Below are 72,089 nucleotides of genomic sequence, written 5' to 3'. Positions count from 1 at the left end.
AGCTAAGCCTATGCTAAATCTTCTTGAAAAGTCAATATATTGGGCTCATTGCTCATCATGATATCTTTGGCTTGAATCGTTTTTTGTGTACTCCTACTATGAGAAGGAATGCTCGTTGTCTGTGTTCCTTTATTATGGGGGGCCCAAGCCTCCATCTGGATAGCCATGTTGTAGGAGGGTACCACCTTCGTCTGAATAGCTAAGTCATAAGAGGGTATAGCCTCTGTTTGGGTAGCTGCTTCTACAAGAGTTGAGTGAGTGTGGGATCAGTTTGAGTCTCTATAGCTTTTGTTTCATATCATTCAGTTTGAACTGCCACATTTATTGTTTCCAAGGTTTTGTCTGGAACCTTCCCCGCTGATAATTTTCTTATCTTTCGTCTAAGCCTTTTTACTGTTTTCCACAGCCTTTGTTATTCCTTCCTAAGCTTTTTAATTTTGTCTCTATGCTTTTTAGGAGGAGAAATTGTTCTCTTAATCGTCTTTGCTCATAACAAGCCCAATTGCTCCTATTGGCTTTTTTCTAAAAGAACCGTGTCCCCAGATTGGTAGTCACCTTCCTGGTTTATTTCTATTCCTTCTGTTTGGCCTATATTCTTCATATTTAGGTATGTCTGGATGGATTCTCCTGGAGGCATATCACCAGATTGGTTCACCTCTTCTTGAGTGGCCTCTGCCCTTATTTCTGATTCACAGCTTACATTTTCTGATATAATTCTATCGTGGCCAGAGTTTTCTATAGATTGCGTTGCTCCAATGTTAAACTTGAGTGGGCTTTTGGGCTATATGAAATCATCCATATTGGCCAGGATTTGGGCCAATTCGATATCATGCAATAAATCTCCTAGGGGAATTGTATTCTATGTTGAGGAGAGTTCTGCTTCATTTCTCTCCTCACCTCGAGAATTTCCTGATTCTTCCTCATGGTCCGACTCAAGGTTATCCTGGCCTTATATCTGCAAGTGTTATTCATTTCCTGGGCTAGACAATTCTATGGGCTAGCTGATACTGCCCTGGGAGTTTTCGGCGCTCCTAAGTTTGTCCTCAGCCTAGAGGAATGTTTGCACTTTTGGGGAATGTTTTTTGTAATGGTAGTCCTCTTCCTTTTTGGAACAGGGTTAGGCATAGGTAGAGCTAAGCCCCCTTCAATGGAAAATATTAATTCCTCCCAACTTGATTGCTTCTCGGCGAGGTTGTAACTCACTATCAGCCTAGTTAAATAGTGGTGGCTCACGATGGTTTCTATGTGTTGGGACTTTTTTATCCTTTGAGTGGTGTCATGCAATAGGAAATTCAAATATGCAATCAAATTCACAGAACACTTTTATTTCATGACTACTAAGAGTTTAAGTTGATGCGGCCTTACCATTTCTTTTCGCCTATCACATGTGATGTAATTCTTGATGACTCTGGCTAGTTCTCCCCATGGTTATCCAAGGGATGATAGTCGAACTCCTTTACATTTGATGATTAGCTCTTGTCCTTCGTCCTTGAAGACTGCAATAGCATCCTACAACTTCAATCTTTTATTAGCTCGTACAGGTCCTTCTACTAGAAATCTAGACACTTCATCTATCACCGCATCTGACAATGTTTTTTTCCTGCCTCTTATCGTGGATTGTCCGTTTTGTAAATTTTGTAGGAATTCAATGGAAATTGCTTCATTGGGTTTCTTAAATTGTGTGAAGTGTGTTATCCATCGAGCTCAGGCTAGAATTTCTCTTGCTGCATCAGAAATGGCCAGTATTAGTAGCTCCCTACGCATTTTTCTTCCTCCCATACTGCCTAGATTCTACAGACAATTAGTGTAACAGAGATATCACAGCAATAAATAGAGCCAAGTGATGGAACAACAAGTTGTTATAATGGTTATTTTGGATGATAATTTACAGGCATAAATATTGTTATTTAGGACTTGTTATTATACCACATACTCCATAATCATGGAATGTCGTCTTTCCCTGCACAATCGAATAATGGAATAACATGCATACATAAGTACACTAGAGGTTGCTCCTCGCCCCCCTTTGAAATGATAGGTCACCTTCGACCGAATGAGTGAAGGAAAAATGTGCTGGCGTCGAAGTACAGGGTGATAAAAGTGGCAAGGTATGCATATTAATGAAAGGATCCCAAAAGATATCAGAGTGCTGAAATCAATGCATATAATGAGAATTATCAATAAGTGAGGAGATGTCGTGAGGTGATTCAGAAAGGAAAAAGGAAAAATGATGCAAGAAAGATACTTTGTCGTCATCATTCCACTTAAAGCTACTATGATTGATTTTTAAAAGATATCACATGCATAAAGGTTCAAAAATAGACTAGGAACATAATCTCTCTATGGCAAAGGTAAAAAATAAGAAAATGGAATTATAATAACTATTGATGTTGAAAATACAACTTCAATACCGTCAACGGAGCTTCTATTTCCCGTAGGCATTTATACCCTTGAAAGAGTTGCTTTTTCACCCTTTGGAACCATGATCCTCTATGTATAATTGGGGAAGTGCATTATGATGTCAGAGTAGAGACAAATGTGTTGGCTTGGTAACCAAATGAACACATTGCCATTTGCTGGGAAGCAGAAAAAGGTGGGCAGGCCAGCTCGTAATGAGACCTCATGTTCCAAGGACTTTTTCTTGATGCATCCATTGGATCATATCTTTGGTGTGGTGGCCATAGTGGGAATGCCACTTCATTGCTTCCTTATGATCATGGTAGGTTGGCTTGTGATGAGACTCCCCTATCCTCCATCTAAAAAATCATAGAATTGTTAGTAATGATATGTATGTATATATATATATATATATATATATATATATATATATATATATATATATATATATATATATATATATATATATATATATATATATATTGAACAAAATTTCCTATTTATATATAGAGGGTGGCTCAACACTCCTTAGGAGTAGGGATGGTGGAAGAAGTCTAAACATATCAATAGAAAAAAGTATGCCCTTAACCTTATTGATGATAATGAACAGAGAGAATTATAGGGGTTAGGGGAGAACCAACATGGTACAAATAATCAATCAATCTGATTTATAGTGAAAATAAGAACAGTGAAGTGATATAGATGGTTGTGTCCTTTCTTTTTCGATCAATACAAAGCAATCTTATTAAATATGATAATATTCAATTTGCTTGTTCCAGTAAACTTCGGATTTGTATCCTTACATATATATTTGTATACTTTCCCTATAGATGATCATAAAGAGTGAGAAAAGGAAAGAAATGATATTCACAAAGTGAAATTTCCTAAGGAAATAGCAAAAGAAAACATCACACAAAAAGTGTTGTTCCTTATAGGGAACAGCAAGGAAAAACACACAAAAAGGGTGATGTTCCTTGGAGGTAACAATAGCTATTCCCTATAGGGAACAACAGAGAAAATACATACAAAAAGTGTTGTTCCTTAGAGGGAACAACAGTTGTTCCCTATAGGGAATAGTAAGGGAAATACATGCCAAAAGTTTGTTGTTCCTTGTGAGGAACAACGAAGAAAATACACATAAAATTTTTTGTTCCTTATGGGGAACAACGACTGTTCCTTAGAGGGAATAGTAGATATTCCTTAAAGGGAACAAAAACTATTCCTTGTAAGGAACAGCAAGAAAAAGAAAAAAAAATTGGAAGTGAAATTGTTGTTCCTTAGAGGGAACAACAGTTGTTCCTTAGATGGACCAACGAGAAAACAAATATACATGAAAATTTTGTTCCTTAGAGGGAATAACAGTGATCCCTTAGATGGAACAGCAGGAAAACAAATACGCATGAAATCTTTTTTCCTTAGGGGGAATAGCAGATGCTCCCTAGAGGGAATAGTAGTTGTTCCTTAAAGGGAACATCAAGAAGAAAAAATAATTAATTGCATGTGAAATTGTTGTTCCTTAGAGGGAACAGTGGCTGTTCCTTAGAGGGAATGATAGTTGTTCCTTAGATGGAACAATAGTTGCTCGTTAGGGGGAAAAACAAAAAGAAAAAATTGCACATGAAATTGTTGTTCCTTTAGAGGGAATAACATCTATTCCTTGGAGGGAACAATAGTTGTTCCCTAAAGGGAACAACAAGAAAATCTGCACACAAAATTGTTGTTCCTTAGAGGGAAAAGCAAGAAAATTTACACTCAAAATTGTTGTTCCTTAGAGGGAACAATAGCTATTCCTTAGAGGGAACAACAACTATTCCTTAGAGGGCACAATAGTTGTTCCTTAGAGGGAATAGCAGTTGTTCCTGTTAGCACCTAAATCTGCCTTAGGCTGAAGGAAGGCAAACATTAGGGTAACCAAAAACCACGCTCAATCTAGTAGCTAGCCCTACCATAACAGGAGAGGGCTCTCTCTAAGTCACACTCAGTGAATAAATGATCGAAAATGGTCTGAGATGACTTACAATACAATGTTTACCTTAGGCTAGTAAGTGAAAAATGATTTTGGAAAAGATTTTTGAAGTGACCGAGCTTCTGGGATGTATATGGGACTAACGCTCAGCAAAGAACTGAGAATTGAGAATGAAGGCACAGATTATTCTGTGAGGCAAGGTAGGCGGGAAGCGCAGCAATTTCGACTTAAGCTGACGCAGAATGAAAAGATTGCTGAAGATAGTGAAAAGGGCATGGTCGCATGAATCATTTTCAACGGAAGAATAACATTGCACATGAAATTTTCCCACAGGCAGAGCAATATAAACTGAATTCTACCTAATCTCACTTAGAAAATTTCACTAAAATGAAACATGAAATGAATTGTGAAACATAACAAGATACATATGGAACATAAGAACACATTTTCTACACTCACAACCACAAGAATCTCATAAAATAGAGCCGCTGCCTTTCATTGACTCTCTGTTAAAAATACACACTGCAGAAACAAAGTTTCTTTCCCATAGTCTCCCAGAAGTTACAAGCCAGCCAACCCTTTGCAAATAACTTGCATACAATATATAGAAAGTGTAGCGAAGAGATGGAATTCCCAGGGGTTGGGAAGTTACTCAAATCATTTTGAAAAGGATATGGAGAGCCAACCATCAGCTAGAGGTGCAGCGCTCTCAAGCATGACATTTGGCTGGGGTGACCCTTTGCATTCTTTTGCCACTTGGATAGTTGCCCACTTGGAGAGAAAACTCTTTAAAAGCTGCCTTTGGTGCCAAAAAACCAAGAGTAAATGACTAGGCCCACTTGGAGAAGTAGCGACCCGAAATTTCGCGAAACAGGAGCAATTTCGAAGTTTTTTCCTCTGTGCATCGTGCCAAATTCCCTGTGCATCACGCCACTTTGGAGGCTGTTTTGAGGCACGTGAAGGTGTTCAAAATGTTTGCAAGTGGGCTTGTTAGAAAGCCTGTCCTATCTACTTTCCAACCCAACTAGAATTTCTGAATTTGAATCTCATTTTCCCCTCCAAAACTTAATTCTCCCAAGGCTACTTTCTGTGTGTCCAAAAAGTGGCAGAGATGTTATTTTTGGGTGTTTTTTGACCTTTAGGACACCCAAAACTTGTCAAAATTTCTTGTCTGGACACCATTAGATGTATTTTTCGATCCTGAATTCAAATATGTAATCCATTCCTCGAATAGAGTGCTAGAATTTTAAAAAATCGCGCTAGTGGCGCGACGCACAAGGAGGAATTTCCTGTTTTGTGCCCAAAAAATTTGCCTGTGACCAAAATTTGCCCAAATTTTTTGAAATTTGGGCTGGAGGTTCCCTATGAAGTGATTTTCCGTGCCAAGGAATCCTTAGCCAAGATTCAAAGCCTATCTTTCTCCTTTACCTCCTTTGCCTCTTTTCTCGCTTTGCTCAATTTTGCCTTTAGGCTCCTGATTCTTGCTTTGGAACTCATGTTTCGAGCCTGGTAGTGATGAGTCATGCACCTCAACATGTCTTTCTCCCTATTTTCTTTGTCCAACAACCTCTCCAAATGCATCTTGACGCTCTCAAGGTTGGACTCCCGGTCTTCATTGATTTCTTGCTCCAAAGATGTGAGCGGAATCCTTCTTCTTTGAGCAGGAGTAGCTTGGCGCTGCTCACAGATGTTTTGCAGCTCCATGATCATCTATTGGTCCTCAAGCTGTTTGTTTCTCCACTCCAGGTAGTTTATTTTCCACTTGGCCCTTCTAAATCAATGGTCAAGTCTTCAATCTCTGATTGCTGCTCCCTGATGATCTCCATAAGCTCCTCATTGGTTGGTTCTGCATCTGTCTCATCATCCTAGAGGAGAACAAACTCAGTCTCTTGCTCACCTGATGGCCCTTCCTACTGCACTGGCTCCTTTCCCTTACACTTCTCCTGGGGTGCTGATGTCGGAAGTGAGGCCCCTTCCACCCCGGGTGGAGATAACACTCGCTTTGCTGCTGCGAACAATGGTCTACTGCCCTTCTGGTATGTGATGTATACTGGAAAACTGAAGTGCTCCAAGAGAATAAGATCAATTTTATAGTCCAAATATTATTATTAGATAATAATATTTGACTTTTCTATTTTTGACAGCTAGTCTAAAAATAGACTTTGATCACTCACACTGTGATCACTCACACTTTCATCAAAAATAGAAGTCCATCTATTTTTCCCAACTTGACCAATCATCCATAAACATCAACTTGCAATCCATAGACATGATCCATATGTCTAAAAATAGACATAGTCTAAAAATAGACTTGCGCCAAAAATAGCCTACGAGCCCACTTAGTGAAGGCGACTCTTTTCACTAAGCTCCATCATCTTGTTGCAATCTCAACAAGCATTTCTTGTTGCACACTTTTCAACACTCCCTCTCAACAAGAAAGGCTTCCTCTCAAACCCGATCCTGTAACTCTGGAATGTTCTCCATGTAACACATCTGGCCAGTCCACTTGCTCTGTCATCAAAGTCTCTGACTGCTATTGCCTCTGTCGACTGAAACTCTGCATCTCTGTGCTCTTCAGTATCTGACTGCTCTAGCCTCTGTCACTTTGATCTCTGACAGCATCCGTGCTGCTGCTTGTTCTATCTCCCAGCGTTGCATCTGCACTGCACCTCCCAACTGACCTCCCTGTTGGGATAGAAACATCCTCTGATGCTGAAGCTCTACCTACTGCTGACAAGTGCTCCCTCTTTGACATCTGCGCTACTGCAACATCTCCATGCATCTCGCACCATTGCACACCTCTCTGTGCCACCTAGCACTGTGCAAAACACTTGTGCCTCTCGCATTGCTACAGCCTGCTAGCTATGCGCTGTCCTGGGATTCCCTGCATTGTCGCTCTCTCTGCCGCTCCATCCGCATCTGTCTCTACCCAATTAGTCAGTTCCTGCTACTACACATCTGGGGATCCTGTAGCAAGGTCTCATCCAAGAGGTTGGTTACCTCAAGGATCCCGCCCCTCCTCCTTGGGACAATCAATCCACATCACCCAACCTCCTACCTAGAGGTATGGCTGCATGTGATCCCTCAGCCCACCTCGCTCGAAGTTTCCTGCTACTGGAGGTCTCTAGATGAGTAGATGTCTCTACTCGATCTCTTCTCAGCTTCCCTTGTTGTGGCTGCTCAACAACCTCCTAAAGCTGCTGCACCAATCGTGGCTCCTCCACAATCGTCTGAGACGTCTTCTGGCTCTGCATGTTGAGAGGTAATATACGCTCCCTCTCAACCACCAAGTCTCCATCAGTTGCCTCGCTGCTCAAGGCTTTTCATGCATCTTGAACCTTAAGAGCATACAGGTTCTTGACCTGTGAACCAATCTGCTTCACCTGTCTAGTGATGATGTGTCTAAGGAAAACCTTTCCCTTACTAAAGATCACATCATAGCCTCTATCTTCCAACATCGTGATCGACACCAAGTTTCTCTTCAGTCCTGGGACATACTTGACATCGGTCAAGGTAAGGCGAGCTACATGCTCCCTCTGAAAAATAACCGTGCCTACACCTGAGACACTATACTTCTCATCATTACCCATCCCTATGAGTATCTGGAGATCTTTCTCCTCCAAAGTACTGAACAAACTTTTGTCACGGGTCATGTGGAAAGAAGCTCCACTGTCAAGAAACCAACCACTTCCCACCATGGATGAAACCATGCATGCGAAGAGTGTGAAGTCCAACTCAAACTGTGAAGCAAGTGAGGCTACCTCACCTTCAGATCCTTACCCGGATCCCTTCTTGGACTTCTTCTTTGGGCAATTAGTAGCATAATGACCCAACTCATGACAACGAAAGCATCTCACCTTCACCTTGTCAACCTTCTTCCCACCACTGGAAGAATTGGATTCGAAAGAGAAACCTTCCCCTTCCCCTTCTTCGCCTTACTCGCTAAGGCACAGTTCTCCTCATCATGCATAGATGAAGAACCGTCTCTGGTGCTCCGTCTAATCTCCTCCTGCACAAGATCCGACCAAAGTCTCTCCCATCTTGGCAGTTTCTCCCTTCCATTCACCGAGTCCTGGTATCTATGCCAACTATTAGGAAGGTCAAGGAGTGCTAGACTCACCATCCTCATCCAACAGTCACCCCCACGCTTCCCAGCTCATCCCGGCATTGGGTGAACTTTGTGAGATGTTGGGGCATACTATCTCCATTCTCACACTGAATGTTTTTGAGTATTATCTCTTGCTTTGGAATTAAATTCGAATTCCACCAGCTCAAAACTCAACCGCTTCGGATCTAAGATTCGTGAGAACACAATATTTCTCGTACAGAGATTAACTGTATGGGCATTCACTGGATATCTCACCTTCCAAAGGAAGGATGAATCCAGAGGCTACCTGGCCTGATTATAGACTCTGCTTGAAGAAATAAATTGTAAACACTTTCTGAATAGTAGATCTGATGATCAATCCTCGCTTGATATCCTGTAAAAATCTCTTCTACAAATCAAGCAGCTCTGATACCATGTAGAAACTTTTTCTACAAATCATCTAGCTCTGATACCATGTAGAAATTTTGAATAATTTAACACATATTCATAGAGATTATCCTGATCATAAAATTATAAGTGGAACATGTATAATACATAATCTCCTCTACGTTGATCATCAATTTACAGAAGTAGAAACATTCACAAGCACACATAGAAGCATCAACCAAACTCATAAACACAGTATGTATCCCGGGGAAAGCATCTCGCTAAAAACCCCAACTATCTGTATATTATATTGATTGAATCATGTAACAATACACAGCATAATACTTCTCACAAGTATCTCCACCTATTACACACAATACAGCTCAGATCTGATCTCCAAATCTATTCCACTGCTTGCCTGCCTCCACTGCTCAATACCTGCTCAAGAACTAATGAGAATGGCTTCCCAAACTCGTATTTCACCTCAAAATAATCACTCATACTTTTTTGGACGTGAGAAAAGGCTACAATACTGGGAAAATACATGAGAAAACTCATTGGCATACTCAATCCCTTGATTGTGAAAGATCTAGTGCACAACTATAGTCACAACTGATAGCAATCTGATTCTCTACCACCTGTCCCTATTGAACTGAACATGCACTGACATGCAACTGAGTTAACTGATGTATTCTATAATTGCATTATGAGTTAATAACTTGTGAATTAACTAATAACTAATTCACCCAACTCATCTCTAGTCTATTGATCAGTTAGACAAAATACAACTAGTTTAACAAAGCTAAACTGAACACAACTCCATCAACTGCACCTCCAGTCCACTAAACTCAACTCACTTGAGTTCTAACTGAAGTCATGCATGCAAAACCTCAACTGACTCATAAGAAAAGCGTATTTCCTTCTGACAGCTGCATGTGCCACCTCTGTAGCTCAAACTGAAGTGCTCCAAGAGAATAAGATCAAGTTTATAGTCCAAATATTATTATGAGATAATAATATTTGACTTTTCTATTTTTTACAGCTAGTCTAAAAATAGACTTTGATCACTCACACTTTCATCAAAAATAGAAGTCCATCTATTTTTCCCAACTTGACCAATCATCCATAAACAGCAACTTGCAATCCATAGACATGATCCATATGTCTAAAAATATACATAGTCTAAAAATAGACTTGCGCCAAAAATAGCCTACGGGCCCACTTAGTGAAGGCGACTCTTTTCACTAAGCTCCATCATCTTGTTGCAATCTCAACAAGCATTTCTTGTTGCACACTTTTCAACACTCCCTCTCAACAAGAAAGGCTTCCTCTCAAACCCGATCCTGTAACTCTGGAATGTTCTCCATGCAACACATCTGGCCGGTCCACTTTCTCTGTCATCAAAGTCTCTGACTGCTATTGCCTCTGTCGACTGAAACTCTGCATCTCTGTGCTCTTTAGTATCTGACTGCTCTAGCCTTTGTCACTTTGATCTCTGACTGCATCTGTGTTGCTGCTGGTTCTATCTCCCAGCATTGCATCCGCACTGCACCTCCCAACTGACCTCCCTGTTGGCATAGAAACATCCTCTGATGCTGAAGCTCTACCTGCTGCTGACAAGTGTTCCCTCTCTAACATTTGCGCTACTGCAACATCTCCATGCATCTCGCACCATTGCACACCTCTCTGTGCCACCTAGCACTGTGCAAAACACTTGTTCCTCTCACATTGCTACAGCTTGCTAGCTATGCGCTGTCCAAGGATTCCCTGCACTGTCGCTCTCTCTGCCGCTCCATCCGCATATGTCTCTACCCAATCAGTCAGTTCCTGCTACTACACATCGGGGCTCTCGTAGCAAGGTCTCATCCAAGAGGTTGGGTACCTCAAGGATCTTGCCCCTCCTCCTTGGGACAATCAATCCACATCACCCCACCTCCTACCTGGAGGTATGCCTGCATGCGATCCTTCAGCCCATCTGGCTCGAATTTTCCCCCTACTGGAGGTCTCTGGATGAGTAGATGTCTCGACTCTATCTCCTCCCAGCTTCCCCTATTGTGGCTCCTCCACAACCTCCTGAAGTTGTTGCACCAATCGTGGCTCCTCCACAATCATCTGAGACTTCTTCTGGCTCTGCATGTTGAGAGGTAATATATGCTCCCTCTCAACCACCAATTCTCCATGAGTTTCCTCACTGCTCAAGGCTTTGCATGCATCTTGAACCTCAAGAGCATACAGGTTCTTGACCCGTGAACCAATCTGCTTCACCTGTCTAGTGATGATGTGTCTAAGGAAAACCTTTCCCTTACTAAAGATTACATCATAGCCTCTGTCTTCGAACATCGTGATCGACACCAAGTTTCTCTTCAGTCCTGGTACATACTTGACATCGGTCAAGGTAAGGCGAGCTCCATGCTCCCTCTGAAAAATAACCGTCCCTACACCTGAGACACTATACTTCTCATCATTACCCATCCCTATGAGTATCTGGAGATCTTTCTCCTCCAAAGTGCTGAACAAACATTTGTCACCGGTCATGTGGAAAGAAGCTCCACTGTCAAGAAACCAACCACTTCCCACCATAGATGAAACCATGCATGCGAAGAGTGTGAAGTCCAACTCAAACTGTGAAGCAAGTGAGGCTGCCTCACCTTCAGATCCTTCCCCGGATCCCTTCTTGGACTTCTTCTTTGGGCAATTAGTAGCATAATGACCCAACTCATGACAATGAAAGCATCTCACCTTCGCCTTGTCAACCTTCTTCCCATCATTGGAAGAACTAGATTCGGAAAGAGAAACCTTCCCCTTCCCCTTCTTTGCCTTACTCGCTAAGGCACAATTCTCCTCATCCTGCATGGATGAAGAACCATCTCTGGTGCTCCGTCTAATCTCCTCCTGCACAAGATCTGACCAAAGTCTCTCCCATCCTGGCAGTTTCTCCCTTCCATTCACCGAGTCCTGGTAGCTATGCCAACTCTTAGGAAGTTCAAGGAGTCCTAGACTCACCATCCTCATCCGACAGTCACCCCCACACTTCCCAGCTCATCCCGGCAATGGGTGGACTTCTTGAGATACTGGGGCATACTGTTTCCATTCTCACACTGAATGTTTCTGAGTTTTATCTCTTGCTTTGGAATTAAATTCGAATTCCACTAGCTCAAAAACTCAACCGCTTCCAATCTAGAATTCATGAGAACAAAGTATTTCTTGTACAGAGATCGACCATATGGGCATTCACCAGATATCTCACCTTATAAAAGAAGGATGACTCAAGAGGCTACCTGGCTTGATTACAGACTCTACCTAAAGAAATAGAATGTAAACACTTCCCGAATAGTAGATCTGATGATCAATCCTCGCTTGATATCCTGTAAAAATCTCTTCTACAAATCAAGCAGCTCCGATACCATGTAGAAATTTTCCTGCAAATTCTCTACAAATCTAGCTCTGATACCATGTAGAAATTTTGAATAATTTAACACATATTCACAGAGATTATCCTGATCATACAATTATAAGCGGAACATGTATAATGCATAATCTCCTCTACGTTGATCAACAATTTACAGAAGCAAAAACATTCACAAGCGCACATAGAAGCATCAATCAAACTCATTAACACAGTATGTATCCCAGGGAAAGAATCTCGCTAAAAACCCCACACTATCTGTATATTATATTGATTGAATCATGTAACATTACACAACATAATACTTCTCACAAGTATCTCCACCTGTTACACACAATACAGCTCAGATCTGATCTCCAAATCTATTCCACTGCTTGCCTACCTCCACAGCTCAATACCTGCTCAAGAACTGATGAGAATGGCTTCCCAAACTCGTATTTCACCTCAAAATAATCACTCACACTTTGTTGGACGTGAGCAAAGGCTAAAATACTAGGCAAATACGTGAGAAAACTCATTGGCATACTCAATCCCTTGATTTTGCAAGATCTGGTGCACAACTATAGTCACAACTAATAGCAATCTGATTCTCTACCACCTGCCCCTGTTGAACTGAACATGCACTGACATGCAACTGAGTTAACTGATGTATTCTATAGTTGCATTATGAGTTAATAACTTGTGAATTAATTAATAACTAATTCACCCAACTCATATCTAGTCTATTGATCAGTTAGACTAAATACAACTAGTTTAACAAAGCTAAACTGAACACAACTCCATCAACTGCACCTCCAGTCCACTAAACTCAACTCACTTGAGTTCTAACTGAAGTCATGCATGCAAAAACTCAACTGACTCATAAGAAAAGCGTATTTCCTTCTAACAGCTGCATGTGCCACCTCTGTAGCTCAAACTGAAGTGCTCCAAGAGAATAAGATCAAGTTTATAGTCCAAATATTATTATGAGATAATAATATTTGACTTTTCTATTTTTGACAGCTAGTCTAAAAATAGACTTTGATCACTCACACTTTCATCAAAAATAGAAGTCCATCTATTTTTCCCAACTTTACCAATCATCCATAAACAGCAACCTGCAATCCATATACATGATCCATATGTCTAAAAATAGACTTGCGCCAAAAATAGCCTACGGGCCCACTTAGTGAAGGCGACTCTTTTCACTAAGCTCCATCATCTTGTTGCAATCTCAACAAGCATTTCTTGTTGAACACTTTTCAACACTTGGAGGGAACAATATTTTTTTCCCTAAAGGGAACAACAAGAAAATCTGCACACAAAATTGTTGTTCCTTAGAGGGAAAAGCAAGAACATTTACACTCAAAATTGTTGTTCATTAGAGGGAACAATAGCTATTCCTTAGAGGGAACAACAACTATTCCTTAGAGGGCACAATAGTTGTTCCTTAGAGGGAATAGCAGTTGTTCCTGTTAGCACCTAAATCTGCCTTAGGTTGAAGGATGGAAAAAATTAGGGTAACCAAAAACCACGCTTAATCTAGTAGCTAGCCCTACCATAGCAGGAGAGGGCTCTCTCTGAGTCACGCTCAGTGAATAAATGATCGAAAATGGTCTGAGATGACTTACAATACAATATTTACCTTAGGCTAGTAAGTGAAAAAGGATTTTGGAAAAGATTTTTGAAGTGATCGAGCTTCTGGGATGTATATGGGACTAGCGCTCAACAAAGAACTGAGAATTGAGAATGAAGGCACAGATTATTCTGTGAGGCAAGGTAGGTGAGAAGCGCAGGAATTTCGACTTAAGGTGATGTGGAATGAAAATATTGCTGAAGATAGTGAAAAGGGCATGGTCGCATGAATCGTTTTCAACGGAAGAATAACACTTCACATGACATTTTCCCACAGGCAGAGCAATATAACTTGAATTCTACCTAATCTCAATTAGAAAATTTCACTGAAATGAAACATGAAATGAATTATGAAACATAACAAGATACATATGGAACAAAATAACACATTTTCTACTCTCACAACCACAAGAATCTCATGAAACAGAGCCGCTGCCTTTCATTGACTCTCTGTTAAAAATACACAATGCAGAAACATAGTTTCTTTCCCATAGTCTCCCATAAGTTACACGCCAGCCAACCCTTTGCAAATAACTTGCATACAATATATAGAAAGTGTAGAGAAGAGATGGAATGCCCAGGGGTTGGGAAGTTACTCAAATCATTTCGAAAAAGGATATGGAGAGCCAACCATCAACTAGAGGTGCAACACTCTCAAGCATGACATTTGGCTGGGGTGACCCTTTGCATTATTTTGCCACTTGGATAGGTGCCCACCTGGAGAGAAAACTATTTAAAAGCTTCCTTTGGTGCCAAAAAACCGAAGAGTAAATGACTGGGCCCACTTGGAGAAGTCGCGACCCGAAATTTCGTGAAAGAGGAGCAATTTGGGAGTTTTTTTTCCCCTGTGCACCGCGCCAAATTCCCTGTGTATCATGCCACTTTGGAGCCTATTTTGGGGCACGTGCAGATGTTTGAAATGTGTGCAAGTGGGCTTGTTGGAAAGCCTGTCCTATCTACTTTCCAACCCAACTAGAATTTCTGAATTTGAAGCTCATTTTCCCCTCCAAAACTTCATTCTCCCAAGGCGGCTTTCTGTGTGTCCAAAAAGTGGCAGAGATGTTATTTTTGGGTGTTTTTTGGCCTTTAGGAGACCCAAAAATTGTCAAAATTTCTTGTCTGGACACCAGTAGACGTATTTTGCGATGTTGAATTCAAATATGTAATCCATTCCTCGATTAGAGTGCTAGAATTTTAGCATCGCGCCAGTGGCGCGACACACAGGGAGGAATTTCCTGTTTTGTGCCCAAAAAAATTGCCTGTGACCAAAATTTGCCCTAATTTTTTGAAATTTGGGTTGGAGGTTCCCTATGAAGTGCTTTGTTGTGCCAAGGAATCCTTAGCCAAGATTCGAAGCCTATCTTGCTCCTTTACCTCCTTTGCCTCTTTTCTCGCTTTGCTCAATTTTGCCTTTAGGCTCCTGATTCTTGCTTTGGAACTCATGTTTCGAGCCTGGTAGTGATGAGTCATGCGCCTCAACATGTATTTCTCCCTGTTTTCTTTGTCCAACAGCCTCTCCAAATGCATCTTGACCCTCTCAAGGTTGGACTCCCGGTCTTCCTTGATTTCTTGCTCCAAAGATGTGAGCGGAATCCTTCTTCTTTGAGAAGGAGCAGCTTGGCGCTGCTCACAGATGTTCTGCAGCTCCATGATCATCTGTTGGTCTTCAAGCTATTTGTTTCTCCACTCCAGGTAGTTTATTTTCCACTTGGCCCTTTCTAAATCAATGGTCAAGTCTTCAATCTCTGATTGCTGCTCCCTGATGATCTCCATAAGCTCCTCATTGGTTGGTTCTGCATCTGTCTCATCATCCTAGAGGAGGAAAAACTTAGTCTCTTGCTCACCTGATGGCCCTTCCTCCTGCACTGGCTCGTTGCCCTTACACTACTCCTAGGGTGCTGATGTCGGAAGCGACGCCCCTTCCACCCCAGGTGGAGATAACACTCGCTTTACTGCTGCGAACAATGGTCTACTTCCCTTCTGGTATGTGATGTATACTGGCATGGTGGCAATCTCATGACTCTCAGACTGACATGAAGGACTCTCCACCTCAAGCTCAAACTGATGTAAAGGACCTCTTATATCATGCTCAAACTGATGTGAAGGACCTCCCATCTCATGTTCTGCCTCTGATATCACTAGTGGAGCACTGAAGAAATCATGGGAGATGAAGTCCTCCCAAGTAATACCCTGCAATCCTAACTGATGGTCCACCAAGATCCAGATGAGAGCAAAATTATAGACACTGTTTAGCTCTCGTTGTGGGGTCTTGCCTTGCATGAAGTTTTTCATCTTCTCAATCTTGTTGTAGATGAAGAATGGGAGGCTCATCATCCACGCCCTGGTGAAGTGCATGAGCAGGCGGATGTAATAGGCATAAAGGCGAGAAAACCTCCCCTTGCAGCTGAAATATTTCATGATCAACCTCATGAGTGTGCAATACTCATCCCTCAAAAACCTGAATGGAAAAACTCTGGTGAGCTGGCTCAAGCAGCTGTTCTTGATGTAAGGCTCATAGTGATGTCTCTTTACCTTCTTCTTCTTATGCCACTGCTCCCCAATGTTTGGTATCCCTGTTGCCACTGATATAGCCTCCGGTGTCAAGGTGAAAGTGAACCTAGCCAGGACAGATTGGCCTCCCTGTAGATGAAGTGCAAAAAGGCGGGCCGACTCATGATGTACTCTGACATTTGCCACACTTTGGCAAAATTTATAACATGCCAAGTGCTGGAAACAAGACATGGCAAGTGGGCATGCTTGTAGCTCTGTGAGGGTGTTTGGCTCATCTCTAAGATGTCTGCCACTCCAGTGATGTCTCCTATGGGCCCTCTCTCCTAAAGATGTGTCACTTTGTGTATCCCCCTCATAATCTGATGAATTTTCTGATGCCATTACTGCTGCTTGTACCTTGAGTTTTATGCTGCCCTTTGAATCCAATGAAACGGATGAAAGCTCTGAAAATCTGTCACTAAGGGGACAATAAAATAGGGGAGTGTTAGGAGGGGAATGAGGAAAAGGGGAATAGGGGTTTAAAAGAGAAATTTATCAGGGATTTGGGAGTGTTTGGGGTATGGTTTTGATGGGGTAGGGTTTGGGATATTTTGATCCATAGAAATAAAGGGAACAAATGGATATGATTACAGTGATGCTAGGGTGATGGTAAGGGGAAAATGCTACAGGGAAATTAGTTGATAGGGGTAGGGTAAAAGAATACTTCAGCAACAATGTCACTGTAGCAAAACCCTAGTTTTTTTATTTTCTTTATGTATTCCTTTGTTCATAAAAAAAATTTGGCATTGGATTTATACTCATCAAAATCATGATATTCTTATCAATTTTAATGCCAAGAGACAAGGTATTTGCCCCACCTTTCAAGTTTGATAGGAATTCAAAAAAAATTTGGGCGATGTAGTGGTTTTTTGAGCTTATAGGTCTGTGGGCCGCACGCTCTGCCCAGTGCGCTGTGCGCTCTGATTGCATCACGCCAGTGGCAATTTTGCACTGAGGTCGGGTTCCCAGTGTGCCGTGCAGCTTGAGTGTGCCGCACATCTTCATGTGTGTGCCGCGCGCCACAAAAATCACCCAGTTTTGCTTGGAAGGATAGGGGGAGGGTTTTAGTGGTGGATTTATGGGGTTTCCTTAGGAGACAAGGTGGAATGGAGGTAACAAATGACGAGGAGTGAGGGGACAATGGGGATGGGACCAACCTTGGTGGCGTCTTCACAAATTTGCAAACCCAGTGTACCATTTTTGCTTTGAGGATGATTTACATGGATGCCAATGTGCTTTGGATCTCATTCAACATCTTAGAAACACCGCTATTGACCAAATTGACAGAGAAGAGGTTTCATTCGAGCCTACCTCTTGTTTTCTAGCCTTCAACCGGGATATAAAATGAATTTTAACTGTTTTGAGCTCCCTCACTGTGTGCGTCGCGCGCCAAGCCCAGTGTGTCGTGCTCTGAGTGCATCGCGCCCTTGTTGATTTTTCACTATGGGCTCGTTACCGATGCGTCGCGCCCTCTGTGTGCACCACGTGCCCTGGTGTATGCGCCACACCACCTAGAAATATGCCCTCACTTACTCGAATTCCTCCTACTTAGCTCTCTTTTCTTCAACAATGCCTCTCTCAAGCTTTTCCATATCACAATGACTTAGTTTTTGGTCAAAACAAATATATAGGCTTTGAGAGAGTTGGGTTCAATTTTTTCTTCTTTGAAAACCCACTTTATAATGTTTATGTTTTGCACTTTTTTATTGACTTTAAAACACCCTGCTTTTCCTTTTTTCTTTGAAATTTTAGCTCTCATGATAAAATTTTCGGCAATTCTTTCCGAGGACTGTGTGACTGGGCCTCTAGCTTTGAAATCCATGACTGCATCTAAAAATGTCAATTGGCGGCTTTTTGGAAAATTTTGTCATAGTTGACCTTGTTTGACTTTTCTTCAAAACAGAGTTTTGAAGAAGAGTCGATGTCTCTTCAGGTGATGATGAAGCTTTCTAAACTGTAGCTGTATAAGGTCTCCCTCTAGCCTGCATGGCTTGTTCTGGACATGTTTTTCAAAGACCACATTGATGATTCCTAGACCCAACAATAAAAATGACTTTGTCCTGTAATATGACCAGACCTTGACTATCACGAACTTCAGTGATTATGGCCCAAGACCTGAACCAGTAGGGGCCAGGGATGCAGGAAAATGACCAGCGTAACTATCTCCATTAGATCATGGCATGTCCCTAGCGAAATGCAGCTGAGTGGATGGAGTGCGACACATAAAATTGAAATGCACAAAGAGCTTTGATCTCTGATGGAGGGCTGACCAGACCGACTCTAACATTGGCTCCAATGGGGGATGGTAGCTCCTTGGAGGTGACAAGAATAGCAGATCTCTGGAGGAGCTAGACAGTGCCTTTTTTTCCATTGGGCTATGGAGTCATCATTTTGATAAACAACACAGACTCTAACTTATTTATAAAACTGGAATAACCAAGAAATTAACTCAAACTAGACAATTGGAATAACTCAAAAACTGACTTTACATACTGAAACAAAACTGAAATAAAAATGGTATTTACAATGACAGTGGAAGCAACTTTAATAGATCAACAATGATACCTCTTGAGCAGCCTACCATTGATCGGCCCTCCAGGACAGTGTTCCCCGTTCATCTCCTTCAGAAGAAAGGCATTCTACCCCCTATATGCTGCAATCTTGAAAGGACCTTTCCATGGATTTTCGAACTTTCTGTGCCGGCCTTTCTCTTCATTCCTTGCATCCCACTTCAGCACCACATCATCCAACTGAAATTTGTCCGCTTTAGCTTTTATGTCATAGATTTTCTTTATCTTCTCCTGCAACTTGGATGTGGTTTTGAAAACTTCTTCTCTTGTTTGCTGCAAGTGGATCATTTGATTTAGCCTTCTCTACATGGTATCTTCCTCAGTGCCGGCCTCCTGAAGAAGTTTGACCAGTGGGGTAGCAAGGGAAGCAGGAAATACTGTGTCCACTCCCTAAACCAACTCAAATGGTGACATACCAATAGACTTTTTCTGACTAATTCAATCTTCCCAAAGTGCATGGACCAGCCTCTTGTTCTAGCTCTTCTTATTTATTTCCAGCAGCTTCTTCATGATGTTGACCAAAGATTTATTCGAAGATTCTACCAATCCATTGCCTTACGGATGATAGGCAGTTGAATGACCCAAAATTATATGATATTTATGACAAAATTCTACCATCATTTTCGATTAGAAAGCTGTTGCATTGTCAATGATTAATTTGTTCGAACAACCAAAGTGAGACAAGATGTTATTTTCGAGGAATGAAATAATTACCGTGTCCGTCACTTGTCTGGTAGGGGCTGCCTCAATCCTTTTTGTGAAATAGTCCATCGCTATAAGGATCCACCTATGCTGTCCGAAAGAGGAGGGATGAATTTCCCCAATGAAATCCAACTCCCACTGCTGGAATGGAGTGCTCACTTCGATAGTCTTAAGTGGAAAACGTTGTAATTTCTGTTTTCCTTTGAAAATTTGGCACTTATGACAACACTTTACCATCTTATGCACATTAGCAAACAAAGTAGGTCAGTAGTACCCCGCTCTCAAGATTTTGTTCGTTGTCGATTTCCAAAAAAGATGTCCACCACACTCTCCTCCATGGAAGTCCTCCATGACTTTCTTTGCCTCCTCTTCCACCAGACAATTTAACAAAATGCCACCGGGATCTTTCCAATACAGTGAAGAATTCAAGATACAAAACTTGGCAGCTTTCAATTTGAGTGTTCTCGCTTTGTTTCTAGCCATTCCGGGCAGTGGTGATAGATTTTTCAACACATATATTATATCAGAATACCATGGGGACAAAGCAAACATTTCAGATACCTGAATTGACGTTCCTTCCTCATTCTCATCGGACATGGCAGCGATCAGATTCATGTCCAATGCATGCAAATTTGATTCAGCCATTAGCTTCGCCAACCCCTGTTCTTTGACCAGCTTTGTAGGCTTTATCTCCACATCGTATTCTAGCAAGGCTATGATCCATTTTCCTCTTCTCCCTTCCAAATCAGTCTGCACTAAAACATCTTTCGCAGCAGTATTAGGAACATAGGCCAGAATGTGAGAACATAAGATATACACCCGGAAATCCTTCAATGCCTTCACCAATGCCAGGGCTTGCTTCTTAATGATGTTGTACTTCAAATTTGCATCCCTGATAGCCCTACTGAAGAATGAAATGGGTCTTCCATGATCATCCCTCTTCTACAATAGTACCGCTGCCATAATGTTCTCAGAAGCAAATGAAAACAATATGAAATCTTGAGTGTAATCCGGGCTGACTAGAACTGGAGCTAACGAAAGGGCCAATTTGACCATGTTGAAATATTTTACAGCCTCATCTATCCATTTCACCTGGATGTCCTTCTTAAGCATGTTGGTCATTTCTTTTAAGTGTTCTGCAAGATTAGGCACAAAGCGACGCAGAAAATTCATCTTACCATTGAATGACTGTATCTCCTTTTTGTTCCTAGGTAGATCGATTTGTTGGATTGCTTGCACACATGCTGGGTCTATGTGTATTCCATCTTTTGAAATGATATGCCCAAGTAATTTTCCTTCCTCCATGGTTAACAAGCTCTTCTTAGGATTCAGCGATAAACCATATTTTCTGCATTTTTGAAATACAATTTTTAGGTGATGCATGTGCTCTTCATCAGATTTTGAAAACACTGTCAAGTCATCCAAGTACACCACTAAAAACACATCCTTCTCATTTGCAAACGCGAAGTCCATTGCATGCTAAAATGTGGCACCTGCATTATTTAAACCGAATGGCATTTTGGCATAGTGAAATGCTCCCCATGGAGTTGTGAATGATGTCTTATCCCTATCATCTTCATGGACTGAAATTTGGTTATATCCAGAATAACCACCAAGCAGTGACATACGAGCTGCCCCCACTACTCACTAAAGTGTATGGTCCATTTTGGGAAACGGATAGTTGTCCTTCAATGAGACCTTGTATAGATTTCTGAAATATATGCATAGGCGGATCTCACCTGTCTTCTTTCGTACAAGCACTAAGTTAGATATCCAATCGAAAAATCTGATAGGCACAATGATACCTGACTTGTACAACCTGTTTACCTCATTTTCGATTGATGGCAGCAACTTTGGATTGATTCTTCTCAGCTTTTGTCTAAATGGTTTCTGATTGGGCTTGATAGGTATGGTGTGCTGAATGATATTCGTATCATAGGTCTTTAAATCAGAATAATCCCAAGCAAATACATTTGCAAATGAAGCCATCAAACTGATATATTTGTCCTTGATCTTTGGCGGTAATATCTTGGACAATTTTACCAATTTTGGATTTGTTGTTGTACCAATGTTGACTTCTTCCACACCTTTCTTTGTCGGATGCAATGTTGGCTTGCGGGCTACATCATCCTGAGCGAAAAGTTCCTATAGGGGTATCAAGCCTTTAGGGATGATGTTATTCTTTAGCTGTAATACATCCATTTGATTGATCTGCACTTCTTCTGTACCATTCCCTTTGTTCTCATAGTTTTCCACATCAATTAAGGTTTCTTTGAACTTGCCTTTGTTGAGTTGAAAATCCTTAATCTCCTCATCATCTTGGAACACTTGCCAATGTCGCTGATTGTCTGGAATGGTTGGACGGTGCTTGACATGGATTTCAAATTTATTGCTGGTGTTCATGGGGATCTTCAAGCTGCTTGCTGCCTTGATAAGAGCATCAGCAATACTATTTTTTATTCGTGGCACACATGTCAAGGTGTATTCGGAAAGTAGCTTCAAGATGTTCAAAACTGCATTATGATAGGCCCGCATCCTAGGATGTTTTGCTTGATACTCACCTCTGACCTGTTTTATCACCAACTCGGAGTCACCATATACTGAAATCCTCTTTGCATTCAGCTTTCTAAGAATCTTAAGGCCATTAATTAGAGCTTCATATTCAGCTTCATTATTGGAACATTCAAAGGCCAGCTTGTAGGAGCAAACTCTCACGCTGCTAGGCACTTTGTTTTGGGTGGAGAATGGACTGCGTACCCAAATACGAATACCGGCTCCATCATTCCCTACTGCTACATCAAAATCCATGGTCCATAAGCCTTCTTCTTCTTCTTGCAAGTGTTGAAAATCTTTTTGTTGTCCATTGTTTCCTTGCTGTCCATCGTTTTCAGTTGATTGCCCAATCTTTTGCTGCTTTTCTTGTCTTTCTTTCTTCAAAATCTCTCTAAAATTTTATGTTATCTCTGGGATGTCGTATGCCTCTACTATCTGACTATCTATTTAATTTAAACTATCTGAAAACAAAACAAAAGACTCTAAATCTGTATGTACATAGTTTATAGGATGATTTATCGGTTTCTCCTTGCTTGTGATCATATACTTCATCTTTTGTTCTCGGTATAATTTCCTCATTTGTCCAAACACCAAGATGTTGCATAGGAGAAATCCAATTGTAGTGTCCCCTTCAATTTCGCTACCCAAGACCTGGAAAGAAGCATGTAAAACCTTCAAGGAATGTCTGCTACCACTACATCCATCAGAACATTTTTCATAGGAAGCTGATCCAAACTCACAACTAAGTCTTTGATGAGCCCTATGCACCTTACTCTGCTGGAGTTGAATGAATAGAGGTCATGGTATTGGCGGGTGATGTCTAGACCAATCTTATCCATGATAGCCTTGGGCATGAGATTGTGAGAGGCTCCGGAATCGAACATGGCATTGTGTAGCACAAAGTCATGCAATCGTAAACTGATATAGAAGGGTTGCACCTCGCTCTCAGGAGACTCACCATTCGTCACTGGCCCAAAAATCATTTCAGGCTGATCATCTTCCACGTTTACCATGTCGGACATTGGGTCCAAATTCAACATTTTAGAAATTTGTCCTCTATAATTGTTGTTCTTCATGATTTCAGTCAAAGGGATGGATACCTTTAGCTTAGAAATATCATTCTCTAGGCTGAAGGTGGGATTTCTTTCTACCTCTTTGACTGGGATCTCTTTCCTTTCCTTCTCTTTTGAGGTGGCTAGTTGCTGTGATTGTTCTACTAACTTTGATTTGCTGCTCTCGGGAACAACCGCCTCCTTTCCCTTTCTTTGTGTAGCTGATGTATCATTCTTTGTTGTTTCATCCCCCTTCTTTTTCTAATTTGGTTTGACTGGTACATCTCTGTTTCTAAGGGAATATCACTGCTGCTGTGTGGACAAAGCATTCATATACCCCCTTTGATATTCTTCTGACTCTTCCTCCAACACGGTTTCATTAGCTAGAATAAAATCAGTGTCTTGGTGAGTAGCTAAATTTACTCCACATTCTTCTTCTTCGGTGATGTAAGTAGGCAGCTCATCTGGAGTAAAGAGATGGTTTTCCTCACCTATTACATTCCCGTCCTCATCTGACTCCGGTCCGTGCACAAAATTCTGTTGCGAAGGTGTTTGTACCGGCTGTTGTGCTGTCTACTCTTGAGTCCGCTGATCTCTTTGTCTAATTCTATATTCTGGCTGTTGTTGGCCACGAAAGTTAGGATTCCTAACTTGTGGCTCTGGCTTGTCAAGTTTTACCCTTTCAAGCATCTGTTCTACCTTCTTGAGCAGCTGATCCATTGAAGAAGATTCTTCTTTCACCGTGGTTCTCTTCTCTTCTTTCACAGTGGTTCTCTTCTCTTCTTTCACTCTTTCTCTTTTGGACAACAGGTTAGCCTCAACACTGACTGCAATTTTCTACATATCTTCCATTTTAGCCGGTTCTCTCTCTCTTAATTGGTATGCCATGTCAGCATCAAAACCATCTGGAAACTTCATCATTGCTAGTCCCACAGGTGGCTTTAGATGGTTTGGGATTTCGTTGTATACTTCATTAAATCTAACATAATAATCTTGGACCGACTCACCGACATTCCGTTTGATTTGCTCGTATTCGGCCAGAATTTGAAGGGGATTCTTTTTTACTTCCCACCTGTTCAAATATTGTCTTTGTAGCTCAGCTAAGGTGGTGATGCTTGCAGCCGTCAAACCTCTGAACCATTTCCTCACATCACCTGCAAATGTTTGTACAAAGAGCCTCATTGCCATGTTCTCCGCATCGATCTCATGAAGTTCATAGAAATCAACCATTTTATCCACATGCTTTTGAGTTGTAATGCTGTTAGGATTGCCATCAAAAAATGGGATTTTACTTTGATAGTCATTTGGCATGTCATCTAGGACTTGGGGCAGAACAAGGGGTGCGAAACGGGCAGCCATCATTCTTGGTGGATTTGGCCTTGGAGGCATTGGAGGAGTGTGCACAGTTTGCAAGGAGCTTGCACTTGGAGTTTGGGGCTGTGTGGCAATGTAGTTATCGATTAATCTATTAGCTCTTTTTGTATCAAGGTCTACAAGAAATTTGCGGATTGGGGATGGTGTAATCAACAACCCTTTCAGATTTGGACTCAAACAACGATATCTCAAATCGTTCGTCAAACTCAGGCTCCTCAAGATACTCAAAAATGTCAGGACATGAATGGGATTTGAACACGGGGGCTATGGTGCTTTCTTGATGGAGGAGTCTTGGGATCGAATTGGGATTTTCATAAATTTGAGGAGGGTCTGGGTCCGGATTTTCTCTGGTATATCGTCTTGAAGCCAACATGCTATTGAGAGGAATTAAGGGACACAACCAACTTACTCATCCTTTCCAATCCTAAGCTCATCATCCGGAAGCCTAGAATTCTTATGAAACAAGGGGATTTGATTTTCAACTTGTTCCCCAGTGGATTCGCCACTATGTTAGCACATAAATCTACCTTAGGCTGAAGGAAGGCAAAAATTAGGGTAACCAAAAACCACGCTCAGTCTGGTAGCTAGCCCTACCAGAGCAGGAAAGGGCTCTATCCAAGTCACGCTCAATGAATAAATGATCGAAAACGGTCTGAGATGACTTACAATACAATGTTTACCTTAGGCTAGTAAGTGAAAAAGGATTTTGGAAAATATTTTTGAAGTGACCGAGCTTCTGGGATGTATATGGGACTGGCGCTCAGCAAAGAACAGAGAATTGAGAATGAAGGAACAGATTATTCCGTGAGGCAAGGTAGGTGGGAAGCGCAGAAATTTCGACTTAAGGTGACATGGAATGAAAGGGTTGTTGAAGATAATGAAAAGGGCATGGTCACATGAATCCTTTTCAACGGAAGAATAACATTGAACATGAAATTTTCCCACAGGCAGAGCAATATAAATTGAATTCTACCTAATCTCACTTAGAAAATTTCACTGAAATGAAACATGAAATGAATTATGAAACATAAAAAGATACATATGGAACATAAGAACATAGTTTCTACACTCACAACCGCAAAAATCTCATGAAACAGAGCCACTACCTTTCATTGACTCTTTGTCAAAAATACACAGTGCAGAAACAAAGTTTCTTTCCCACAGTCTCCCAGAAGTTACAAGCCAGCCAACCCTTTGAAAATAACTTGCACAAAATATATAGAAAGTGTAGAGAAGAGATGGAAAGCCTAGGGGTTGGGAAGTTACTCAAATCATTTCGAAAAGGAGATGGAGATCCAACCATCAGCTATAGGTGCAACACTCTCAAACATGACATTTGGCTGGGGTGACCCTTTGCATTCTTTTGCCACTTGGATATGTGCCCACCTGGAAAGAAAACTCTTTAAAAGCCACCTTTGGTGCCAAAAAACTGAAGAGTAAATGACTGGGCCAACTTGGAGAAGTCGCGGCCCGAAATTTCGCGAAACGGGAGCAATTTGGCAGCTTTTTCCGCTGTGCACCGCGCCAAATTCCCTGTGCGTCGTGCCACATTGGAGCCTGTTTTGTGGCACTTGCAGGTGTCCAAAATGTGCCCAAGTGGGCTTGTTGGAAATCTTGTCCTGTATAATTTCCAACCCAACTATAATTTCTAAATTTGAAGCTCATTTTCCCCTCCAAAAATTCATTCTCCCAAGGCTGCTTTCTGTGTGTCCAAAAAGTGGCAGAGAGGCCATTTTTGGGTGTTTTTTGACCTTTAGGAGACCCAAAACTTGTCAAACTTTCTTGTACGGACACTAGTAGATGTATTTTTCGATTCTGGATCCAAATATGCAAGTCATTCCTCGATTAGAGTGCTAGAATTTTAGCGCTGCGCCAGTGGCACGGCGCACATGAAGGAATTTCCTGTTTTGTGCCCAAAAAATTTGCCTGTGACCAAAATTTGCCCAAATTTTTTGAAATTTGGGCTGGAGGTTCCCTATGAAGTGTTTTTCTATGCCAAGGAAGCCTCAGCCAAGATTCAAAGCCGATCTTGCTCCTTTACCTCCTTTTCCTTTTTTCTCGCTTTGCTTAATTTTGCCTTTAGGCTCCTGATTCTTTCTTTGGAACTCATGTTTCGATCCTGGTAGTGATGAGTCATGTGCCTCAGCATGCATTTCTCCTTGTTTTATTTGTCCAATAGCCTCTCCAAATGCATGTTGACCCTCTCAAGGTTGGACTCCTGGTCTTCATTGATTTCTTGCTCCAAAGATGTGAGCGGAATCCTTCTTCTTTGAGCAGCTTGGCGCTGCTCACAGATGTTCTGCAGCTCCATGATCTTTTTTTGGTCCTGAAGCTATTTTTTTCTCCGCTCCAGGTAGTTTATTCTCCACTTGGCCCTTTCTAAATCAATGGTCAAGTCTTCAATCTTTAATTGCTGCTCCCTGATGATCTCCATAAGCTCCTTATTGGTTGGTTCTGCATCTGTCTCATCATCCTGGAGGAGAACAAACTCAGTCTCTTGCTTACCTGATGGCCCTTCCTCCTACAGTGGCTCCTTGCCCTTACCCTACTCCTGGGTGCTGATGTCAGAAGCGAGGCCCCTTCCACCCCGGGTGGAGATAACACTCGCTTTGCTGCTGAAAACAATGGTCTACTGCCCTTCTGGTATGTGATGTATACTAGCATGGTGGCAGTCTCATGACTCTCAAACTGACGTGAAGGACTCTCCACCTCATTCTCAAACTGATGTGAAGGACCTCCCATCTCATGTTCTGCCATTGATATCACTAGTGGAGCACTGAAGAAATCACGGGAGATGAAGGCCTCCCAAGCAATACCCTGCAATCCTAACTGATGGTCCACCAAGATCCGGAAGAGAGCAAAATGATAGACACTATTTAGCTGCTGTTGTGGGGTCTTGCACTGCATGAAGTTTTTCATCTTCTCAATGTTGTTGCAGATGAAGAATGGGAGGCTCATCATCCACACCCTGGTGAAGTGCATGAGCAGGCAAATGTGATAGGCATCAAGGCGAAAAAACCTCCCCTCGCAACTGAAATATTTCATGATCAACCTCATGAATTGGGCATACTCATCCCTCAAAAACTTGAATGGAAAAACCTTGGTGAGTTGGCTCAAGCAGTTGTTATTGATGTAAGGGTCATAGTGATGCCTCTCTACCTTCTTCCTCTTATGCCATTGCTCCCCAATGTTTGGTATCCATGTTTCCACTAATATAACCTCCGGTGTCAAGGTGAAAGTGACCCCAGCCAGGACAGATTGGGCTCCCTATAGATGAAGTGCAAAAAGGCGGGCCAACTCATGATGTACTCTGACATTTGCCACCATTTGGAAAAGTTCATAACATGCCAAGTGATGGAAACAAGACATGGCAAGTGGGCATGCTTGTAGCTCTATCAGGGTGTTTGGCTCGTCTCTGAGATGTCTGCCACTTCGGTGATGTCTCCTATGGGCCCTCTCTCCTAAAGATGTGTCACTGTGTGTATCCCCCTCATAATCTGATGAATTTTCTAATGCCATTACTGTTGCTTGTACTGTGTGTTTTATGCTGCCCTCTGAATCCAATGAAACTGATGAAAGCTCTGAAAATCTGTCACCAAGGGGACAATAAAACAGGGGAGTGTTAGGATGGGAATGAGGAAAAGGGGAATAGGGATTTAAAGGAGAAATTTATCAGGGATTTGGGAGTGTTTGGGGTATGGTTTTGATGGGGTAGGGTTTGGGATATTTTGATCCATAGAAATAAATGGAACAAATGGATATGATTACAGTGGTGCTAGGGTGATGGTAAGGGGAAAATGCTACAGGGAAATTAGTTGATATGGGTGGGGTAAAAGAATACTTCAGCAACAATGTCATTGTAGCAAAACCCTAGTTTTTTTATTTTCTTTGTCTATTCCTTTGTTCATAAAAAAAAAATTGGCATTTGATTTATACTCATCAAAATCATGATATTCTTATCAATTTTAATGCCAAGAGTGAAGGTATTTGCCCCACCTTTCAAGTTTGATAGGCATTCACAAAAATTTTGGGCGATTTAGTGGTTTTTTGAGCTTATAGGTCTGTGCACCGCCCGCTCTACCCAGTGCGCCGTGCACTCTGCTCAGTGCGTCGCGCGCTCTTAGTGCATCGTGCAAGTGGCAATTTTGCACTGAGGTCAGGCTCTCAGTGCGTTGCACGCCCTGAGTACACTGCGCCTCTTCATGTGTGCACCGCGCGCTATTGGAAGGATAGGGGAGGGTTTTAGTGGTGGATTTAGGGGGTTTCCTTAGGAGACAAGGTGGAATGGAGGTGACAAATGATGAGTGGGGGGACAATGGGGATGGGAGCAACCTTGGTGGAATCTTCACAAATTTGCAAACTTCGTTTATCATTTTTGCTTTAAGGATGATTTATGTGGATGGCCAATGTGCTTTGGATCTCATTCAACATCTCAAAAACATCACTATTGACCAAATTGACGGAGAAGAGGTTTCATTCGAGCCTACCTCTTGTTTGCTAGCCTTCAACCGGGATATAGAACGAATTTGCAAGTGTTTTGAGCTCCCTGGTTCTGTGCGTCGCGTGCCAAGCCCAGTGCACCATGCGCCTTGAGTGCATCGGGCCCTTGTTTATTTTTCACTATGGGCTGGCTGCCGGTGCGTCATCCCCTCCATGCGCGTCGTGCGCCCTGGTGTATGCACCGCGCCACCTAGAAATATGCCCTCACTTACTCAAATTCCTCCTACTTAGTTCTCTTTTCTTCAACAATGCCTCTCTCAAGCTTTTCCATATCACAATGACTTAGTTTTGGGTCAAAACAAATATATATAGGCTTTGAGAGAGTTGGGTTCAATTTTTTCTTCTTTGAAAACCCACTTTATAATGTTTATGTTTTGCACTTTTTTATTGACTTTAAAACACTCTGCTTTTCCTTTTTTCTTTGAAATTTTGGCTCTCATGATAAAATTTTCGGAAGTTCTTTGCGGGGACTATGTGACTGGGCCTCTGGCTTTGAAATCCATGACTGCATATGAAAATGTCAACTGGCGATTTTTTGGAAAATTTTGTCATAGTTGACCTTGTTTGAATTTTCTTCAAAACAGAGTTTTGAAGAAGAGTCGATGTCTCTTCAGGTGATGATGAAGCTTTCTAAACTGTAGCTGTATAAGGTCTCCCTCTGGCTTGCATGGCTTGTTCTGGACATGTTTTTCAACAACCACATTGATGATTTCCTAGACCCACCAATAAAAATGACTTTGTCCTGTAATATGACCAGACCATGACTATCATGAACTTCAGTGATTATGGACCAATACCTAAGCCAGCAGGGGCCAGGGATGAGGGAAAATGACTAGAATGACTATCTCCATCAGATCATGGCATGTCCCTAGTGAAATGTAGCTGAGTGGATGGAGCGATATACCTAAAATTGAAATGCACAAAGAGCTTTGATCTCTAATGGAGGGCTGACCAGACCGACTCTAACATTGGCTCCAATGGGGGATGGTAGCTCCTTGGAGGTGCCAAGAATAGCAGATCTCTGGAGGAGCTAGACAGTGCCTTTTTGTCCATTGGGCTATGGAGTCATCATTTTGATAAACAACACAGAGTTTGACTTATTTATAAAACTGGAATAACTAATAAATTAACTCAAACTAGATAATTGGAATAACTCAAAAATTGACTTTACATACTGAAACCAAACTGAAATAAAAATGGTATTTACAATGACAGTGGAAGCAGCGTTAATATATCAACAATGATACCGCTTGAGCAGCCGACCATTGATCGGCCCTCTAGGACAGTCTTCCCCATTCATCTCCTTCAGAAGAAAGGCATTCTGCCCCCTATATGCTGCAATCTTGAAAGGACCTTTCCATAGATTCTCGAACTTTTTGTGCTTGCCTTTCTCTTCATTCCTTGCATCCCACTTCAGCACCACATCATCCAGCTGAAATTTGTCCGCTTTAGCTTTTCTGTCATAGATTTTCTTTATCTTCTCTTGCAACTTGGATGTGTTTTTGAAAACTTCTTCTCTTGTTTGCTGCAAGTGGATCATTTGATTTAGCCTTCTCTGCATGGCATCTTCCTCACTACAGGCCTCCTGAAGAAGTTTGACTATCAGGGCAGCAAGGGAAGCAGGAAATACTATGTCCACTCCATAAACCAGCTCAAACACTAACATACCAATAGACTTTTTCTGTCTAATTCGATCTGCCCAAAGTGCATGGACCAGCCTCTTGTTCCAGCTCTTCTTATTTATTTCCAGTAGCTTCTTGATGATGTTGACCAAAGATTTATTCGAAGATTCCGCCAATCCATTGCCTTGCAGATGATAGGCAGTTGAATGACCCAAAATTATATGATATTTATGACAAAATTCTACCATCATTTTCGATCTGAAAGCTGCTGCATTATCAATGATTAATTTTTTTGGACAACCAAAGTGAGACAAGATGTTATTTTCTAGGAATGAAATAATTACCGTGTCCGTCGCTTGTCTAGTAGGGGCTGCCTCAATCCCTTTTGTGAAATAGTCCATCGCTTTAAGGATCCACCTATGCTGTCTGGAAGAGGCGGGATGAATTTCCCCAATGAAATCCAACCCCCACAACTGGAATGGAGCGCTCACTTCGATAGGTTTAAGTGGCAAAGGTTGTAATTTTTGTTTTCCTTTTAAAAATTGACACTTATGACAACGCTTTACCATCTTATGCACATCAGCAAACAAAGTAGGCCAGTAGTACCCAGCTCTCAAGATTTTGTTCGCTGTCAATTTCCAAAAAATATGTCCACCACACTCTCCTCCGTGGAAGTCCTCCATGACTTTCTTTGCCTCCTCTTCCACCAGAAAATTTAACAAAATTCCACCGAGATCTTTCCAATACAATGCAGAATTCAAGATACAAAACTTGGCAGCTTTCAATTTGAGTGTTCTCGCTTTGTTTCTAGACATGTCGGGTGGTGTTGATAGATTTTTTAGCACATATATTATATCAGAATACCATGGGGACAAAGCAAACATTTCAGATACCTGAATTGATGTTCCTTCCTCATTCTCATCGGACATGGCAGCGATCAGACTTATGTCCAATGCATGCAAATTTGATTCAGCCATTAGCTTCGCCAACCCTTGTCCTTTGACCAGCTTTTAGGCCTTATATCCACATCGTATTATAGCAAGGCTACGATCCATTTGCCTCTTCTCCCTTCCGGATCATTCTGCACTAAAACATCTTTCACAGCAGTATTAGGAACATAGGCCAGAATGTGAGAACGTAAGATATACACCCAGAAATCCTTCAATGCCTTCACCAATACGAGGGCTTGCTTCTCAATGATGTTGTACTTCAAAGCTGCATCCCTTATAGCCCTATTGAAGAATGCAATGGGTCTTTCATGATCAATCCTCTTCTGCAATAGTACCGCTGCCATAGTGTGCTCAGAGGCAAATGAAAACAATATGAAATCTTGAGTGTAATCCGAGCTTACTAGAACTGGAGCTAACGAAAGGGCCAATTTTACCAAGTTGAAAGATTTTATAGCCTCATCTGTCCATTTCACCTGGTTTTCATTCTTAAGCATGTTGGTCATTTCTTTTAAGTGTTCCACAAGATTAGGCACAAAGCGACGCAGAAAATTCATCTTACCATTGAAAGACTGTATCTCCTTTTTGTTCCTAGGCAGATCGATTTGTTGGATTGCTTGCACATCTGCTGGGCCTATGAGGATGTCATCTTTTGAAATGATATGCCCAAGTAATTTGCCTTCCTCCATGGTGAACAAGCTCTTCTTAGGATTCAGCGATAAACCATATTTCCTGCATTTTTGAAAGACAATTTTTAGGTGATGCATGTGCTCTTCATCAGATTTTGAAAACATCGTCAAGTCATCCAGATTCCAAGTACACCATCAAAAACACAATCTTCTCATTTGCAAACGCCAAGTCCATTGCATGCTGAAATGTGGCACCTGAATTCTTTAAACCGAATGGAATTTTGGCATAGTGAAATGTTCCCCATGGAGTTGTGAATGTTGTCTTATCCCTATCATCTTCATGGACTAAAATTTGGTTATATCCAGAATAATCATCAAGCAGCGACATACGAGATGCCCCCACTACTCGCTGAAGTATATGGTCCATTTTTGGCAGCGGATAGTTGTCCTTCAATGAGACCTTGTTTAGATTTTTGAAATCTATAGATAGGCGGATCTCACTGGTCTTCTTTCGTACAGGAACTAAGTTAGATATCCAATCTGAAAATATGATAGGCACAATGATACCTGACTTGTACAACCTATTTACCTCTTTTTTGATGGATGGCAGCAACTTTGGATTGATCCTTGTCAGCTTTTAGACTTTTGTCTAAATGGTTTCTGATTGGGCTTGATAGGTATGGTGTGCTGAATGATATTCGTATCATAGGTCTTCAAATCATAATATTCCCAAGCAAATACATCTGCAAATGAAGCCATCAAACTAATATATTTGTCCTTGATCTTTGGCGATAACGTCTTGGACAATTTTACCAATTTTGGATTTGTTGTTGTACCAATGTTGACTTCTTCCACACCTTTCTCTATCGGCTGCAATGTTGGCTTGCGGGCTACATCATCCTGATCGAAAAGTTCCTCTAGGGGTATCAAGACTTTTGGAATGATGTTATTCTTCAGCTGTAATACATCCATTTGATTGATCTGCACTTCTTCTGTACCATTCCCTTTGTTCTCATCGTTTTCCACATCAATTAAGATTTCTTTGAAATTTCCTTTGTTGAGCAAAAAATCCTTAATCTCCTCATCATCTTGGAACACTTGCCAATGTCGCTGATTGTCTGGAATGGTTGGACGGTGCTTGACATGGATTTCAAATTTATTGATGGGGTTCATGGGGATCTTCAAGCTGCTTGCTGCCTTGGCAAGAGCATCAGCAATACTATTTTGTATTCGTGGCACACATGTCAAGGTGTATTCGGAAAATAGCTTCAAGATGTCCAAAACTGCATTATGATAGGCCCGCATCCTAGGATCTTTTGCTTGATACTCACCTCTGACCTGTTTTATCACCAACTCGGAGTCACCATATACTGAAATCCTCTTTGCATTTAGCTTTCTAAGAATCTTCAGGCCAATAATTAGAGCTTCATATTCAACTTCATTATTGGAACATTCAAAGGCTAGCTTGTAGGAGAAAACTCTCACGCTGCTAGGTACTTTGTTTGGGGCGGAGAATGGACTGCGTACCCAAATACCAATACCAACTCCATCATTCCCTACTGCTCCATCAAAATCCATGGTCCATAAGCCTTCTTCTTCTTCTTGCAAGTGCTAAAAATATTTTTATTGTCCATTGTTTGCTTGTTGTTCATCGTTTTCAGCCGATTGCCCAATCTTTTGCTGCTTTTCTTGTCTTTCTTTCTTCAAAATCTCTCTAAAATTTTCTGTTATCTCTGGAATGTCGTCTGCTTCTGCTATCTAACTATCTATTTAATTTAAACTATCTGAAAACAAAACAAAAGACTCTAAATCTGTATGTACATAGTTTATAGGATGATTTATCGGTTTCTCCTTGCTTGTGATCATATACTTCATCTTTTTTTCCTGGTATAATTTCCTCATTCGTCCAAACACCGAGATTTTTGCATAGGAGAAATCGAGTTGTAGTGTCCCCTTCAATTTCGCTACCCAAGACCTGGAAAGAAGCATGCCAAACCTTGGAGGAATGTCTGCTACCACTACATCCATTAGAACATTTTTCATAGGAAGTTGATCCAAACTCACAACTAAGTCTTTGATGAGCCCTATGCACCTTACTCTGCTGGAGTTAAATGAATAGAGGTCATGATATTGGTGGGTGATGTCCAGACCAAGCTTATCCATGATAGCCATGGGCATGAGATTGTGAGAGGCTCCAGAATCGAACATGGCATTGTGTAGCACAAAGTCATGCAATCGTAAACTGATATAGAAGGGTGGCATCTCGCTCTCAGGATACTCACCATTCGTCACTGGCCCAAAAATCATTTCAGGTTGATCATCTTCCACGTTTACTATGTCGAACATTGCGTCCAAATTCAACATTTTATAAATCTGTCCTCTATAACCGATGTTCTTCATGATTTCAGTCAAAGGGATGGATACCTTTAGCTTAGAAATCTCATTCTCTAGGCTGAAGGTAGGAGTTATTTCTACCTCTTTGACTAGGATCTCTTTCCTTTCCTTCTCTTTTGAGGTGGCTGGTTGCTGTGATTGTTCTACTAACTTTGATTTGCTGCTCTCCGGAACAACCGCCGCCTTTCCCTTTCTTTGTGTAGCTGATGGATCATTCTTTGTTGTTTCATCCTCCTTCTTTTTCTGATTTGGTTTGACTGGTACATCTCTATTTCTAAGGGAATATTTTTGCTGCTGTGTGGACAAAAAATTCATATACCCCCTTTAATATTCTTCTGACTCTTCCTCCAACACGATTTCATTAGCTAGAATAAAATCAGTGTCTTGGTGAGTAGCTAAATTTACTGCACATTCTTCTTCTTTGGTGATGTAAGTAGGCAGCTCATCTGGAGTAAAGAGATGGTTTTCCTCACCTATTACATTCTTGTCCTCATCTAACTCTGGTCCATGCACAAAATTCTGCTGCAAAGGTGTCTGTACCAGCTATTGTGCTGTCTGCTCTTGAGTCCACTGATCTCTTTGTCTAATTCTATATTGTGGCTGTTGTTGGCCACAAAAGTTAGGATTCCTAACTTGTGGCTCTGGCTTGTCAAGCTTTACCCTTTCAAGCATCTGTTCTACCTTCTTGAGCAGCTAATCCATTGAAGAAGATTATTCTTTCACCGTGGTTTTCTTCTCTACTTTCGCTCTTACTCTTTTGGACAGCAGGTTAGCCTCAACATTGACTGCAATTTTCTGCGTATCTTCCATTGTAGCTGGATCTCTCTCTCTCTTAATTGGTACACCATGTCATCATCAAAACCATCCGGAAACTTCATCATTGCTAGTCCCATAGGTGGCTTTAGATGCTCTGGGATTTCATTTTATAATACATTAAATCTAACACAATAATCTTGGACCGACTCACTGGCATTCCGTTTGATTTGCTCGTATTCAGCCAGAATTTGAAGGGGATTCTTTTTTACCTCCCACCTATTCAAAAATTGTCTTTGTATCTCAGCCAAGGTGGTGATGCTTGCAGCCGTCAAACCTCTGAACCATTTCCTCACATCACCTGCAAATGTTTGTACAAAGAGCCTCATTGCCACGTTCTCTGCATTGATCTCATGAAGTTCATAGAAATATGCCATTTTATCCACATGTTTCTGAGCTGTAATATTGTTAGGAGTGCCATCAAAAAACAGGATTTTACTTTGATAGTCATTTGGCATGTCATCTAGGACTTGGGGCAAAACATGGGGTGTGAAACGGGCAGCCATCATTCTTGGTGGATTTGGCCTTGGAGGCGTTGGAGGAGTGTGCACAGTTTGCAATGGGCTTGCACTTGGAGTTTGGGGTTGTGTGGCAATGTAGTTATCAATTAATCTATTAGCTCTTTATATCTCAAGATCTACAAGAAATTGCGGATTGGGGACGGTGTAATCAACAGCCCTTTCGGATTTGGACTCAAACAACGATATCTCAAATCATTTGTCAAACTCAGGCTCCTCAAGATACTCAAAAATGTCATGACATGAATGCGATTTGAACACGGGGGCTGTGGTGCTTTCTTGACGAAGAAGTCTTGGGATCAAATTGGGATTTTCATAAATATGAGGAGGGTCCGGGTCCGGATTCGCTCTGGTATATCGTCTTGAAGCCAATGTGCTATTGAGAGGAATTACGGGACACAACTAACTTACTCAGCCTTTCCAATCCTAAGCTCATCATCCGGAAGTGTAGAATTCTTATGAAACAAGGGGATTTGATTTTCAACTTGTTCCCCAGTGGAGTCGCCACTATGTTAGCACCTAAATCTACCTTAGGCGGAAGGAAGGCAAAAATTAGGGTAACCACAAACCACACTCAGTCTGGTAGCTAGCCCTACCAGGGCAGGAGAGGGCTCTCTCCGAGTCACGCTCAATGAATAAATGATCGAAAATGGTCTGAGATGACTTACAATACAATGTTTACCTTAGGCTAGTAAGTGAAAAAGGATTTTGGAAAATATTTTTGAAGTGACGGAGCTTCTGGGATGTATATGGGACTGGCGCTCAGCAAAGAACAGAGAATTGAGAATGAAGGCACAGATTATTCCGTGAGGCAAGGTAGGCGGGAAGCGCAACAATTTTGACTTAAGGTGATGTGGAATGAAAATATTGTTGAAGATAGTGAAAAGGGCATGGTCGCATGAATCCTTTTCAACGGAAGAATAACACCGCACATGAAATTTTCCCACAGGCAGAGCAATATAAATTGAATTCTACCTAATCTCACTTAGAAAATTTCACTGAAATGAAACATGAAATGAATTATGAAACATAACAAAATACATATGGAACATAAGAACACATTTTCTACACTCACAACCACAAGAATCTCATGAAACAGAGCCGCTGCCTTTCATTGACTGTCTGTCAAAAATACACAGTGCAGAAGCAGAGTTTCTTTCCCACAGTCTCCCAGAAGTTACAAGCCATCCAACCCTTTGCAAATAACTTGCATACAATATATAGAAATTGTAGAGAAGAGATGGAATGCCTAGGGGTTGGGAAGTTACTCAAATCATTTCGAAAAGGAGATTGAGAGCCAACCATCAACTATAGGTGCAGCACTCTCAAGCATGACATTTGGCTGGTGTGACCCTTTGCATTCTTTTGCCACTTGGATAGGTGCCCACTTAGAGAGAAAAATCTTTAAAATTTGCCTTTGGTGCCAAAAAACTGAAGAGTAAATGACTGGGCCCACTTGGAGAAGTGACGACCCGAAATTTCGCGAAACTGGAGCAATTTGGTAGTTTTTTCCCCTGTGCGCAACGCCAAATTCCCTATGCGTCGCACCACTTTGGATCCTATTTTGGGGCACTTTCATGTGTCCAAAATGTGCCCAAGTGGGTTTTTTGGAAAGCTTGTCCTATCTACTTTCCAACCCAACTATAATTTCTGAATTTGAAGCTCATTTGCCCCTCCAAAACTTCATTCTCCCAAGGCTGCTTTCTGTGTGTCCAAAAAGTGGCAGAGAGGCCATTTTTAGGTGTTTTTTGACCTTTAGGAGACCCAAAAATTGTCAAAATTTCTTATCCGGACACCAGTAGACATATTTTTCAATTCTGAAACCAAATATGTAAGCCATTCCTCGATTAGAGTGCTATAATTTTAGCGTCGCGCGCATAGGGAGGAATTTCCTGTTTTGTGCCCAAAAAAATTGCCTGTGACCAAAATTTGCCAATTTTTTTTGAAATTTGGGCTGGAGGTTCCCTATGAAGTGCTTTGCTATGCCAAGGAAGCCTCAGCCAATATTCGAAGCTGATCTTGCTCCTTTACCTCCTTTGCCTCTTTTCTCGCTTTGCTCAATTTTGCCTTTAGGCTCATAATTCTTGCTTTGGAACTCATGTTTCGAGCCTGGTAGTGATGAGTCATGCGCCTCAGCATGCCTTTCTCCCTTTTTGCTTTGTCCAATAGCCTCTCCAAATGCACGTTGACCCTCTCAAGGTTGGACTCCTGGTCTTCATTGATTTCTTGCTCCAAAGATGTGAGCGGAATCCTTCTTCTTTGAGCAGCTTGGCGCTGCTCATGGATGTTATGCAGCTCCATGATCGTCTGTTGGTCCTCAAGCTATTTGTTTCTCCACTCCAGGTAGTTTATGTTCCACTTGGCCCTTTCTAAATCAATGGTCAAGTCTTCAATCTCTGATTGTTACTCCCTAATGATCTCCATAAGCTCCTCATTGGTTGGTTTTGCATCTGTCTCATCATCCTGGAGGAGAACAAACTCAGTCTCTTGCTCACCTGATGGCCCTTCCTCCTGCACTTGCTCCTTTCCCTTACCCTACTCCTGGGGTGCTAATGTCGGAAGCGAGGCCCCTTCCACCCCGGGTGGAGATAACACTCGCTTTGCTGCTGCGAACAATGGTCTACTGCCCTTTTGGTATGTGATGTATACTGGCATGGTGGCAGTCTCATGACTCTCAAACTGACGTGAAGGACTCTCCACCTCACGCTCAAACTGATGTGAAGGACCTCTTGTATCATGCTCAAACTGATGTGAAGGACCTCCCATATCATGTTCTGCCTCTGATATCACTGGTGGAGCGCTGAAGAAATCACGGGAGATGAAGTCCTCTCAAGAAATACCTTGCAATCCTAACTGATGGTCCACTAAGAGACGGAAGAGAGCAAAATGATAGACACTGTTTAGCTGCTATTGTGGGGTCTTGCACTACATGAAGTTTCTCATCTTCTCAATGTTGTTGCAAATGAAGAATGGGAGGCTCATCATCCGCACCCTAGTGAAGTGCATGAGCAGGTGGATGTGATAGGCATAAAGGTGAGAAAACCTCCCCTCGCAACTGAAATATTTCATGATCAACCTCATGAGTGGGGTATACTCATCCCTCAAAAACCTGAATGGAAAAACTCTGGTGAGCTGGCTCATGCAGCTGTTCTTGATGTAAGGCTCATAGTGATGCCTCTCTACCTTCTTCTTCTTATGCCACTGCTCCCCAATGTTTGGTATCCCTGTTGCCACTGATATAGCCTCCGGTGTCAAGGTGAAAGTGACCCCAGTCAAGATAGATTGGCCTCCCTGTAGATGAAGTGCAAAAAGGCGGGCCAACTCATGATGTACTCTGACATTTGCCACCCTTTGGCAAAATTCATAACATGCACAGTGCTGGAAACAAGTCATCGAATGTGGGCATGCCTGTAGCTCTGTGAGGGTGTTTAGCTCGTCTCTAAGATGTCTGCCACTCCGATGATGTCTCCTATGGGCCCTCTCTCTTGAAGATGTGTCATTGTGTGTATCGCCCTCATAATCTGATGAATTTTCTAATGTCGTTACTGCTACTTGTACCCTGAGTTTTATGTTGCCCTCTGAATCCAATGAAACTGATGAAAGGTCTGAAAATGTGTCACCAAGGGGACAATAAAATAGGTGAGTGTTAGGAGGGGAATGAGGAAAAGAGGAATAGGGATTTAAAGGAGAAATTTATTAGGTATTTGGGAGTGTTTGGGGTATGGTTTTGATGGGGTAGGGTTTGGGATATTTTGATCCAAAGAAATAAAGGGAACAAATGGATATGATTACAGTGGTGCTAGGGTGATGGTAAGGGGAAAATGCTACAAGGAAATTAGTTGATAGGGGTGGGGTAAAATAATACTTCAGCAACAATGTCACTGTAGCAAAATCCTAGTTTTTTTATTTTCTTTGTGTATTCCTTTGCTCATAAAAAAAAAAATTGGTATTGGATTTATACTCATCAAAATCATGATATTCTTATCAATTTTAATGCCAAGAGTGAAGGTACTTGCCCCACCTTTCAAGTTTGATAGGAATTCACAAAAATTTTGGGCGATTTAGTGGTTTTTTGAGCTTATAGGCCTGTGCGTTGCGCGCTCTGCCCAGTGCGCCACGCCAGTGGCAATTTTGCACTGAGGTCAAGCTCCCAGTGTGCCGCGCGCCCTGAGTGCGCCACACCTCTTCATGTTTGCACCGCGGGCTACAAAAATCGCCCAGTTTTGCTTGGAAGGATAGGGGGAGGGTTTTAGTGGTGGATTTAGGGGGTTTCCTTAGGAGACAAGGTGGAATGGAGGTGAAAAATGACGAGGAGTGAGGACACAATGGGGATGGGAGCAACCTTAGTGCCGTCTTCACAAATTTGCAAACCCTGTTTATAATTTTTTCTTTGAGGATGATTTACGTGGATGGCCAATGTGATTTGGATCTCATTCAACATCTTAGAAACACCGCTATTGACCAAATTGATAGAGAAGAGGTTTCATTCGAGCCTACCTCTTGTTTGCTAGCCTTCAACCGGGACAGAGAACGAATTTGCAAGTGTTTTGAGCTCCCTGGCTGTATGCATCGCGCGCCAAGCCCAGTGCACCACGCGCCTTGAGTGTGTCGTGCCCTTGTTGATTTTTCATTGTGGGCTGGTTGTTGGTGCATCATGCCCTCCGTGTGCGCCACGCGCCCTGGTGTATGCACCACACCACCTAGAAATTTGCCCTCACTTACTCGAATTCCTCCTACTTAGCTCTCTTTTCTTCAACAATGCCTCTCTCAAGCTTTTCCATATCACAATGACTTAGTTTTAGGTCAAAACAAATATATATAGGCTTTGAGAGAGTTGGGTTCAATTTTTTCTTCTTTGAAATCCCACTTTATAATGTTTATGTTTTTCACTTTTTTATTGACTTTAAAACACTCTGCTTTTCCTTTTTTCTTTGAAATTTTGGCTCTCATGATAAAATTTTTGACAGTTCTTTGTGGGAACTGTGTGGCTGGGCCTCTAGCTTTGAAATCCATGACTGCATCTGAAAATGTCAACTGGAGATTTTTTGGAAAATTTTGTCATAGTTGACCTTGTTTGACTTTTCTTCAAAACAGAGTTTTGAAGAAGAGTCGATGTCTCTTCAGGTGATGATGAAGCTTTCTGAACTGTAGCTATATAAGGTCTCCCTCTGGCCTACATGGCTTGTTCTAGACATGTTTTTCAAAGACCACATTGATGATTTCCTAGACCCAACAATAAAAATGACTTTGTCCTGTAATATGACCAGACCTTGACTATCATGAACTTCAGTGATTATGGACCAAGACTTGAACCACCAGGGGCCAGGGATGAGGGAAAATGACCAACGTGACTATCTCCATCAGATCATGGCATGTCCCTAGCAAAATGCAGCTGAGTGGATGGAGCGGGACACCTCAAATTGAAATGCACAAAGAGCTTTGATCTCTGACAGAGGGCTGACCAGACCGACTCTAACAGTTCCTTAGAGGGAAAAACAGTTGTTCCTTAAAGGGAATAGCAAGAAGAAAATCCACATGAACATTGATGTTCTTTAGAGGGAACAACAAAGGAAAAATAGAAAAAAAAAATTGATATACAATTTATACAAGAAAATTCAATCAAGAAAGGAAATTTTATGTACAAATTTCAAAAACAAATAAATTCTTCACTGGACCGATGCTGTGGATGGGTTGCCCTCCTCAGCAAGAATTTGTATAGTGGAATCTTCCCATAACTGTTGGAAAAAGGGCTCCCTAGTAAGCGGTTTGTGATAGAGTCGTACTCGATGTCCATTCACTTTAAAAGAGTAGCCAAACCCATCAATGGTGGCTAATGTGAGGGTGCCATTATCGTGCACCTGTTGTATCTCATAGGGGCCTAACCATCTGGTCTAGAGTTTTCCCAGGAGATCTTGGAACTTAGAACCATACAGAAGTGCCCAATAACCTTCATCGAAGGTCTTCTTTTTGATAAGGGCATCATGCCATTTCGCTCTTTGTTGTTGGATCAGTGCAGTATGTTGAAGGGCTGATAGTCGGATTTCATCCAATTCATTGATTTGATGTAGCCTATTAATCTATGCTTCATTTAAGTCCAAGCCTACCTCTTGAGCTATCTTCAATGTCTGAATTTCAAATTCGATTGGGAAGATAGGTTCTTTGCTAAAGACTAGTGGATATGGAGAATATCCTGTGGTATTTCTCCATGTCGTACGATATGCCCATAGGGCTTCTAGCAATCGGGTAGCCTAGTCACGTCTATGTGAGTATTGCCCCGATTACTTTATTGGTACTTTCTACCTCGCCATTTGCCTGCGCGTGGTATGGAGTTGTGATTCTGTGCATGATATGATGGTTGTTTAATGTTGCAACAATCTTATGGCCTATAAATTGTGGCCCTCCATCCGTGATTATTTCTCTAGGCAAGCCATATCACATGAATAATTGAGAAACAAAGTGAATTATTGAGTCCTCCGTTTCCCTTGGTAATGTTTATGCCTCCACCCATTTAGTCACATACTCTGTTGCGACTAGTATGTATGTCTTTTGATTATATGATGGATTTATTGGACCAACAAAATCTAACGTTGATCGTTCAAAAGGCTCAATGACTAACTGCGGATGCAAGGGCATCTCATCAGACTGCACAGGTGTCACACGGAATCTGTCAAGGGTGCGGACACGACTGACCTTCCTAGAAGTCTAAGACATTCTAATGACAAACAAGACAAAAAGGAGTGATCTTTCTCTAAATACACCTTTTATAACATGAAAACTACAAGTGTTTAGGCTTACCTTATTCCAAAACGCTGTTGTTGAAGTCCGTTCTTGACGATCCGGATGAGCTCCTCCTTCAAGTCAATTCCTGCAACCACAAACAATCAAACAATTACCAAGCACTTGCATTTCATATAATAAAACATATATCCAACATGCAGACCAAGGAACACATGAAATAACTCATTAACACAAGCTATTGAGAAAAATAAACCAGTTTGTATTAATAACGAAACAAAGAAACTCTTACAACCTGGCCTTGGTGTTGTGCAAGTTCCTCCCAGGGTCCATCAAGGGTTTTCCTCTACTTTGACAAAGCTCACCCTCTCCCAAGTAGAATCAAGTGAAGACAATCTCTCCTCACAAAGGCTCTAATGGAAGACCTAAATCCTGCAGCATTTACCCAAAGAAAATGTATAGCTCCAACCTCCTCTCCTTCTGGCTCAATGCCTTTATTTATAGTGCTGTAAAGAGGTTATTCAGGTCCACTATCAATGGGATCATCCCCCTCTATGGGTGGGATAGCTCCCTCATTGATGGGATAAGTTCCCCCTTAATAGAGATACATGAACCAACTGGAGGCGCATCCATTTCATCAAACCGACCTCTAGAATGTTCTAGAAGTAACCACAAGTAACTTTTTCAAGATAAAACTCGCGCATTTTGTCTTTTACAGAGGGACGCACCTGTCCCTTAACATACAGAGCGTCCATGGACGCAGATTTTGTGAACAAGGTCCGCGTCCCCGCAGGTAAGACTAGAGAGAACCTGCGACCCCAGAGATAAACATAATTTTTACAAGACTTTCTCTCTTCTTTGAGTTTGAGATGGATAACAGAGGCATGAGACTTGCCTAAGAGGGTAGCATGACTGTTGATTTGAGCCATACTAACTGTAAGTAGTCAAGGTGACATTTTTTAGTGTAACAGATTGCCCCCTAAAGTGCGAAGCCTGGAATAGAATAGGGTTTTGTAATTCTAGGAAGGGTGAAGCGCTTTATCATTTCAAGGATTGCCTCGTGGATGGCCTGGTTGGAACCTGCAATTTTCAACACAAAATACATGGATAAGATTATATCATCACTGAGATAGGCATTCCCATACTCAGATTCAAAACTTTAACTAATGGACTAACTATTCTGATACAGGAATGATCTTGCAGTACATCATTTTTATAGACTTTTGTAGACACAGTATGGACGCAGCCATCTGTTTATGATTAGTCTACATAGATAATGAATACAAAACTCCTCGCAGCCTGGATGGTAGAAACTAGATCCAGGGTCTTCACTTCTACTTCTCGAATTGGTACGATTCTAGCCATGTGATTAAATGATTCGATGTCGAACATGGTAGAAACCACTTGATTACCAGTCAATGATGTAAACTGTTAACAAGCGTGAGAGAAACCACCAGTAATGTCAATGGTCCCCAAAGTACCAAGCACAACCCGTGAAATGTGAATAGATGTTTTGATGTCGAACACTTCACGGAATCCTTGATCGAAAGTCAATGATGTAAACTGACGTCAAAGGCGAGAAACCTGCCATTGATGCATGCAGACTTCAAGGTACTGTCGATTCCTAAGTCATCTTTCTAGATAATGTGTCGATGTCGATAGAAAGCGACCCGTTGCAGGCAAGCCCGCAACACGAAATCATTGTTCAAGTTGAAGAAATGTTGCTGTAAGGACTGACTCAGGGATGGTCAAATGGATGACAAGTATTTTGCAGATGAAAGTTTTTGCTTGCAGACCTCTTGAACACATAACGACACAACAGATGGCTTGGTGACGAATAACTCAAAGTTAATCCCCGAAACCCGGTTAAAGACTTTCAAAGTGACTTGGTCAACTGTGAGGTAAAAGATTTCCCAACCCAGGTGAATGAAAAGTGTCGTGTTCAAGAGCGGTAATAAAGTTTCTTCTGAGACAAAAGGTGACAAATAGGTTCATTCTTCTCTTTTTTCCCCCACCATTTCTGGCAAGTACCTCTTTATTTTTAACAAGCTTGAGGAGGATAACATATGCTTGATTATAAGCTCATCCTTCGGACGAGTCCAACCTAGTTTAAATTCGAACCCTAGGAAGGAGTGGTTCGTTCCTGTTTGTAATTGAACAGGTCCTCTACTGTAAAAATTTAACGAGCCCAGTATAGGAGAAACTCGGCGTTTTTCATTTTTAGAGAGTCTGGAAAAAACTAAAGGAGACTCCATGTTGAACTTTTTCGTATATTTGTGTCCCTCAAGCCCGAAAAAGTATAAAATAATACCTGGGGGAACCGCTTGATCTTACGACCAAGGAGTACTTTCATAATAGTGTCGTTAACCTGAAAAGTAAAAAGCGATCAAAGACACGTCGTTTTATTTCCTTATCGAGTTCGAAACGACAAAAACCCGGCAATCTTTTCCTGATTTTGCGGTCAGAAAAGAGCTAAAAGGGGACCGTCTTTTAATTCCGTTTTAACGAGTGAAAAAGAAACACTCGGCGATCTTTTCATGTTTTAGGAGTCAGAAAAGGGCTTAAAAGATGACTCTGAAATTTTGTTTGTGAAAAATTACAATTTCCCTCGAAATCCCTTTGTCCTGCACAAAAGCGACACATTACTCATACCTGTTTAAAATAGGCAAAAATACATTCAAAAACATCTTTTCATGGTAAAAAATGAACTAATTCATCCAAAAAACCTATAAAAAGACCTTTTACCATGTCATTTTTACCGTTTCACTGTTGAGGTTGAAAAAAGAGCTTTTGACAAGAAACTTCCCGTGGTCGCTGCGGAAAATCTGACCGTTGGAATCGAACGCCGTCTCATCCAGGTATTTTACACATCCCACTCTGCATTTCTATCCGTTTAGAATCAATTTTTAGGTTTTAGTTTCATTTTTTGGGGGGGTTTTGGTTTTGGAATGCGCCTCTCGGCGGACGCAGGTGCCCTTTGGGTGACCTGCGTCCCCCGACTTTTTCTCATACGGGAAAACGGTCGGAAGACGCAGCCCGCCTTCAGGCCAGCTGCGTCCGGGCGCCCTGTGCTACAAAGCCGGGGTGCGTCCTGCGAGAAACGCGCATTTCAAAACCCCAACTCTCTCAAAAAACCACCAAAAATTCCCAAATTAATTTCTAATGCTATTTTTGATATGCAGGGCATTAATCATGTTAGACTGGAGAGAAAGAGAGCATGTAGAGGAAGATGAAGCTGCAATAAATCATCAACCTTCCCTGGATGCCCTAAGAGCATGCGGATTATACAAATATTGGACCATACCGGGCATGAGGGGCCAGGTAAGATTCTTGGAATGGCTGGTTGAGCGATGGAACGTACAAGAACAATGCTTTTACATAGGAGGGCACCAGCTCGAGATAGAGCCCTCGGATGTATACTTTCTCACTGGCTTGCCAAACAGAGGTGAGCAACTCAGTCTTGCGGGGACTAGGCCGGGTGGCCAATCCCTTGATAGTCTCCGCGAGACTTGGTGCACACCTGGAGCTCACCATTCAAAAGGCATAGAGATAAAACACATCACTCTACCGGAACTCAAAGTCATAGCGTTCACGGTTACCAGAATTTGCGGCGCGGCCGCTTTACACATTGCTTCCGGATCCCAAATGCGGATGGCAATTGACTGTTACCGAGGCACCATTTTCAACTGGTGTGAAGCTGTGTCGGCTCATATGAAGAGCCAACTGACCAAGGCAAGGAACGGACGACTAAAGACTTTTGGATATGGGCCTATAGTCGTGAGCTTTGCCTTGGAGAGAATTCCAATGCTGATCCCTCAGCAACTCACTGTTGATATCTTGGGTCCCCAGCAGCCAAAGCTGATACGATGGGTTGCGGTGATGGCCCGGCATCCTGACGAGGGCGCGACAGTAGTTCGATTCTCAGATAGTTATTTTGACTGGTTAGAGGGCCAGCTTTTTGTGATACAGGATTTTCCGTATGCCGGAACGGATTTCAGAGGTGATCCGGACATGATTCTTCCACAGGGAGAACAATGGGACGACAGAGGTACTTTTTATTTTCACAAGTTTTCTAGTTATGTATTTTTTGTATTTTTTATATATATCGTCTCAAAACTAATAGTAAATCTTTCAAAATGCAGATGTTGGCCCACAGCGTCCAGCCAACCTCCGGCCTTATGATAGACTACATCCAGCTGCACCGGTACCGGCCCCACAGGATGCGACAGCAGAAGTACTAGCTGGGTTGGAGCATGATCTAGAGCGTCTCACGGCAGATATACCTGAGACTACTATGGACGATATTCCTATGAGGCTTCAGCGCTTCGTAGTCGCGGTCCCTGGACCGTTTAGGAGATTTTTGCGTAAGGTAGCCCGCGCAGTGGTGTCGTACAGAGAGCACCACCAGTGATCGACTAGTCACTTTTGTAGTCACATGTGACATTTTGATTTTTTGTACTATCATTTTGCCGATCATAAGGTGTTTTAAACCTATGATTGAAGACGATGTATATATTTTTTGACACACTTCTATCTATATATATCACTATTACCGGCTTATCTTGTTTAACATATGTGATGAAATGTTTTTAAATTTACTTGCATGATTATCGTAAATGTCTGTCCAACATTCGAGAAGCAATTGTATCTGCTAATGTATTCAAAGACCTTGGAATATGTTGATATTCAATGTAATCAAATTCACGTTCCAAGAGACGCACTCTCAAAAACAACCTTAATAACACAGGATTTCTAATGGCATAAACTCTATTAAGCTGTAATACAACAAGTTCAGAATCTAACCTCACTATCAAACGTCGAATTCCAAATGAAATAGATTCGGATAATAATTCAACCACTGCACTGTATTCTGCAATGTTATTCGTTGTTTGACCGAGGCTTACCCCATGCATAGAAACTAACTCGTCAGAGGGCGAATAGATAACCCAAGCTGCGGAAGAGATATTCCGTGTACTACGACAAGCACCATCAGCAAATCCAATGTATGTTTGGAGAGGCGTCGACATCTACAATATCAAGAGTAAAACCAAGATGAGCCAAAATAATGACGAAAAACCACACTTGCTAAGCTAAGCACACTGACTAAACTAACACACTTGCTAGCTAGAAAGAAAATCTAACCTATCTAAAAATTTCTCCATACCCATCATTTTAAGCATAATACCTCTTTAGGTAAAGTCCATTTCTGGGTTTACCCAAAGAGTCCCCATCAAAATCAACTAACTCATAAGCCCCTTTTGCTAGCTTTCGCTTTACAATGTAGGGCCCATGCCACATGGGAACGAACTTTCCGGCACCTAGCTTATCGTTAGCTTGATCATATAATAATACTAGGTCTCCTTCCGAAAAACTTCGAGGGGTTACATTTTTATCGTACTGAGCTTTCATTCGTTTCGCGTGAGTCTCGATAGCTAAAGTAGCGTCACGTCGAGTCTCATCTAATTTAGCCAAGTATAATAACCGTTTCTCCTCTTCGGAAGTAGCTGGAAGTAATTCGACAGCCATTTGAAGTGATGGGATTTCGCATTCAATAGGTAACACAGCTTCTAAGCCATAAACTAGCTGGAAAGGGGTGAAACCTGTTGAATTTTTCACTGAAGTTCGATATGCCCATAGCGCTGAAAATAACATGTTATGCCAATTCGTTCGATGGATACCAATGATCCGTCGAATCATGATGACTAGAACTTTGTTGATTGACTCAACTAAACCGTTGGCTTGCGGATAATAAGGAGTAGAGCTATCGTGGCGCAAACCAAGCTGGCTTGTAAGCTCAGTCATCATGACATTTCGAAAATGGCTCCCATGGTCAGTAATGATTGCTTGTGGGACACCAAACCTAGTTATGATATGATTGAATACGAAAACTGCAGCTGTCTTGCCGCTTGCGTCGAATGTAGGCATCGCCTCGGCCCATTTTGTAAAATAATCAACCGCGAGGATGATATACGCATGCCCCCCGGCCGAGTGAGGGTTACAAGTAATAAAGTCAATGCCCCATTTGGCGAATGGACCAGCGGCAATTATAGGGTGGAGAGGAGCAGGTGGAGCGCGCATCTTTCGATCAAATACTTGACAGTTGTGGCATGTTCTGACAGCAAGGATACAATCTTTAAACATAGACGGCCAGAAATAGCCAGCGCGCAACACCTTCTGAGCTGTGGCATACCCAGACATATGACCGCCACATGCTCCAGAGTGACAGTCATTCAAAACTCTCTCAGCCTCTTCGTGAGTTAAACAACGTCGAAAAACTAAGTCTGCCCCCGGCGATAAAGTGTATCTCCAATAATTCTGTATTGCTGGGATCGAAACCGAATTTTTCGACGGTCTTCCTTGGAAGCTTCAGGCCGAAAGGTTTGGGTTTGGAGATAGATGATTATATCCCCATACCACGGATCTAAAGTGCTAATAAGAAACAAAGATTCGTCGACAATGGACTCCTCTGCCACAGTCTCTGTGTCAGCACTCGGGAAATCACACATTAATTCCGCAAAAACTAAAGATTTCTTAGACTTGGACTTCTCGAACTCCAAGTCGAACTCTTGCAGGATAACAATCCATTTAGAGTACTTGCCCCCTAGCAGTTGTTTTGTCAAAATATAAATCATAGGGTTGCAATCCGAAATAACTGTAGTCTTGCGGAGAAGAATGTAGTGACGAAAACGCTGGACAGCTTGAACGGCTGCCAGGGCCAATTTCTCCACATGCGAATATTTTAACTCAGTGGGATTTAAGGTTCTACTAAGATAATATATCACATGCTCTGCTTTGAATTCATCTTCTTGAACTAACACCATTCCAATGGTGGAATGCGAAGCTGCGAGGTATAAGAAGTAGTCCTGGTTGTAGTTGGGAGGATGCAATAACGGTGCATGGGTCAACGCGTGTTTTAGTGCATCAAAAGATTGTTGGGCAATCTCGTCCCAAAAGAATTGTGCGTTCTGTTTCAACAACCGTGTAAAACCTTTAGTGACCTCGGCGTAGTTTGGGATGAATCGGCGTAAAAAGTTTGCTTTCCCTTGCAAACTTTGGAGTTGGCGTAAACTCGAAGGAGGAGGCAATTTGATGATAGCCTCGACTTTCGAGGGATCGACGCGAATGCCGGTTTTTGAAACAACAAATCCCAGCAATCGACCTGTTTCTATACAGAAAACACACTTGTGGGGATTCAACCGAATTCGATAATGCCTACACCTCATAAAGATTGCTCGTAGGTGGACAAGGTGATCAGCTCGTTGTAAAGAATGAGCAGGCAAATCATCGAGATAGGGTTGCACAATGTGCTTGATGTCATGAAATGCATAAGACATCGCCCGTTGAAAAGTGGCCCCGGCATTCTTAAGTCCAAAAGGTAATTTGCAATAAGCAAATGTCCCCCATGGACAAATGAATGCCGTTTTTGGTTGATCGGCAGGTAGAATATTGATTTGATTATAGCCTGAGAAACCATCCATGAAGGAAAACATCTCACTTCCGGCACAATCATCAATGATTTGATCGATATAAGGCGTAGGATAGTTGTCTTTTGGACAAGCTCGATTGATATCCCTATAGTCGATACAGATTCTTATTGTTCCTTGTTTTTTATTGACGGGAACAATATTCGATACCCAATCCGTTAACGGGATCGGATAAATGAAACCTGCTTTCAACAGCTTTTCGACTTCTGCTTTAATTGCAGCCGCTTTTCGAGGGTGAATCTGACGCAACCGTTGCCGAATGGGTTTAGCATCCGGGTAGGTTTTGATTTCATGAACAACAATGGCAGGATCAATTCCCGGCATTTCCTCGTAAGACCAGGCAAACACGTCGCGGAATTCTTGGAATAGGGCCTTGTAAGTTTGGATTTCTGTTTCAGTACATGCGGCACCTATATGAATGTTCTCCTCGATTCCGGGTTTCACTGAAATATCAATGGGAATAGTACGAGAAATATTCCCTAAATTCAGCTCTGAATCAGAATGTTTCGTTGGATCCTGAGCGTCTTTGACATATTCAGCGGTAAAGATAGATGAAAAATCATTTTCAAATGCATCATCCTTAGGTAAAAACGAAGATCTGTGATGGAGATCTTCCCATGGTAGATCATCTACACTTAGGATTTCGCGAAGTTGTTCGTCAGATGACACTTCTTCGGGAAACGTTATCCGTTCTAAGGGTGAGGTGAAAAGTGACTCTTCACTGACCACATTCATTTGGTCGGTTGAATGAAAGTCGGTAAAAGACATAAGAGCTTCATAAGCAATCTCATACGGACTCAACGGCATAACATCACCGAGTGAGTCTAGCTCAGAGTCAGAGGGAACATACCAAGGATCATCATAAATAATGTTTTCTGACGTGATCATATGAATTGTTGCGAACGAAGGGTCTGCATTGAGTGGAGGGAGAGGAAAAGTTCCCAGTAAACCGGAATCCTTAACTAAACCTACACCAATGTCCCTATAAGGGATTGTCGTTTTACCGACATGCTGGATAGTTTCTAAAGAGGTTGGGTCGGATGAAAAGTATGTCAGCTGATCAATAGTCACGATCTTACCGTTATGTGGAAACTTAATGACTCTGAAGACCGATGAAACGACCGCTGTCATAGCATATGACCAACTTCGACCCAAAAGAAGGTTGTAGTCTAGAGGGGCATCAACCACTTCCACATCCAGACTAACGGTTTTACCTTCGACCCCTATAGGCAATTCTTGTAGAATACCAAACGGACGGAACCCACGGCCATCAAAGGCCTTAAGGATGGTGGGGGATTGGTTCAACGAAGGAGAACCAAGCGATCTCCAACATTGAATCGACATAATACACGTAGAAGCTCCCTCATCAATCACAGTCCGATGAATAGGCCTGTTTTTGACTATCACTGGAATTTGGAAAGCCATTTGATGGGGGAGACGTGGTGTACTACTTTCTAGATCAAAGATCATTAGGTTCGGGTCCTGAACATCGACAGCTCCAATAGCCGACAAAAGCAATTTTCGTTGCGCTGGACATGATTGCAGCACTTCGAGTGCCGACATTGCTGAAGGTGAAACAGCTAAGTCTTCAACAATGTTGTAATTCTGGGCTGCTCTCGCATGTGGATTGAAAGCAGACCTTCGAAGTACACCCTTGGCGGGCGGCTTAATCACTAAGTCTGGGTTAGGTTTTTCGATCTGTAGTGGATCGGAACCAGGAGCTGAGGTTGATGGGTTAGAGTGAGAAGATTCTGCTTCCTTACCATCAACAGGAGCCTTACTACCATAATCTTGCGATCGAGTCGCAATCCTGACATGAGACATCATCAAAATGGGTTCTTCACTGGCATTTGAAGAAGAACCTATCATCTTATTCTCCTGCTCTGGAAATGGATTTTTTAACACAGCAGGAGTCGGGGAACCTTTGACTATTTTCACTACCTCGGCCCGATGAGGGCAGTCTCTCGTAAAATGATCTTCTTCACAAATAAGACAAGGATAGCGAGGTTTACGCTTTTCGTCATTGGTTTCCGACTTTTCCGTTTTCTCCTTTGGAGCCTTGTCTGCTTTAGCCTTCTTCTTTCCTTTCTTCTTTCCACCGTTTTTGGATTTGGCCGTAGATGACTCTACAGCGTGAATGTCGGCGGTAAGTTCAGGAGGAGAAGACTCTCCTGTCGGAGAATCAGGCAAAGTGATAATTGGAGTATTGGAGGCCTTGGAAGACTTCTTCTTACTCTTCGTAGTCACGATACCGATCATACCATCAGCGGCATGAGATCCCGAAGGAGCAGCAGCGATTTGGTTTGACTTTGGAAGATCCGGAATTTTCTCATGTAACGTACCCGACTGAGTGTAAACTAAGTCAAGGTATTGTGCCTGAGCAATGACTTGCTCCTCAGTAACTACTCCGGCCTTAGCGACATCTTCAGTAATTCTTGGTAATAATGATTTGACAAACCATTCAGCTAAGATTTGGTCCGGGATAAAAACTTTCACTAATCTTCTTCGACGTCTCCACTCATGGATGTGATCAGAAATGTACGTGGATGTCGATTGTTTTAGCGAAGTTAATAACTCTGTACCATTATCGTATCTGACTGGTAACTGAAAATGAGTTAAGAACGAGGTAGCTAACTGGCTAAAGTTGTAAAAAGAGGCCCGTGGTAACTCAATGTACCACTTGGCTGCGAGACCAATGAGTGTACGCTGGAAAAGACGTAAGCGGATGGAATCATCTGAGATGGAATTTGATGCACACCAGAGGTGGTAAGTCATCACGTGATTAGACGGATCCTCTCCAGACTTACCTTCGAACTTGGGTATATCGCTGGGCAACTTATTTGGCATTGGCGGCCAGAACGGAAGATATTGAATTGGATCGTTCGTTAGGCGCGTCAAGTCGGGTAAATCTAAAGTTGCAATAAATGGTAACTGCCGGTTAGGATCTCTAAAACTCTGAGTCACAATACCAGCCCCAGGAGGAGGATATCCAGGATAACTAGGAACAGGAGTCGCATTGGGGATATTATATCCTCCTGGAAAACCAGGATTAACCGGACCGTACTGGGGTTGTTGAGGTGGTTGATAAGTGTACCCAGGATACGGTTGATACTGGTAAACCGGTTGTTGGGCAGCTTGCCCAGGTTGATACTGTCCCTGGTACGGAGGTTGAACAAATTGAGGTTGAGTAGTAACAACCGTACTTGTACCAGGTTGGCCTACAGGCATCTGGACTGTGGTTTGAACCGTGGGTCCAGACAACGGTACAGATGTCTGAGGAGTGGTTACAGGGACAGTAGAAACTGGAGCTGCCGATACTCCAGAAGTAAGCATGGTAGATGAAGCGGTAGTTGCTACAGCCGTGTGAGGTGGAGTACCAGGTGCAATTGGCGGCTGAGTAACTACAGAAGTTACAGGGGTCTGAACACTTGACTGGACAGGTTGCGGTTGCTGGGATGGACCAGGAACTGCAGGTTGTCCTGCTTGAGGTACCGACTGTATACTTGGTTGCGACATCTGTTGACCCTGTGACGGATCCCATGTTAACATTCCAGGGTATTGACTCGTAACAGGTTGAGGATACTGAGACCCATAGCCGTATTGAGGATAGGGTTGATAACTGTAAGGTGCAGTCCCATATGATTGCCCTTGAGGTGGTTGATAACCTTGACTAGGGTATTGACCCGTAGGTTGATAACCTTGAGGTAAATACGAATACTGGGGTTGACCTTGACCTTGAGGTTGGTATCCTTGAGGTTGATACCCTTGGGGTTGATACCCTTGGGGTTGCCATCCTTGAGGTTGCCATCCTTGAGGTTGATACTGATACTGAGGTTGACTTTGGGGTACATATTGAGGCTGGGGTTGATACCCTTGAGGTTGCCCCCCAGTCACAAATGAAGTACCTTGAGGTTGCCCCCCAGGCATAAACGAAGGTTGCCCCCCAGGCGGTAATTGGCCACCTTGAGGTTGGTTAATGGGAGTTGAACCTGACATCATATAAACGTCACCTATACTCAATGGTACATTACCACTGTTTCCAACTAATAACCCATGATCAACAGGTTGAGGAGATGCTCCCGCAAAGGTACCAGAAAGTGATTGATACCCAGTAGGAACAGAAGGACCGCCATGTAAAAATGATTCAGGACTTTGTGAAAACACAGATGACTGACCAGACATATTTACAGGAGAATGAATTCCTCTAGGTGGAACCGGAGTACGAGGTGTAGAAAAACCTACTGAGTTGTCTAAAAAATTGGTTAATGCAAGGTACCAAGATTCACTTCTAGGAGGACTGTAAAAGATGGATTCACGCTCCCTTAGATCAAGGGTAATTAGATCTTCAGAATCAGAAACGCCTATTTCTTCCTCTGGAACAAGTTCTTCTATAGCAATTAATCCAACAGGAAGATTTTCGGTGATAATTCTTTCTATTCTTGGTGAATCAGGAACACTAGGAGTTGGAGTAACAGGTTCTGAAATTTCAGGTTCTTCGCCTGTTTCACTGGCAGATGAAAAACTACCAGCAAGCTCGGAAACTGTAACAGCTTCGGGATTGTAACCTGTTTCTAAACTTTGGTAATCTGGATGGACTACCAAGGAAGATTCTCCTTCTTCAGGTGATCCTACTCTACTGCCACTAGGAGGAGTTACAAGGACCTTTAACCCTTCTAAATGACCCGGAATGTGCTCAGGAGATTCACCCCGCGATTTACGGAGTTTTCTTAACAAATCTATTCCGGTAACAATCTCAGGAGACTTGCCCCGAAGTCTACGGGACTGTCTCGGTAATTCCGCCACAATTAAAGATTTTAACTACAACACACGAAAACAAAGTAAAAAATTTCAAATCAAACCACCTAAAGTCTTCTAAAGAACCAATCAAATTTGAAGCACACGCCTAAATAATCTAGAGCGTCAAACCACACACAAACAGTAGTCTTCCGGACCAAAAACGCTAGTTGGTGATTAAGCCCAACCTCGCAGGATTCAGTACAGAAATAGTGGGTGGAACAGTTACCCCGGCAACCTGCTTAATGAATAGACTGGACCAAGTTCCTCCACTTTAACCGTCTCGAAGTGAAACGAACCCCCCAGAAAATCCAAGTGAGTATAACCGACGTCTGCTCCAGGTACAGTGGGACCTTCCCTCCACCGTCACCTTGGGTAGAATCCTAGATATTATGGCCACTAAGGTTACCAATCACAACAATTACACCTGGGGGAACAGTCTAAACTCCAACAGCACGCAAGGGCAGAGTAGCAAGCTCCAATCCCCTTACCGGCTCCTTGACAACAATCCAAGGTTTACCGATAAGTGACCCCTGGCTCCTCGACAATGGTTAATCCGAGGTTTACCGTTTGTAATACGTACTGCCTGGCGTCGTTCCCAACGAGGGAGGAATGATCCCCTCACTGGTTCGGACACGAGCTCGTGTTTCTCCTTTAAGAGGAGCTTTCCCAGAATGTAACTGAAACAATTGGATTTGTTCTACTCAAGATAGACTATCTGTTTGGTTTTGTAGTCTTGGAGAGTTAAGTACTCACCTACTCCAAGACCCTAGCCTAAGCTATGTTGGTGCTTCAGAGCCCTAGAAAAATAAAGATTACTAGATTGATTTTAATTTAAGCGTTACTTTTAAGGTTGTTTCTTAAGTCAAAAGGTGATGGAAGTGAAACTAGTGGTGTGTTGACTCGACTCGAAACCACTACAAAATGCACCTAGAATGATTTATCCACTACTTTACTTTTTCGATGAATTGCTTAACTAAAAAGTTGAGAGAATGCAATCTTTATAAAAACAACTTCTTAATTGAAGACAATCAAAGAAACAATTCGTTTTTCTTTTCCAATCATAAAAACATAACCTCTCTTTACATGCACGAAAAAACTCTTTTCTTCTTTCGAAAACCAAAAGCTACTTGAAACAAGACTTTTTAAGAAGATGTTTTTGTATTTTTCTTTTAATAAAACAAGTAAATCTAATGTAAACAAAAAATCAATCTTAACAACTCTTAAAATCTATGAAAATGCACTCATAAGCAAACTAAAGGCAAATTTACTCTAAGCAATCTTAATGAGGCCAAAACTAACAATGATTATTTCTAAGGTGTTTTACTTGATCACAATCAAATCAAGGACTAGCTTATTGCAGAATCAAAAACTAGCCAAAACAAAATTCTAATCTTTTCGTTCTTTTTGTAAAATGGAAATCAATACTTTATAAACAAGTAATTCGAAATTTGACCCAAAACAACTCAAATGGCAAGTTGCTCACAAAAGGAGACTTTACGACAGGCCCGACTTCTAAGAAGGTTGACTAACCAGAGAGATCTAAGGCTGGACAACTTTCTACTATCAAAGTCACTACAAAGCCTTCCCAAAAATCAAACCCTAGGTCTAAACTTCGTTGAAAACCACTAAAACACTCAAAGCTCACAGAACAAGTTTAGGTGAAAATTCTTGACAGGGTACTAAAGGATCTGGGCAGAAAACACTAAGGAAAAACAAAATCTAAAAGCAAATTAAAGCAAAAATGGAATTTTCTTAAGTTTTACAGGAAGACGCAGGCAACCCGTTGTCACAGGTGCGGCCCCGCTCTGTGCAGACGGCAACAGCGCGTCCAAAGACGCACTGTGCAGTACTAAGAGGGTGCGTCCGTCTGGAAAAATGAAGAAAAACCAAATCTAACTAAATCTAAAGCTAAGCCACCCAAATACTAATTCTCACAGTCAAAAATCAGAAAATAAAAATGATTTTCTCAAAGCAAAGTTCATATAAAGGAAAAGACTCTCTCATTAATGGATTCCCCAGTGGAGTCGCCAATTTGTCACACGGAATCTGTCAAGGGTGCGGACACGACTGACCTTCCTAGAAGTCTAAGACATTCTAATGACAAACAAGACAAAAAGGAGTGATCTTTCTCTAAATACACCTTTTATAACATGAAAACTACAAGTGTTTAGGCTTACCTTATTCCAAAACGCTGTTGTTGAAGTCCGTTCTTGACGATCCGGATGAGCTCCTCCTTCAAGTCAATTCCTGCAACCACAAACAATCAAACAATTACCAAGCACTTGCATTTCATATAATAAAACATATATCCAACATGCAGACCAAGGAACACATGAAATAACTCATTAACACAAGCTATTGAGAAAAATAAACCAGTTTGTATTAATAACGAAACAAAGAAACTCTTACAACCTGGCCTTGGTGTTGTGCAAGTTCCTCCCAGGGTCCATCAAGGGTTTTCCTCTACTTTGACAAAGCTCACCCTCTCCCAAGTAGAATCAAGTGAAGACAATCTCTCCTCACAAAGGCTCTAATGGAAGACCTAAATCCTGCAGCATTTACCCAAAGAAAATGTATAGCTCCAACCTCCTCTCCTTCTGGCTCAATGCCTTTATTTATAGTGCTGTAAAGAGGTTATTCAGGTCCACTATCAATGGGATCATCCCCCTCTATGGGTGGGATAGCTCCCTCATTGATGGGATAAGTTCCCCCTTAATAGAGATACATGAACCAACTGGAGGCGCATCCATTTCATCAAACCGACCTCTAGAATGTTCTAGAAGTAACCACAAGTAACTTTTTCAAGATAAAACTCGCGCATTTTGTCTTTTACAGAGGGACGCACCTGTCCCTTAACATACAGAGCGTCCATGGACGCAGATTTTGTGAACAAGGTCCGCGTCCCCGCAGGTAAGACTAGAGAGAACCTGCGACCCCAGAGATAAACATAATTTTTACAAGACTTTCTCTCTTCTTTGAGTTTGAGATGGATAACAGAGGCATGAGACTTGCCTAAGAGGGTAGCATGACTGTTGATTTGAGCCATACTAACTGTAAGTAGTCAAGGTGACATTTTTTAGTGTAACAACAGGGCATCCCATTCTTTGGCAATTGTCGCATGCCTAGGAAACTTCATCGCATCTTTAAAAATGATGGGCCAATAATAGCCCATCTGTAAGACTTTGTGACTAGTCTTGTGGTCTGCAAAATGTCCACCACAAGGCCCATTATGGCAAGCTTTCAGGATTTTGAAGACTTCGTCTTCCTTGACACATCTTTGAATGTGCATATTCACCCCTGTATGGAATAAATATCCTATGATCTAGGAGAACTGAGTTCTACGTTGTACTATTTGTTTTCTTTTGTTGGGCGTCAGGTGTTTGCATAATTTTCGCACTGCTAGGTAGTTTGTGACATCTGCGTACCACGATGTTTTCACGATTATAGAAAATAAATGTTCACCGGGGAACTGATCTTCTACTGTTGTCGAGTCGTCTGTCTTTGGCATACGTTAAATGAAGTCTACTACCAGATTTTATTTTCTTGGTCGATCTTTGATTGTTATGTCGAATTCCTACAAAGGATCAACCATCTTGTCACTCTTCCATTTGTAATAGGTTTATTAGCTAGATATTTAATAGCAGAGTGATCAGTATACAAAACCATAGGGTATCCTGTGATATAATGTTTGAATTTGTTGATAGCATAGATTACAGCCAAAAAATCTTTTTCAGCGACAGTATAATTTAATTCAGGAGGAGAAAGATTTTTGCTGATGTAGTATATTGCATATGGCTTCTTATCTTCCTCCTAGATGAGAAGTGCTCCAACAGTCGTATCTAAAGCATCAGATGAAATCTAGAATGGAAAATCCCATTTTGGGCCCCGTAATACTCGGGCTGTTGATACAAGCCGTTTTAAATCTTCAAAAGAAATGTCACATTTGTCAGTCCAAATGAAATCATTATTTATTGTTAATGCATATAATGTTACAAGAATTTGAGAGAAATTCTTTATAAATCTCCTATAATATATAGAAAATCCCAAGAAATTGCGTACCTCAGTTTGTGTGGAAGGAGTAGGTATCAAAAGAATTATCTGAATTTTTGTTGGATCTAGCTGGATTCCAACTGCTGAGATTTAGTGACCTAAGATGAGGCCCTCGGTCATCATCATGTGGAATTTTTCATGGCTTAAACAGAGCCTAGTAGCAATGAATCTTTGCATAACTTTCTCTAATGTTTTTAATGCCGGATCAAAGTCATCTTTGTAAGCTGTAAATTCATCCATGTACACCTCGAGTCCTTCATTTATCAGATCTGAAAAAATGCTGAGTATAGCCCTATGGAATGTGGCAGGTGCATTGCATAGCCCAAAAGGTAAGACCATGTAAGAAAATGTCCCCCAAGGGCAAGTAAAGGTAGTCTTATCATGGTATTTAGAGGCAATTTGAATTTGATTGTAGCCGCTAAAGCCATCAAGGAAAGAAAAGAATTTTTTTCTTACCAATGTGTCCAAGACCTGGTTAATGAACAGAAGGGGAAAATAGTCTTTTGGGTTGCTTTATTAAGCTCTCTATAGTCAACACATATACACCACTTTCCATTCTTTTTAGGAACCACTACTAATGGAGAGACCCATTTGATATCGGATATAGGATAGATGAAATTTACATCTAATAGTTTTTGTAGTTCATCTTTAACAATATCTTTAAGGTGAGGGTTTAACCTCCGTTGAGGTTGTCAAATGGGCATGGCATCTTTCTCTATATAGATGTGGTGCATGCATAATTGGGGATCGATCCCTTTCATGTTTGGGTGATCCCATGCGAAAGCCTCTTTATATTTTCTCAAAAGTTGAACAAGCCTATGCTCCTAGTCATCAGTAAGGTTTTTGTTGATTTTAAGGTTTTCCCTGGCTCAATTTCTATGGTTTTACTATTATAAACAGAAGTTGTTGGTATTGACTAGTCGTTAATATATTTTAAGGGATCTTCTTCTATTTTTTTATTGAGGGCTGCCTCGATCATGTGACATTTTGGATCAGATACGACAACTAGTTGGTTAATGTAAGTGTTAACGATGTCATTTTCTATTTGATCCTTGAATTTGAGAGCATCTTCTATAGTTAGTGGTGTTCTAATGATTTTAGTTAGATATGATATAGGTTTTTTTCTAGTTTTTATTATTGTTAAACTTGGCTGAGATGGAGGATATAAGGCTAAATTCTTCACATTGCTTCCTCTTGCTATAGTCATGCTGCTTGTTCGACAAATTATGTAAGCATCTGCAGTTTCTAGTCAAGGTCTACCTAGAATTAGGGGATGTTCATCTAGCCAGTGTCTAGGATTGATGATCAGAAAATCTGCTGGGTATTTTGAAGAATCTATAAACACCATTACATCTTGTAATGTGCCTTCCTGTTTGACTACCGATCGGTCAGCTAGTTCCAACAAGGTCGTGGTTTGATCCAAGGATGTAATACCAAGCTTTTGGTGGGTTGTTGTTGTGAGAATATTGATTTCTACTCCTAGGTAAACTAATGCATTGGGGAAGGAGTATCCATTTATTTGCACCACGACTATAGGGTTTTCTGGGTCCTCATATTTTACCAGTGTTTCTCTGCCTGATAATAGATCAGACAAAGTACCAACTACATGGATAGTTGGGGTTGTTTTTATTTTCCACTTTGACCTTTTCATACATAATTCCTTAATAGTTTTTGCATAAATTGGAATGTTTTGAATAGCCTAGAGGAGAGGTAATTTTACACAAAAAATTTTCAATTCTCCCAGAAGATCAAAGTCACGATATTCGATTGAGCAAGGTATAATTAATCTCTCTAGGAATGGTGGGGAAGAGGTAATAGCTTGATTGTCAGTTTTTTGTTTAACTAGATTCTCCACTTGTGGTACTTGTTCTACAGGTAACGGATCTTCAAATTATATATTTTTATCCCCCTATGATTCTATTATCTGTCTACACCTTAATTTAAGCTCATTACACTTCCTCAACGAGGTTTCTGGCTCTGATCCTTCAATAATTTTCACAGATTAGACGGTCTATTATTGCAGTTCGGGTTGGGTTGGGCTGGGAATTGTGGTCATAGGTTGGTCTGAGGATTCAGTTGCAATGTGTAGGGTACTAGAAGTGTAGGTTGAGGTAGGGGGATTGTTCTTGTTGGATGGTTTGTACGTCTTTGCCAACTTGACTACTAGTTCTAGTTTTGTGAAGTGGAGGGTGGCCATTGAGATTGATATGCATTATTATGCCAGAATGGTGAAAAGTAAGAGGAATTTGGCCACTTTTTATTTTTATTTGGTTGGTTGGCCCAAGGTGGCATAGAGAATGGTTGTTGTGACCAATTGGAAAAAGGTGGTTGGTTCTGCCACATTTCTCTTGGGTATTGTTGTGAATTATATTGCAAGGGTTGAAAGAAAGAATACGTACCAGTAGGAATACCTATTTGTCATGGTTGCCATTGGTGACGCTAATTTAGCAGGTAGACTGGTTCTGTTTCTTCCTCTGCCTCCTTACAGACTGCTTTTAACCCTGGGAGTGACGGGTAGCTTTCTGTGGTGTGATGCTTAGTACATATGCCACAGGTTTGCACCATATCTAGCGGGCACTCTTTGCAACTATGCTTCTTCCTGCATCTAAGAAAAAATATCACCAAGTTTTACTTTGCTTCAGCATGCTTCTTCTTGGCTTGCATGATGTCTAATTGTGTTGTCAAGGTTTCCAAGATATATGTTCTGAAATCCTCTAGTAGGTTGCCAATTTCTGCATGAGTTATACTTCCACCAAAGATTTTGATGTCACGAGTGGTCATGTCACATTCTGTTGGTTTCAATCTCGTACTGGCTCTTGAGAACATGATACACAATTTAATAATATCACCAAAGTCTTCTTGATATATATCACCTTTACCCATAATATTTAATGTCTCTATCCATTATTCTTTCCTCCCTTTAATCAATTTATTTTTTAGCACATTATTAGGCAAAGGAAAAGTTGCATAGGGAGACCACTGGAGGTTGTATTGAAAACATTCCACATATTCTTCTAACATTTCACTAGGTCTTTCTACCATTTTGAATATTTCATCTCTCAATTCCCTAGATCTGCAATAGTCCTGATATTTTTTAAGGAAAGTGGTTTTCATTTGATCCTAATCATTTATTGTGCCCCCATGTATTCCCATAAACCAATGCAGGGCTGCTCCTTTTAATGTAGATGGAAACAACTTCAGTTTCTAGGGTCTGGTGGTATAATCATAAGCCCACATAATACATCAAGTTCAAACAAAAATGCATCTGGATCCTCTGATGTAAGTCCATGAAAGGTGGGAATATTTTGGAGAGGGATAGCTTTCATGGGTGCATTGACAACTGTGTCAATGATGGGATGCTATAATGTAGAGGTCTGGGGTGCTTGTGGGTTGTTGGCCATTTGATCAAATATATGCTAGTATCCTTCCAGGATCTTTAGAGAGTTATTTCCAAGGTGATTAGAAGGGGTGGGAATGATCTAAACAGCACTCCCTTGGTCTGGGATACTGGGTGTTCCTTGTTGAATTACTACGTGGGGGCATCTTAGCTCCTTTGTTTCCCCTGTTTCTCCTCCACCTTCACGAATATTACAAGAATTCTCTTCTTCTGAGGAAATTGGGTGCGAATTTTCAATTTCTTTAAAGCTCTACCTAGTTCCTATCATTTTTCTATGGACCTCAGCGTAGGCTATAGATGGTGAGCCTATGGCCCAAAGGGAGACAGTAGGTTGTCTGGAAGCAATGTTTCGAGGACCTACTGATAGTTGAGATTCAACTATCTTTAAGATGTATCTTACGAACTTTGATCATCCAAGGTTCATCGGTACATTAGATTTGTCGAGTTTGGGTAGTGGAATTGGATTTTTTTCGTGTTTTTTCTTCTTAGTCATTCATGAAAACAATTCAAATGTTTATCTCTACCCTAAGTTCCAAACAATTCTGCTAGAAAGCGGACGGGGGAGCAGGAATTTTACGTGCTCCATATGCAGGTTCTTACCTTTCGTTTTTAATAACTAGTTCTCTCTCAACAGACAAGCATCAAATACCTACTTCAGTTTTCTATAATTGTGTTGAAAGGCGAGCGGAGGAGCAAGCACTTTACTTGCTCATTACGTATGTTCTTACCTTCCATTTCCAATACCCAATTCTTTTTCAACATCAATTATCAGATGTACATTACTCTTTAGAAATCGCTGCACTCTCCCCAGAAATGGCACCAACATGTTGGGTGATAAAAGGTGCCTTTTAGAACTCCTAATTATCCTGACATTAATTATCAATCTGCGAAAGTATTCTTATTTCAAGAGTGTACACAGTATGTGGCTACTATTTAACTTAGAGAGTAATGTTTCCTAGATTGCAGTAAAGATATTTTATATACAAGAGTAAACAAATGCATCTAGTAAATTCCAATTGCAATTAAAGAAAACTCAATCCTCTAGCGAAATCAAATCTTTCATAAATTCAAGTAACAACAGCATCAGTTGAAAATACAGTACTGATAACTCATCTCTCTTTAATTGATTTCATCTAAATTAAACTCACTCTTCAGTAAACAATCTAAACAGAAATACCATCAATCTGAGAGTCTAACAGTGATAGTTATTACTCTTTACAGTTGATTATATCAAGAGAAATATCTATCTAAGTAACTTGATCTCAAATGAAAGTAAACTGAGTCAGCGATAATACTGTAAATTATACAAAGCAAAGATATTTGGTCAACGCTGATAAATAATAAGCAACAAAGGAGATAAAATCACAAAAAGCAAGAATACTATTAAACCATCACACTGGCGAGAATTGGAAATGTATGACACAAAGGAAGCAGTTGAATCCACTAGAGGTCGAGCCCTTAGCCACCAGCAAACATTGCTAAGTTACTTCAGATAACGCGAGGGAACAACAACTTTACTTATATATTAATCATCAAACTGAATGAGCATTACAATATATTCATGTTCTTCTCGACAGCGATGGTATGTAATTACAATCACAATTTCAATAATATAGAGATTCCTCCCTTTCCTTCTTATAAAAATCTCCTTTTATAATAGGAGAGGGTAAAATATAAATGATGATTCACAATAGATTTCCAACTTCAAACATACTTTCCTTTCTCACTTTGATTCTTATGATTTGCTTTGGCCTTATCTGCAACTACCACATACCTTCCTTAGCTTGTCGATTTTTGTTGTTCCTTCATAGGGAACAACATTTTCCCCTTTTGTTGTTTTCCTGCATAAAGGAGGGTAATAATTAGCTAAGTCATAACTGCAGATAATTCCTTCATTTCTTACCGTAATTCCTTAATAGATTAATGCTTTAAGATATAGAAAAGATAAGAATAAAGGAAAAGGATGATGAGGTTAGTAGTAAATGCATACCTTTTCCATGACTCAACAACCACGACCTCCAGATAGGGCCCCTCTGCACGAAAATTCCAAATGGACAAGGTCATGGAGGAGTATGAGGACATCTTCACCTCCCCTGCAGGGGTTCCTCTGCACTGTCAGGTCAAGCACTCCATCGATATGATTCTAGGTGCATCACTGCTAATGGACCAATCTATTGGTGCTCCATTCGAGAGAATGATGAAATCAAGAGGTAGATTCAACGTTGTTGGATAAAGGTCACATCCTTCTGAGTTCATTGCCCTGTGGGAGCCTGATCATGTTGGTACAGAAGATGGATGGGACTTGGAGACTCTACATTGACTATCGGGTGCCAAACAAGATCACTTTCCATAATAGGTACCTGATCCCACGAATTCATGACTTCATGGACCAACTGAAGGGGGAAAAATATTTCAGCAAGGTCGATTTGAAGTCAGGATTTCACCAAGTATCAATCGAACCCTCTCATGTGTGGAAGACTACCTTCAAAGCCAAGGAGGGCCTTTTCGAATTGTTGGTTATGCCTTTTGGATTGACAAATCCTCCTGAAAACTTCATGAGGCTAATGGATGACATCTTGTGGCCATTCACCAACTCATTTATAGTGGTATACTTGCATGACATCCTGATCTTCAGCGAGAGTTGGGAAGCACACCTCCACCACATCGACAGGTTCTCCAAACACTGCAGTAACACAAGTTATGTGCCAATTTAGAGAAATGCACTTTTGGCATGACCCAAGTTCAGTTCTGGTACATTATTGGTGAACAGGGGGTGCATGTGGATCCATCCAAGATCCAAGTCATTCGAGATTTCTCCAACTAGTCTGATAGAGCTCCATAGCTTTCTAGGTCTTGCCAGCTTCTACCGTAGGTTCATGTTGGGATTTTCTAATATCACTTGGTCCTCGAGCCAAGTCATCAAGGGAGGAGTGAAAGAAAAATTATTTTGGTATGAATCTCAATAGAATGCATTCACAAAGTTGGAAGATCACCTCTGCTTAGAACTAGTGCTCACATTACTATACTTGCAACAACCATTTGAGGTCGAGACAGATGCCTCTCACTATGCTATTGGGGTAGTCCTTACTCAACAAGGGCATCTAGTGGCATATCACAGTGAGACACTTTTAGACACAGTCCTGAAGTATCCCACTTATGACAAAGATATGTATTCCATTGTGCAGGCCTACCATCATTGGAAGCATTACATATTGACCACCAACCCCTACAGTTCATATTGACCCAAGGGAAATTTTGGAATGATCACCATCAGATGTGGTCCACATACCTGCAACAGTTCCATTTGAATATCAAGTATAAGAAGGGAAACACCAATAATGTTGCAGATTGCCTCAGTCGACCACCAATCATGAGGTTAACCACCGTGCTCAACTCTTGTGGGAACAAGAATTTTGATTGGCCACTTCTCTACAAAAGTGACCCAGAATTCGACCACACATACCAGACACTCTTGGAGGGTCAGCATGTTCTAGATTTTCACCTCTAGGATGCCCTTTCATGCCACCTGGGTCGCCTTTTTGTTCCTTCAAGCAAGCGTCCCAGGATGATTTGGGAAGCACACTACAATCAGGTTGTTGGGCATTTCAGGGTCGAGAAAACTGTGGCAGTACTGTAGAAGTATTTCTTTTGGCCAAATCTTTGACAGGATGTCGAGAAGTACATCAGATCATGCACTGCCTGTGACATTTCCAAACTGACCATCAAGAATCAAGGCCTTTATACCCTACTTCCTACCCCTATTCAAACTTGGGAATCCATCTCCATGGATTACATGTCAGGCCTTCCTTCCACTAAGCGTGGAAATGACTATATTTTTTTGGTTGTCGACAGGTTCTCGAAGATGGCCATTATGGAGGCCTACAAGAAGAATATCACAACCGAAGCCACTATTAAATTCTTATTTGAACAAGTGCAGGTACACTTTTGGATCCCACAATCTATCATCTCATATCGGGACAGTAGGTTCCTTAGTACATTTTGGTCCAGTATCTAGTGCATGCGGGACACCAAACTCACTAAGTCCACAACCTTCCATCCTCAAACTAAAGGCCAGAAAAAGGTTGTCAACAGGATGATCATACACATTCTATTCATGTACAACTCAAAGAATCCACGCTCATGGGAAAAGAGCCTCCCTTATGTTTGGAAAAGCTATAACAAGGCTCTCCACAACTCGACTAGCCACAACCCTTTTCAGGTGGGCTTGGGATTCCAGCCACTATGTCCCATTGATGTGGCCATGCCATTTACAACTACTCACGTAGATTCAGCTCATGTCCAGTCTGAAATAGATAAGGCAAGTAGCTTCATTTAGCACATCCAACATATTTACCAGCAGGTCCATGACATTCTGGAGAAATCGAATGCAAAGTACAAGCAGCAACATGATCAATATCAGGTGCCACACAAGTTTTAGGTGGGAAACAAAGTCTAATTGCATTTGTAAAAGGAGAACCTTACCAAAGCCTATCAGAAACTTAGACCACTCTGATATGGTCCTTACCCTATTACAAAGGTTGTGGGGGACAATGCATTTGAGCTCAACATTCCCCCATTCCTTGGTCTGCACCCAGTGTTCAAAGTGGACCGCCTTTGGCTAGACTTTCCACCATTACTAGACACATCCAACAATCCAGAACAATTCACATCCACAGAGTTAAATCTAGATTGCATGGAACAAGATGCAACTAATCGGATCATGGACACACAATTCAACCACACTCGCTAGCAAAATATCGAAGTTATCAAAGTAGGCCAAATCCTTCACCAAGGCAAGTGGCTCACTAGGTACTAAGTTCAACAGAAGTTTCCTCATCTCATGGAGGAACTCAATGCAATGGGGACCATTGCTTCCCAAGGGGGGAGGAATGATCCAGGTGGATATTGGTGTCCACTTGCTAATTCCACATGGACACCCACTATTACTTCTTTTAGTTTTTAAGTTTCCTTAATTGAAGAACAACTTACTATTTTTTAGCAGTTTTTTGGGTCCTAAACTTCTGGAGCCATTTTGAGGCCATAAGCGTTGTTTTATTAGAAATCTACTGCCAACAATTTTTTAATATAAAATTGTCTTTTATGTCGTATTCCTCGGAGAGATCTTTCCAATGGGCTATCATGCGTGTCAAACAGAGATAATATGACCAAGTCATGACTCGGAGAAGTTGGTTGTCCAACTCACCCCAACGGGGCCCATAAACTCTTGGTGTTACATCTCCTCGGGTTAGGGTTTTTGTTGTTTAGGGTTTGCTCTTATTTTTCAATAATAAAAAGGCCCTTGAGCCTCATTGTAGTTCAATTCAGAGGCATGTAGCTGCCACATCTCTTCTTAGAGATAAGCTACCATCGCCCTAGCTGGTGTATTTCCATTTCTATTTGTAAGCATATTTCAGTATTTTACAATAATGAGATGAAGTATTATTTCCGCTACATATATGTGTTTATGGTTATCTCTGTAATTTGTTGCGTTCCTGTTTAAATTCGTATCAGCCAATATTTCAACAACGATGCTGCAACTCCCAAGCTACCATCTTTACTTTATCAACCCGGGGTTCATACAAACTTGGAGGTGATAGTGTTGTGTACACAAGTAAAAGTGATGGTTCTTCCTATTGTCACTGTTCAACTAGCGAGAGACCACTAACATTTCAAGCCAGAATTCTATGGAGTCAGAAGGAGCTTGATTATTTGATGTAAGAAAGGTAAATCTACTCTACTACAAAAATGGAGAAGGTCGACATGTAATGCTAAATCACACAATTTCCTAATTAACGCTAAGAAACTATGCTTGGTAGAAATGCTAAATCAACATGAAACAAATGCTACTATCTAAGTTATAGAAGTAAGAAGCATCAAAAATCACTAATGTGAAAATAAAGAGAATGAACTAAATTTTATTTTTATTTATTTATTTTATTTTATTTTATTTTATTTATATATATATTTTATTTTATTTTTTCTGTCTTTTTATACAAAATCAAGTATTCAAACTAATTGCTTCTATTGATGTGGAAAGTGAATTAAGGATGCTTGAGGATGGTTGGAAGGGTTATGAGATCGTTGGATGGTCGTTGGATGGTGTGGAAGACCCTTGGGAGGCTTTTGGTGACTTCATAGAGGTTCTCCATCAATTTTGCCTCAAAACAGGACATTTCAGGAAAACCTACGGGATGTACTAGAAACCTACAAGATCCCCTGTAAACCTAGAGGATACAATCGAGAGAAAAATGTGAGATGCTGGAGGTGACGGAAGGCCTATGAAAGGTGTGTGATGGGTGGAATGGAGTGGGAGAAGGTCTAGTATCACTCAGAAGTCAACATCAAAGATAGTAGATGGTTGGATTCGCTCAATGTCCTTGGAAGAATTTCTATGAAAAATGATGAAAAACTAGTGAAGGTGATGGTGAAAACAGGGGATGGCTAAGGTGGATGGAGTGGAAGGTGGCTGCATGGAGAATTTTAGGGGCTAATATTTGAAAGTGGGCTAATTTTCCATGCTTTTTCCAAAAAATAGATTTGTAAGTTTCCATTTTTTCTAAAGATGACTCGCCCAACTTTTATAGTATAAAATTATTTTTCCTTAAAAATTGCCAAAATTATATAGAGACTAAATATAAAATCATTATAATTTTTATTTTTTTTACAAATATATCGACAAATATTTTATAATTTACATATTAGAGTCTAGTGAGATTCGCCAAAGTTTTTAAAATTTAATAAAACATGTCATCCCTAAAATTTTCCCTGGGTGGTTGCTGGCTATGAAGTCATAGTCTCCTCCGAAAGCACCTTTTCTGATAAAGCATGTACATCTTCCAAAAAGCTATGAAAACAGGAAACATTTTCATAACTAGAAAAGAAGAATTAATGAATTAAGTACCTACACTATGCATGAGTAAAGTCGCTGAAAGGAATGAAAGCATGGATGAGACCTATTGCATAAATGAAGATGAAAAAGATGACAATGGAAATATACCTTGCAAAACTAACCAAATACTAATTTAAAGACATCAAACTCCAAAGCTCATAAGAAAACTAGAAATCTATGTTTTTGGGGCTGCTTAAGGGTCCCTTCCTCAAGTCATGATCCAAGAGGGAGGAAGTGAGGCTGAGACACCTGCTGACAACCTTGGGGTGATCCTTTTATCCCTGCTAACCTACAACTTGAAGTAAGGCACAAATGGAATCAAACTAATAAAAAACCAATCTAATCTACACTACTTGATGGAAATACATCTAAAAAGAAAATTAACAATGAAGCTATGAAACTACACTAAACATACATGTACAAGAAAGAGGAGCCTTGGCTACTAGGGTTGGGCCCTAACCCAAGAGCTTCAACCCTCTAAGTTAACTCAATACTGGCTCAAAACAAAACTCATTCTTATTACCAAAACAACAAATTACATCAGTAGAACTTTCACAAGTTTGTAGCTTGAAAATAGCTTAGAGTTTTACAATAAAATCCTAAATCCTACTGAGGTCCTAGGCCTCTCTACTTATACAACTGAAGTCCCCAACAACTTCCTTAAAATTATGGAGGCTCAACTCCCAAACTCGAGATAAATTGGTGCTTTGTCTCTCACTTGCTCGGCCACATTCTAATCCTCATGATTTTGCTTTTCGTACTCTGAGATGATGTGATGAATGGAGGAATATTCTAATGGAGGAGTAGTAAATGAGGAGGATTCACCTCCTACAATCCCTCTCCCTTGTCCCATTCAAGTTTTGACCTTAGTCTTTGCGAAAATTCCTTGATTTTCTCCTCTAATCCTGCATTCAATGCATATTAGTCCACTAAGCATAATATCTAACTCTAACTCACCTCATAAAAAAAATATAATAAAAAACATGTAATAAGTTATGAGAAAAGTTGGTTTGAATAAGCTAGTAGTCAAATTAAGGCGCATATAATTACCCAATGATGATGCTCATCAGTTGGGCGAATGAATGTGCTGATTTAAAATATATTTTCGTAGTGTATTTTTCAAAGCCACGTGGATTGGCATGTTTGTAAAAAATAGTAAATAGTCTCGGGCGGGTTGGGTTCTAACCTTGCAACCCACCTGTTTCCCTTAACATGGTGCATTATTTTTATATTTTTTTGGCAGTGTATTAATTGGGAATGTCTCTGTTGGAGAGGTAAATCCCCTCTACGAATAGAGGCGATCCCTACTAGCCCAGCAAGGGTCTAGCAACAATCAAACAATGCTGCTATGCATGTTCCTAATTACAATTAAACAAGAGGTAAAGAGCACCTACTTGGATTCCAGCATTGTCGTTTGATGAAGAGATGTTGCCTTCACTCCTTCGCTTTGGATGGTCACGATCCTCCGCGATCCCCACGAATAGACACCTGCACACACGAAGAGGAAACAAATGCAAGCGTGAAATCTAGTAAAAGCAACCATACATCAGTCAGAAAAGATGTAATTCACATTTAATCATTTCATAGACAAATGAGAATGGAACAATAATAGCAGTCATCTATTATTAATCAAAATAGAGAAGAATACAACCAAATGTTCTGACGTCGGTATCCTTCTCAGGAGGGGCCAGTCAACAAGCGTCTCAAGCATTCACCTTTGGAAATGATTCTCCCAATACAAGAAACTCTCTCTCACACAAGCAACACAAAACAACCTTCCCTAAGCTATCAATCACTTCCACACGTAGCACACCAAATACCCATAGTAGCAGCAATCTGAGCACTATAATCTCTACACAATCCAAGCTATTCCAAAAACTAGCTGCTCATGGTAATGGTGGAAGTTTATATAGGAGGAGGAGCCTCCTAAAAGGGTGGAAGGATGAGCTTATCCTTGAGGGAAGTGGTTGCAAAGGGTCGAACAGACATGCCATAGAAGGGAGTCGATACTCACAAAGCCAACAACCAAACCTGGAGTGATCTGGAAGGCTGGCTGTTGGAACAAATTCGCCCAAACAGGATCAGCGCAGATTATAAGGCAACTGACGTGCTGACTTCGCGCCTCGATAACTGGGAAAGTCATGTCAGCGCGACCCAATACAAAGTAGAGACGCGCTGGCTCATAAAATGCGACCAGCGCGGAAAAGTGATGTGCTTCCGCGCTGGCAGCGCAATGAATACACTAAGAGCCGCCGGTCAGCGCGGATATTTTAGAAACAGACGCGCTGATGAGGAAAACTATGGAAAAGTCGGTTTTGGGCCAGTTTAGAAGGCATGAACTTGATTATTGTGACTTCTTGACACAGTAGGGTAACTGACAGGGAGACAGTGACAAATTACTGTGTAACAGATGCCCCCTAAAGCATGAAGACCGAGAGAGTGGGAGGGCTGAAATGCTTTACAACACTATGCCGAACCGGAACACCACCTGGAAGGACTGAATATCTCTGATAATCAAGTACATGCAGTCTAGGCATGGGCGCATCCATCCAAAAGACATGCGAAAAGGTCCGTGGAATGGACGCAGCCACCCAGCTAAAGAGACCCGAATAATGATAAGGTATGGTCGCAGCCATCCATCAATGAGTCATGTAAT

This window comes from Pinus tabuliformis, chromosome 9 (genome assembly GCF_031772625.1).
Source record: "Pinus tabuliformis cultivar Carrire ecotype Pingquan chromosome 9, CPIR1, whole genome shotgun sequence".
In the NCBI taxonomy this organism is placed as follows: Eukaryota; Viridiplantae; Streptophyta; class Pinopsida; order Pinales; family Pinaceae; genus Pinus; species Pinus tabuliformis.
The sequence above is the reverse complement of the archived record's forward strand: the minus strand, read 5'-3'. Positions refer to the sequence as shown.